The sequence below is a fragment of the Amphiura filiformis genome, chromosome 8 (assembly GCF_039555335.1).
Source record: "Amphiura filiformis chromosome 8, Afil_fr2py, whole genome shotgun sequence".
In the NCBI taxonomy this organism is placed as follows: Eukaryota; Metazoa; Echinodermata; class Ophiuroidea; order Amphilepidida; family Amphiuridae; genus Amphiura; species Amphiura filiformis.
The window spans coordinates 65130806-65202894 of NC_092635.1; the positions used below are offsets into that span (position 1 = coordinate 65130806).

The following is a 72089-nucleotide window of genomic DNA, read 5'->3' on the forward strand; positions in this document are numbered from 1 at the left end:
ACAGTGTACAATCAAAGAACAACTACAAATCAAAAATTGAATGTAACCTTATACTACTCTTAATGTAAGTACTAGTCTTCAGTCTACAATTCACATACCTCGCCATCATGTGGCAACTTTAACATAGCTTAAAATCCCGTTCGGCAACATCACCTAAAGATATGAGCTAAGAACATCATGCAGTCATACACCACTCCCTAACGTCACTACCGGACAATATAGTCACTCACACCACTGGCCAAGTAGAGCAAACTCCGACCCAAGCCCAAACATATGAAATATGACTAGTTAATCCCCCCAGTCTAACTTAAGATCAAAGGCCTAATCCTAATCCTAAACCTTCCTAGCCTAAGACCTAAAGACTGGGTGAGATGCCCCTTAAACTATGACCATATCCCCTCTAACATTCGAGCCGGTTACACCCATCGTGACCAGGCCTTCAAAGTTCCATCGAGTACCCGGTAGCTACAACAAGTAGGTGGCTTAAGTTAGTCAACCTAGCCGTCATCATCTACATGTTGCCGCAATGAACTTATCTAGCACAGCGGTTCTGGGGGGTCTTTGCCGGTACTGACAAACGTTCACCGACTCGATCGTAGTGAGCATATTGAGAGGCGGATGTGGAGGCACAGCAGGATGATGTTTCGCTACTGATGCACTAGCTCGGTTTGTAAAATCACATTGCTGTAGGAATTTAGAACACATCGACTCTAAAAAGGTGTGCAACTTTAAGAACAACATCAAATCAAACATTGAATATAAATAACTAAACTACGCTTAAAGTAAGTACAAGTCTACAGTGTACAATCAAAGAACAACTACAAATCAAACATTGAATGTTACCTTATTCTACTCTTAATGTAAGTACTAGTCTTCAGTCTACAATTCACATACCTCGCCATCATGTGGCAACTTTAACATAGCTTAAAATCCCGTTCGGCAACATCACCTAAAGATATGAGCTAAGAACATCATGCAGTCATACACCACTCCCTAACGTCACTACCGGACAATATAGTCACTCACACCACTGGCCAAGTAGAGCAAACTCCGACCCAAGCCCAAACATATGAAATATGACTAGTTAATCCCCCCAGTCTAACTTAAGATCAAAGGCCTAATCCTAATCCTAAACCCTCCTAGCCTAAGACCTAAAGACTGTGTGAGATGCCCCTTAAACTATGACCATATCCCCTCTAACATTCGAGCCGGTTACACCCATCGTGACCAGGCCTTCAAAGTTCCATCGAGTACCCGGTAGCTACAACAAGTAGGTGGCTTAAGTTAGTCAACCTAGCCGTCATCATCTACATGTTGCCGCAATGAACTTATCTAGCACAGCGGTTCTGGGGGGTCTTTGCCGGTACTGACAAACGTTCACCGACTCGATCGTAGTGAGCATATAGAGAGGCGGATGTGGAGGCACAGCGGGATGATGTTTCGCTACTGATGCACTAGCTCGGTTTGTAAAATCACATTGCTGTAGGAATTTAGAACACATCGACTCTAAAATGGTGTGCAACTTTAAGAACAACATCAAATCAAACATTGAATATAATTAACTAAACTACGCTTAAAGTAAGTACAAGACTTCTACAGTGTACAATCAAAGAACAACTACAAATCAGACACTGAATGTAACCTTATACTACTCTTAATGTAAGTACTAGTCTTCAGTCTACAATTCACATACCTCGCCATCATGTGGCAACTTTAACATAGCTTAAAATCCCGTTCGGCAACATCACCTAAAGATATGAGCTAAGAACATCATGCAGTCATACACCACTCCCTAACGTCACTACCGGACAATATAGTCACTCACACCACTGGCCAAGTAGAGCAAACTCCGACCCAAGCCCAAACATATGAAATATGACTAGTTAATCCCCCCCAGTCTAACTTAAGATCAAAGGCCTAATCCTAATCCTAAACCCTCCTAGCCTAAGACCTAAAGACTGGGTGAGATGCCCCTTAAACGATGACCATATCCCCTCTAACATTCGAGCCGGTTACACCCATCGTGACCAGGCCTTCAAAGTTCCATCGAGTACCCGGTAGCTACAACAAGTAGGTGGCTTAAGTTAGTCAACCTAGCCGTCATCATCTACATGTTGCCGCAATGAACTTATCTAGCACAGCGGTTCTGGGGGGTCTTTGCCGGTACTGACAAACGTTCACCGACTCGATCGTAGTGAGCATATAGAGAGGCGGATGTGGAGGCACAGCAGGATGATGTTTCGCTACTGATGCACTAGCTCGGTTTGTAAAATCACATTGCTGTAGGAATTTAGAACACATCGACTCTAAAAAGGTGTGCAACTTTAAGAACAACATCAAATCAAACATTGAATATAAATAACTAAACTACGCTTAAAGTAAGTACAAGTCTACAGTGTACAATCAAAGAACAACTACAAATCAAACATTGAATGTTACCTTATACTACTCTTAATGTAAGTACTAGTCTTCAGTCTACAATTCACATACCTCGCCATCATGTGGCAACTTTAACATAGCTTAAAATCCCGTTCGGCAACATCACCTAAAGATATGAGCTAAGAACATCATGCAGTCATACACCACTCCCTAACGTCACTACCGGACAATATAGTCACTCACGCCACTGGCCAAGTAGAGCAAACTCCGACCCAAGCCCATACATATGAAATATGACTAGTTAATCCCCAGTCTAACTTAAGAACAAAGGTCTAATCCTAATCCTAAACCCTCCTAGCCTAAGACCTAAAGGCTGGGTGAGATGCTTATAAACTATGACCATATCCCTCTAACATTCGAGCCGGTTACACCCATCGTGACCAGGCCTTCAAAGTTCCATCGAGTACCCGGTAGCTACAACAAGTAGGTGGCTTAAGTTAGTCAACCTAGCCGTCATCATCTACATGTTGCCGCAATGGACTTATCTAGCACAGCGGTTCTGGGGGGGTCTTTGTCGGTACTGACAAACGTTCACCGACTCGATCGTAGTGAGCATATAGAGGCGGATGTGGAGGCACAGCGGGATGATGTTTCGCTACTGATGCACTAGCTCGGTTTGTAAAATCACATTGCTGTAGGAATTTAGAACACATCGACTCTAAAAAGGTGTGCAACTTTAAGAACAACATCAAATCAAACATTGAAAATAATTAACTAAACTACGCTTAAAGTAAGTACAAGTCTACAGTGTACAATCAAAGAACAACTACAAATCAAAAATTGAATGTAACCTTATACTACTCTTAATGTAAGTACTAGTCTTCAGTCTACAATTCACATACCTCGCCATCATGTGGCAACTTTAACATAGCTTAAAATCCCGTTCGGCAACATCACCTAAAGATATGAGCTAAGAACATCATGCAGACATACACCACTCCCTAACGTCACTACCGGACAATATAGTCACTCACACCACTGGCCAAGTAGAGCAAACTCCGACCCAAGCCCAAACATATGAAATATGACTAGTTAATCCCCCAGTCTAACTTAAGAACAAAGGCCTAATCCTAATCCTAAACCCTCCTAGCCTAAGACCTAAAGGCTGGGTGAGATGCCCCTTAAACTATGACCATATCCCCTCTAACATTCGAGCCGGTTACACCCATCGTGACCAGGCCTTCAAAGTTCCATCGAATACCCGGTAGCTTCAACAAGATATTTTTTATATTTTTTTATTTTCCCATAATTCACATGAAATCACACAAGTATATATTTTAAAAAACAAAGGCAATATCAAACAAACGAATTATGGAGGGGATGACCAGAAGGCCAGTAAGGCCAGAGGAAGTCACCCCCTTAACAAAGAAATGTTACCATCAAAAGAAGTAAAAAACAAAACAAAGCATAACAAACAAACGAAAAACACAATGCTCAAGAATTAATCATATTTTGAGATCAAGTCACGTTTATATATCTTACGGAAATGTTTCAATGAATTTGCCGTTTTTATTGAATTTGGCAATGAATTCCATAATATTGGACCAGCAGTACGAATGGCATGGTCAGTAAATGTTTTGTTGTTCTTCATTAAGTTGAATTTATCTGCGTTTCTCGTTTGGTAATTATGAATATTGGAACGTAGTGTAGGTGGCTTAAGTTAGTCAACCTTGCCGTCATCATCTACATGTTGCCGTAATGAACTTATCTAGCACAGCGGTTCTGGGGGGTCTTTGCCGGTACTGACAAACGTTCACCGACTCGATCGTAGTGAGCATATAGAGAGGCGGATGTGGAGGCACAGCGGGATGATGTTTCGCTACTGATGCACTAGCTCGGTTTGTAAAATCACATTGCTGTAGGAATTTAGAACACATCGACTCTAAAATGGTGTGCAACTTTAAGAACAACATCAAATCAAACATTGAATATAATTAACTAAACTACGCTTAAAGTAAGTACAAATCTACAGTGTACAATCAAAGAACAACTACAAATCAAAAATTGAATGTAACCTTATACTACTCTTAATGTAAGTACTAGTCTTCAGTCTACAATTCACATACCTCGCCATCATGTGGCAACTTTAACATAGCTTAAAATCCCGTTCGGCAACATCACCTAAAGATATGAGCTAAGAACATCATGCAGTCATACACCACTCCCTAACGTCACTACCGGACAATATAGTCACTCACACCACTGGCCAAGTAGAGCAAACTCCGACCCAAGCCCGAACATATGAAATATGACTAGTTAATCCCCCCAGTCTAACTTAAGATCAAAGGCCTAATCCTAATCCTAAACCCTCCTAGCCTAAGACCTAAAGACTGGGTGAGATGCCCATAAACTATGACCATATCCCCTCTAACATTCGAGCCGGTTACACCCATCGTGACCAGGCCTTCAAAGTTCCATCGAGTACCCGGTAGCTACAACAAGTAGGTGGCTTAAGTTAGTCAACCTAGCCGTCATCATCTACATGTTGCCGCAATGAACTTATCTAGCACAGCGGTTCTGGGGGGTCTTTGCCGGTACTGACAAACGTTCACCGACTCGATCGTAGTGAGCATATAGAGAGGCGGATGTGGAGGCACGGCGGGATGATGTTTCGCTACTGATGCACTAGCTCGGTTTGTAAAATCACATTGCTGTAGGAATTTAGAACACATCGACTCTAAAAAGGTGTGCAACTTTAAGAACAACATCAAATCAAACATTGAATATAAATAACTAAACTACGCTTAAAGTAAGTACAAGTCTACAGTGTACAATCAAAGAACAACTACAAATCAAACATTGAATGTTACCTTATACTACACTAATGTAAGTACTAGTCTTCAGTCTACAATTCACATACCTCGCCATCATGTGGCAACTTTAACATAGCTTAAAATCCCGTTCGGCAACATCACCTAAAGATATGAGCTAAGAACATCATGCAGTCATACACCACTCCCTAACGTCACTACCGGACAATATAGTCACTCACACCACTGGCCAAGTAGAGCAAACTCCGACCCAAGCCCAAACATATGAAATATGACTAGTTAATCCCCCCAGTCTAACTTAAGATCAAAGGCCTAATCCTAATCCTAAACCCTCCTAGCCTAAGACCTAAAGACTGTGTGAGATGCCCCTTAAACTATGACCATATCCCCTCTAACATTCGAGCCGGTTACACCCATCGTGACCAGGCCTTCAAAGTTCCATCGAGTACCCGGTAGCTACAACAAGTAGGTGGCTTAAGTTAGTCAACCTAGCCGTCATCATCTACATGTTGCCGCAATGAACTTATCTAGCACAGCGGTTCTGGGGGGTCTTTGCCGGTACTGACAAACGTTCACCGACTCGATCGTAGTGAGCATATAGAGAGGCGGATGTGGAGGCACAGCGGGATGATGTTTCGCTACTGATGCACTAGCTCGGTTTGTAAAATCACATTGCTGTAGGAATTTAGAACACATCGACTCTAAAATGGTGTGCAACTTTAAGAACAACATCAAATCAAACATTGAATATAATTAACTAAACTACGCTTAAAATAAGTACAAGTCTACAGTGTACAATCAAAGAACAACTACAAATCAAACATTGAATGTTACCTTATACTACTCTTAATGTAAGTACTAGTCTTCAGTCTACAATTCACATACCTCGCCATCATGTGGCAACTTTAACATAGCTTAAAATCCCGTTCGGCAACATCACCTAAAGATATGAGCTAAGAACATCATGCAGTCATACACCACTCCCTAACGTCACTACCGGACAATATAGTCACTCACGCCACTGGCCAAGTAGAGCAAACTCCGACCCAAGCCCATACATATGAAATATGACTAGTTAATCCCCCCAGTCTAACTTAAGAACAAAGGTCTAATCCTAATCCTAAACCCTCCTAGCCTAAGACCTAAAGGCTGGGTGAGATGCTTATAAACTATGACCATATCCCTCTAACATTCGAGCCGGTTACACCCATCGTGACCAGGCCTTCAAAGTTCCATCGAGTACCCGGTAGCTACAACAAGTAGGTGGCTTAAGTTAGTCAACCTAGCCGTCATCATCTACATGTTGCCGCAATGGACTTATCTAGCACAGCGGTTCTGGGGGGGTCTTTGTCGGTACTGACAAACGTTCACCGACTCGATCGTAGCATGGAAATAGTAGATAAAACTTATCTACTATTTCCATGATCGTAGTGAGCATATAGAGGCGGATGTGGAGGCACAGCGGGATGATGTTTCGCTACTGATGCACTAGCTCGGTTTGTAAAATCACATTGCTGTAGGAATTTAGAACACATCGACTCTAAAAAGGTGTGCAACTTTAAGAACAACATCAAATCAAACATTGAATATAAATAACTAAACTACGCTTAAAGTAAGTACAAGTCTACAGTGTACAATCAAAGACCAACTACAAATCAAACATTGAATGTAACCTTATACTACTCTTAATGTAAGTACTAGTCTTCAGTCTACAATTCACATGCCTTGCCATCATGTGGCAACTTTAACATAGCTTAAAATGCCGTTCGGCAACATCACCTAAAGAAATGAGCTAAGAACATCATGCAGTCATACACCACTCCCTAACGTCACTACCGGACAATATAGTCACTCACACCACTGGCCAAGTAGGGCAAACTCCAAACCAAGCCTAAACATATGAAATATGACTAGTTAATCCCCCAGTCTAACGTACGAACAAAGGCCTAACCCTAATCCTAAACCCTCCTAGCCTAAGACCTAAAGGCTGGGTGACATGCCCCTTAAACTATGACCATATCCCCTCTAATACTCGTGCCGGTTTCACCCATCGTGACCAGGCCTTGAAAGTTCCACACTGTAAAAAATATTTTACTTAACACTGAGTAAAAAAGGTCACAGGTCAACAGTTGAGTAAAAAAAACATGACAACTCAACTGTTGAGTAAAAAATTACTCAACATTGAGTAATTTTTACTCATTTGTTGATGAAATGAAATTATTAGTTTCCTGTCACCCGCCCTCATTACCAATTTGACCAAAACTTTCATTAATTTCATATACAAGTCGATTATCTGACAATTGAGATGGAAATAATCAAAATTGAAACTCTCAAAATGTGTGACATCCCCTGCTGAACCGTAATCAGCAGTTTTTCTTAGTTGTAGGGGTAGAGGATGTGGTAAATAAGTTTAAGGATTACCTCATCATGTTTCTAATGATTACAAAAATTGCAAATTTCTTTTCATTTTTATAAAAACAAATTCAAATCTTTTCTCAATCTGTTGCAAAATGTCTGTAATAATGATCTTAGCATTAATACATGTAATACCTGTTTTGAGCTGGTCTTTTATCAACAATATAGGTAATAGGCCATGCCATATAAAAGAAACTTTTGACAATAATGATATTTTCCAAAATAATGAATAATGAAATCATGACCTCATATTTCACCGATGGGAAACTAATCATTTCATTTCATTAGCCTAAGGGAGTGTTCATTAATACTTTGGTAGGGGGGGCTGGTCTACCTCAAATTTTTCGCTCGAAAACTTTTTTGACCCCCCCTCGATGGACCGCTAAACTTTTTGACCCCCTCTTTTGACAGACACAACTTTTTGACCCCCCCCATTATCGTATAACAAACATACTTAATAGTGTTGTTTCCAGTGGTGTGGTATCTGGGTCACATGTCATTGAGGGAGGCAAATGTTTGAAACATTCCCGGTGGGACAATTTCGCATGAAATAGGCCTACAAGCACAAGGAAATTTTCATTTTATACTTACCGGTAATTTAGATTTGTCCCAAATCAGGGTGTTTATCTGATTTTACAGGGATAAATGAAATAGAGGATTTATTTGGAGGTTCATAGGCACATCAGCATAATTTGGATATCCGTGGCTATTATGATAGTACAAATGCGCGCGAACTGCGCAAAACATTTGGCCATATTGAAGCTTGAATGGTCAAATATTGTTAAAATTTGAACTAATTTATGCAAAAAGCTAAAATGTTCAAATATGAGGTTAATTTGGTCACACAAAAAAGACCGTGGTACCTGGGCCTGTGCCCACTCTGCCCTATGGTAAATCTACCCATGGGCCTATGTGTACAAAATAATTTTGCAATGATAAATAGTAAACTGAAGTGTGCAGTTTACGTACAAAGAAATCCAATCTATTTGCAATATTTTCTTTTTTTTTAGTTGTATTTTGATCAGATTGGTACATCTCTAAATAGATATGTGTACACTATTAAAAAGTGCAATCATTTTTTCAAACAAAATCATTGAAAACCCAAACTTGCCCATGTTAAAAGTGATATAGAGGATCTCAATGCGCGCGAAGCGCGAAAATTGTGGGTTTTGAAGAGGAAAAACTTTTTGGCCCCCCTTTCCTACCACCTAAAACTTTTGGTCCCCCTCTTTTAAGGTCCAAAACTTGTTTGGCCCCCCTCCCTTTTACCAGCCCCCCCCCACCAAAGTATTTCTGAACACTCCCTAATGAGCTAATGTCGCGTCGAGTAATTTGTTACTCAACTGTTGTGACATTTTACTCAGTGTTGAGTAAAAAAAAATTACAGTGCATCGAGTACCCGGTAGCTGCTACCGGACAAAATAGCCACTCGCGCCACAAATATGACTAGTTTATCCCCCCAGTCTAAGGCCTGATCCTAGTCCTAACCCCTCCTCATGTCCTAGCCAAGCCGAAAACCTAGGCTGGATGAGATACCTCTGAAACTGGGTGAGAATGACCCTGTCTCCTCTAACATTCGAGCCGGTTTCCGGGGCCGGTTTCACCCTTAACCCTTCGTGACCAGACCTTGAATGTTTGTTTTTTTGTGTGTGAAACGTGCTGTATTTTCTGAGAAAATTCCCTCATATAAGTTCACGAATTCCTTTCATCTCCCCCTCATCTGATCATGTGACTGAAGTAATAATGCTTGTTTTTGGGAGTCAAAAACTTCCCAGCAGAATGGCCGTTTTTACTTGTTTAAAAAAAATTGTTTGAACTTTTTTATGACATAGCCTACATGTAATAGGCCTAATTTCGTTTTTTATCGAAGCCCTGTCCCTACCTTTCTTGACTTCGAAGTGTTTGGAAATATTGTTCAACCATGATGCAAAAGTAAAACTCAAACTGTAAAGACAGTTGTTTCTTGCGAACGTACTGTACTGCAAAACTAACTGACAAACGAACGAATAATAACGGACAGTGAAGTAAGTAAAAAACATCTGCAACATTTTCACAGATTTAAACAAGTAAATTTTACTCACTTACCGTTGCATTGTCTTGATTGCGCTCATTTGTTGCCTGGAAACTAATCGTCCATTGTCTATACTGCTTGTAAAGAATAGATGATTCCACAAAATGACGATTAAAATTTGCATGCTCTAAATATCTGTCAATTTTAGTGCACATTTTGAAGATTGAACCTTCAACACCAAAAGCCGACATCTTTGTTTACCGCTTTAGTTTTGTTGCCAAGCTGCGTTGTTAGGTAAAATTCGCGTACATGTATCTTTGTCCTTCGCGTTCTGCGTCATACTGTGCGTCTAATTACGTGACGCGCAAAATTGCACGACGCGTTGACGCTGGGCATATTTTCATTTCAAGTTATACTCAGAGCGCGCTAAAGCATGAAAATGTCAAATATAAAAGCAATTATTTCTGGGTTTTAACAGCTGGAGCAGCAAAATGAAGTGAGCTTTCGTCGGTTGATTTCAGGTTAAGGGCTGGGGTATGAACGTTTGGACAGTATTTATTGTGCCATTAGAGCACATCAGACATCGAATTGCATTCTGAATACGAAGAATGTCCTTCTGATATCAAATAATTTTTGCAAACATTTTTGGCCAAATATTTTGTCAACACTTAAATAACATTAAGTTAAAATATTTGCATCCAGCAAACACAGAAATGTTCTTAAAATGTTTTTTACAAAACGTTTTTATAACATTTAAATGTCGGGTTATATAAAGGTCGTGAAAACATTTTTAAAACGTTATTGTAAAATTTGGGCAAACATTTTTTGCTAAATATTTTTTCAACCCCAAAATAACATTCTGTTTAGAATGATTTGTACCAAGCTTTCAAAAAGGTTTTTGGAATGTTATTAAAACGTTTTTATACCCTTTATATAACCCGACATTTAAATGTTTTCTGTAAAACATTTGTGTTTGCTGTGCAGTAAATTACCAAAAAATGTTATTTAATGTTATGAAAATATTTTATACATGTACCCTTTATATAACCCGACATTTAAACGTTTTCTGACAACCTAGCTTTTATAACCTTTTGCAAATGATGCATGTCGAAAACGTTTTGTGTTTGCTGGGAAATTTGCGTGTTTAAGCCTTCCGTATATAGGCCTACTATTTTCCTAAGCCTGTTTACAGCGTTTTATTTAAATTAAAGGCACTTCATGAATACGGTATATGTGCCAAAAATCCCGGCCAAAAATCGCTTGCCCTCCTCCTTCGGCTTGCCAAAAATCCCCCCTTCGCTCGTCAAAAATGGCCCTCCCACCACCAAGGCTCATAATTACTGTACAGCCCATAACAACGTATATTACACGCTATTTAAATAAGAATTGGACACATGCTGTAAATGAACAATTGTCAAATTCTGATTTTTATTAAATCCTTGGTGCTGCTTGGAAAAAGGAACTTGTTCAAAATGGCCGTTCACCATCGGCAACAGAGCAATTCCCGTAGGAAAGTTCAGGTAATATCTTGGTTTATTTCTTATTATTTTGTTTGTTAAAGATAATCAGAGGTTAACCAAAATATATGTTATTCGTTATAGCGGTGTAAGGAGAGTTGACGCTCTTCAAGTGTGTAGATTTTGGCGATGACAGATACCCGATTCTGGAAGTGCAAAATTCGACAGCCTTTTTCATCATTGTAATGTTTATTGTCTTCTTCTTCTTGCGTATACTGCCCAACACCCTCTGTTGAGGGTCAGACGAGCAGGGGTTCGGGTGTGCGCATTGAGGAGATTAGTAAAAGTTGTAATAGTTTCTGACTGCTGTTTTGAATTCTTCTTTCTTTTCGATGGTTGTAATGTGACTAGGTAGGCTGTTCCATGTACTACCCTGAGTAAAGATAGTCAGTTGTGCTGAGCATGAAATTGGCCACTTATCGCTCACTGTTCAAAATGTGACATCTACACCAATTACAGTCCCCGAAACTGTCTACTTTTTAGCCGACCTCAATTCCGAAACATTTAGTGATAGTTAAAAATGCGATCCCCAACCCTTTGGTTACCTTTGGACCAAGGCTTATATTAACCAGGCACCCAGGCTTTTTTTACCCCATGGTTGCCAAGTTTTGGCTCCTGGTGTGTCCAATATTTTACACTACAAACTATAGGACCAGGAGCCATCTTTGGGACCAGAAGCTCATTTTAGCTCCTGGTCCAGGCATACTTAATATAAGGCCTGCTTTGGACTAATTTTTCAAATCTACGCGGAGTCTCCGTGTCTGAAATTCCCGGTACAAACATCGAAAATGTCGCAATTCTCAGTTCCGGTGATGATACTATATCCGCATCGCTGACATGAATATGCATATCTCTGACCCCTGTAAGGTCAAAAACGTGGCGTTGATTTCAACCAATCCGATCCACAGTTTAATAAGCAGCTTGATACTGACGTCATATCTGAGGTGACCAGGAGGCAGGAGCTACCATTTTGGTAAACTGAACTCGACTCGTGCGTTCTTTTGGTTCACATAAATCAAACAAAATTTTCAATAACAGGTAATAGTATGATTTCAATTTTTATTAATGAAGTTACTTGTAGTTTTGAGGAATGACAAAGTTGTTTTGGAAACTTAGATGTTTGTTTCAACTGATGATGTAGGATCGCAAGGTGAGTGAATTCGTGAAGAGATTTGCTTGTTTGAGTGATAGTAGGATACGGGTGTAGGCTAGTCCTCTGTGTTTGACCGGCTCCGACGCCTCAATTCACGACGTCTCAATTGCATTACCTGCTTACCAGACAGCAATACTGCGTATTGCTGTATGGAACCAGATATACCACTGTACCAATGTACGTGGAATAAATGACTGCTTATAACAGTTCTTGTTGGCTGCAATAGGAGTAAAGTTGTTTGCTTGTGGTGCTGTCTGTCTTGTAGACCGTTGGACTGGGCGCAGAATTTTTCGTGCCGGAATGGCGAGTTGACCCGCTAGTGCTTGATGGAATGTTATTAGGCGGGCCACCTTCCTTCTAGTTTCAAGTTCCTCCCAGTTTAAGTCCTTTTTCAGCTCTGTTACACTCATGTGTCTACTGTATTTCCCGGAAACAAACCTGGCTGCCCTGTTTTGGACAGCTTCAATTTGCTTCACTAAGGTTTGCGTGTGTGGGTCCCAAACCGAGGAACTGTATTCCAAGATTGGGCGGACCAATGTTTTGTATGCCATGTTTTTGATCTCTTTGGTACATGCATACAGATTCCTTCTCAGGAATCCCAGCGATTTGTTGGCTTTCGCTGTTATGTTCCCCATGTGTGAGTTCCATGTTAAATCACTTGTAATATTCACACCCAGATAGGTGTGGCTTTTGGTTTCTGTCAGAGTTGTGTTGTTTAATTTGTATGTGTATTCAGATGGTGATCTGGCATGGGTTATTTTTAGCACGTAACACTTTTCCGCATTGAACATCATCTGCCACTTATTTTGCCACTGTGTGAGTTTATCTAGGTCTCTTTGCAGTCTGTTTGCGTCTTCCTCGTTGGTAACATTGGTATACAGAATACAATCATCTGCAAAGAGACGTACGCTACACTCGAGGCCTTCTGGTAAGTCGTTTATGAACATGAGAAAGTCCAATGGCCCTGTTACAGTGCCTTGGGGACACTGGAGTCTACATCCACCCACGATGAGCATTCGCCATCTACAACGACCCGTTGTTTCCTGTTTGTAAGAAATGAGTTGATCCAGTTATGTGTTCTGTTTCTAATACCATATCGCTGCAGCTTGATCAGGAGTCTTTGGTGCGGAACTTTATCGAAGGCTTTGGTAAAGTCCATGATAACGACATCTGTTTGAAGTTTATTGTCCAAGTCATGAGCTATGTCCTGTATTGTGGAAATTAGTTGGGTTTCATGAGGGAGTGAGTTCCTGCATGGAAGCCATGTTGTTGATGACATAAAATATTGTATGTATGAGTCAAGGTGGGACATTATATTTGAGTGTATTATATGCTCAAGTATTTTGCTGCATACAGATGTCAGGTTGACAGATCTATAGTTTGAAGGTGATGTTCTGTCACCTTTTTTGTATATTGGGGTAATGTTTGCACACAGCCAATCACCTGGTATGAGTCCTGTGTCCAGCGATTTCTGAAAGATTACTGTCAGAGCTGGGGCAATTTCATCAGCTGTCATTTTCAAGACATAGGGTGAGATGTTGTCTGGACCTGCTGCCTTGAAAGGGCTAAGTTGTTGGAGAAGTTTAATCACTCCATCTTCATGGACAATAATGTCTGGCATTGATGGTATTGTGCTACGTGGCTCATATGGAAGGTCAGTTAACCTTTCCTGGGTAAATTGAGACTGGTACTGCAAGTTAAGCAATTCTGCCTTCATGGCACTGTCTGTTATCAATTCTCCCTTGTCTTTAAGCGCCGGGATACCAGTGGAGTCCTTCTTCAGTGTCTTTATGAAACTCCAAAATTGCTTGGGCGATTCAAGACATTTGTCTTTAATGGAATTTCTGTGTGCCTTTCTTGTTTCTTTTTTCACTTTTTTCCTTAACTCCTTGTATGAGTCCCATGCTGTTTCTGTGTTAAGTTTTTTGGCTCTATTGAAAGCCCTCTGTTTGCGTCTGTGCAGACGTTTTATATTGTGGTTTAACCACGTGTACTGTTGCGTTTCCTCACCATTTTGGAGGGTATGTTAGCCTCCACCACTTCATGTAATTCTTGCTTAAACTCATCCCAAAGGTCCAGGCGGACTCACAAGACAAATCTTTTGCCGAACGATCGCTAATTGCCTTTGTGCCCGCTTTTAGACCCTCTAGATTTGTTTTGGCATAGAGATACACTTTCCTTGGTTTTTGTTTGGTTGATGTTGGTTTTGCATTAATTTCAATTTTGGGTATACCGTCATGGTCACTTATACCTGGTAGTGTGACTTTTTTTGTCACAAGAGTGGGGTTTGTAGTAAAGAACAGGTCTAAAATGTTCTTCCCCCGTGTGGGTTCTTCAACACACTGGACCAGACCGTAGTCATTAGCAATTTCAATCAAGTCTCTACAAAGGGTAGGTTTTGGACTACCGGGTTTCACAGCTTGACTTTCCCAAACTATATCCCCTAAGTTATAATCACCACCAAGCCAAATGTGGTATGAGGAGGGGTTTTTGATTTTGTCCAAAGATTCCCTAAGCTTGCCGAGATAGTCTCGGTCAGTCTTTGGGGCCTATAAAAAACAACCAATTAATATTGGTTTTGATCCAGCAATTTCCACTTGAATCCATACTATTTCACTTTGGGTATCCAGGTCATGTCTCGCGCATGCAGATAATCTCCCTTTAATGGCTATTAGGACCCCACCGTGAAAAACACCATTGGCGCTTGGCGCCGCCCTATCTTTCCTGAAAACCGAGTATGAGTTGGGAACAATCTCGCTGCCATTAACCGAGCTATCTGTCCATGTCTCTGTATTTATGATAGAGGTCAGGGTCATCAATTTCCAGGCTTGCGTTTAGCTCGGCTGTCTTACCTCTCAAGCCCTGAAAATTGATGACCATGACCTTAAATGGGTGGGTGATGTGTGTACTATTTTTAGTACGTTTTGGAACTTTCTCTTGTTCTTTCTCCTGTGTGTGTTCTGTCTTACCTGAAGTATGGGTTTATGATTAGTTCTATTGTACTTGTTTCCCCTATATTGAGGGGATGATGTTGCAAGTGGGGATGATAGCAGGTTATCTTCAGAATCCACTGAGGCCAAACTACTAAAGCTATTCTGGGTGTTAATTGAGCCTGATGAAAAAAGGCTCGTGGCAAAGTTTGGCATGCCACATTGACAACAGATCCAGGACATTTTACTATTTTGTTCAAGAACTTCGTAAACTGTTGTATTCAGACCCATACAATCCACATGTATCCAACAGTCACATTGGTCACAGCAAATTGCGCGCTCGCCCCATAAACATGCAGCATTACAAATTTGACAGGGAAAACTTGGTTGTCATCACAGAGGAGTAAGATAAAACAGAGCGCGTACCACCAGTCAAAGTCTCCGCCTCATCCGATAATGAGGGCCGATTGTTCCTTGAAATGCGACAGGTGAGACTGCTACGCAATTACCGCGTATTTTCATGGTCTATCATCACGTGTCATCGCGAAAGCACGCAAGCGCTCTATCGCGATACGCCGAAGGCACGCATAGCGCTGGCGTGATTGTTTGACACAGCACGATTGAACAATCGGCCCTCATGAATATGCGAGAACTGGTACCATACAATACACAGGGACTTTGACTGGTGGTACGCGCTCTGTTTTATCTTGCTCCTCTGTGATTGTCATACATTCATGACAAACATGACAAATGTCATGTAACATTTTAACGAGTGCATTCACTGCATGTTTACATTTTTGTACATCATGCATGTCGACATGTACTGCATGTAGGTATGCTAGGTGAATTCAAATTTGCCATCAAACTGCATCATTGTCTCGCCTGAACTTTGTTCAGGATGGGACTTAGTAATCACTATTTCTGTCTGTCCGTCCGTCTGTCCGTGTGGATGTGTGTGGGGGTGTGTGTGTGGATGTATGTGTGTCCGTCCGGAGCTGTATCTGGGGAACCGTAAGACTTACAGCGACGCTACTTGGTGGGAGGAAGGGTATCCAAGTTTGCTCCGTAACCGTATGCTTTCGGTGAAAAATATGCAAATTAACATAGCTAGTTTGCATAATTTATGCAAAAATCAGCGCAAATTGATAGCGGAGTTTGTGGACAGACTATCTCAAGATCCGTCGGGCGCATGGTAACAAAACCTGGTGACAGGAATGATACACACCTGCTGATCACCTGATTAGTTTTTCGAAAAGTATGGCATTTAGTTGTTAATTTGCATAATTTATGCGGAACGATTCTACAAATATGGTTGGAAATCTGAAGAAATCCGCCTTATGGAGCTGTATCTGGGGATCCGTAAGATCCATAAGCCCTATGATGATGAAACGTGGTAGGGGGTAGTATGACCAGAGGATCTCAACCCGATTTGATTTTCAGCGCAAAATATGGTAATTAAGTACCTAATTTGCATAATTTATGCATAAAATGCAAAACCTATTTTCTCGGAGACTAGGGGTCATACGTTCTTCAAACTTGGTGGGTGGGTGCATCTTCACCCCAGACAGAAGAAGTTTGTATTGGTTAGTGCGTCAAGGTCACCCGAGGTCATCCAGGGGTCATCTGAGGTCAAATGACTAAAAACTGTCGTATGGGCACGAAACTTGGTGGGTACGGTCAACATAACGTGGTAGGGGGTAGTATGACCAGAGGATCTCAACCCGATTTGATTTTCAGCGCAAAATATGGTAATTAAGTACCTCAGTTGCATAATTTATGCGTATTTGATGCGTATCAAGCAAAAAACCCTTGTGAACAGCTTATCTGGAGATCCGTATGGGGTACAGTGACGTAACTTGGTGAGGAGTAGTGGGGCCAGAGGTTCTTGACCTGATTAGATTTTGAGCGTAAAATATGGTAATTAAGTACCTAATTTGCATAATATATGCGTAATAAGCAAAATACCTTATGAACAGATTATCTGGAGATCTGTATGGGGTACAGTGACGTTACTTGGTGGGGAGTTGCGTGGCCAGTGGTACTCGACCTGAACATACTTTATCCAATTTCGTGAGGTCAAAGGTCACATACAAGGTCAAAGGTCAACTGAGGTCACCAAATCTTTTAATAACTAATTTTCAACTGTGCATCACATATCCAACTAACAGCTTGATCGATCATGTAATTAAGGAAATATGACGACTTTAAGATAGTCGCTTTCCATGTAAAGTATAGCAAAGTAGCACTTTCAATGAGTGATAACTCGTAAAGGAAGCATCTTTCTGTTTTGATTTATTTCATGAAATAGTTCTTTGGTATTGCCAAATTTGATTTTGCAGCGCAACATACTTTATCCAATTTCGTGAGGTCAAAGGTCACATACAAGGTCAAAGGTCAACTGAGGTCACCAAATCTTTTAATAATTAATTTTCAACTGTGCATCACATATCCAAATAACAGCTTGATCGGTCATGTAATTAACGAAATATGACGACTTTAAGATAGTCGCTTTCCATGTAAACTATAGCAAAGTAGCACTTTCAATGAGTGATAACTCGTAAAGGAAGCATCTTTCTGTTTTGATTTATTACTTTGATGAAATAGTTGTTTGGTTTTGCCAAATTTTTGGAAGGTCATTTTGGGGTCACCAGGGTCATCTGAGGTCAAATTATTAAAACTGTCGTATGGGCATGAAACTTGGTGGGTACAGTCAACATTTAAAGCCAAATTTTTGGAAGGTCATTTTGGGGTCACCAGGGTCATCTGAGGTCAAATTAGTAAAAACTGTCGGATGGGCATTAAACTTAGTGGGTACACAGTCAACATTTAAAGTCACATTTTTCGGAAATTCATTTTGGGGACACCAGGGGTCATCTGAGGTCAAATTAGTAAAAACTGTCGTATGGGCATGAAACTTGGTGGGTACAGTCAATATTTAAAACCAAATATTTGGAAGGTAATTTTGGAGTCACCAGGGGTCAACTGAGGTCAAATTAGTAAAAACTGTCGTATGGGCATGAAACTTGATGGGTACAGTCAACATTTATAGAAGGTCATTTTGGGGTCACCAGGGGTCATCTGAGGTCAAATTAGTGAAAACTGTCGTATGGGCATGAAACTTGGTGGGTACAGTCAACATTTAAAGCCAAATTTTGGAAGGTCATTTTGGGGTCACCAGGGGTCATCTGAGGTCAAATTAGTAAAACTGTCGTATGGGCATGAAACTTGGTGGGTACAGTCAATATTTAAAACCAAATATTTGGAAGGTAATTTCGGAGTCACCAGGGGTCAACTGAGGTCAAATTAGTAAAAACTGTCGTATGGGCATGAAACTTGATGGGTACAGTCAACATTTATAGCCAAATTTTTGGAAGGTCATTTCGAGGCCACCAGTGGTCATCTGAGGATAAATTAGTAAAAACTCGTATGGGCATGAAACTTAGCACGAGGGGTACAGTCAACATTTAGAGCCAAAATTTTAGAAGGTCATTTCAGGGCCACCTGGGGTCATATGAGGTCATATTAGTAAAAACTGTTGCATGGGCATGAAACTTGGGTACAGTACAGTTACCATCAGCCAGATAATCGTGCCCAGCCGATAACCGCCAAATTCATTTACCTCTCTACCAACAGTTATCGCAAAAGCAGGCGGTCACAAAACCAGACGAGACTCGTGGTTCGAGAACCGCCTTGTTTTACATATCAAATTAAAGCCCTTGAGTAAAGAAAGCCAAAACTGAAAACATTTTTGTCATAGCACTTTCCGTAACAAAGTTACATCTTGTCAAAGATTGACTTTCATCAAAAAGATTCTGCTAGCAAAATTCCCCAAAACGGCATTTAGGGGTGTTTCTAGATCTTAGTCTCATGGCGATAGCAGCTTTTTTTAATGGACTGCTATCAAAATCCTCTAAAATTCCATGTATGCGACTTGATTATCACCATAAAAATCATATATTTGGGTCAAGTGAAGTATCATATTTATGTAGGTTTCCTTCACCGACCTATTCTCGAAAAAAATTCAAATTTCTATGTAAATATGCATTGTGTTTGGGCCCCGGTCTCGGCGAATTTCGCTGACTAAGGTTTGCCTGGGATACCTACTGTACACAATGATGTAGGCTATACGTCGAACAACTGAATACATGCACAACGTGTGGACCAATAATATATTTTTGTAAACTTTTTAGGCCTATAACAAAATGTATATTTTCATACAATTGTACAACTATCGTTTCTACCCTATGACCTATAAAAGTTACCTGTTATCAAAGTGTCCGCACAAAACTGGTAATCGCAAGTATCTTTGATGCTGAAAACTAACGATATTCACGCAGGGACAGGCCGAAAACATTACCTCGATCGTAAAATCCAGCCCATGCATGTCATTAATAATTCATTATTTCATTGTGTAAATGTCACTGATTGTGTCCATGCCACGTATTGTTATTGCACCTGCGAAAGCAGAAGTCATGCTGAATTTATACTCGATCGCTGGATCACCACGTGAATTCGCCTCTAAAAAAAAAAGAAAACCTCTACGACCAGGTTGTTAAGCATCGAGCACGCTGACTGGCTTAGCAATTATCAAAGTAGTTTTGTAAACCAATCAGGTTAGACGTACTTTACTGGCGGGTCACATTAATTCATACCGTAAAAGGCCGTCGCGTTCATTGATTGGCTTACGATTGCGATGAATGGTGTTTGCAACCAATCACAAAACGGGTTATAAATTAATAAGGCGCCCGTTGGAAATTTTTGTACAAGTCCATGATGAATGTCATGCCCAGTGCCACGAGGTAGCCGGAGGCTTCGCTTTTCTGCGAAAGCGAGCGAGTGGCATAAAGTCAGTTTCACACCTGTGATTTATGGAGCATATCATAAAATCTCTGAGCACCAGCCCTCGAATTAAGGATCTGAAGGGGCACAGCAACTTTTTTAGGGCAAGTTGATAATTGCCTTGGATTTTCACTGAAAAGGCAAGGCAGCACGGCAATTTCAAAAGGGCATCAAGGCAACTGTTGAAAATTTGAGAGGGGCACCAAGGCAATTTTTCAAAAGCGAATAGATGCATTGCTGTCAGCTGAATTCGACACCAAAGTAAAATTCGACTCTCAACTTTACACTAAAACTAACCTGCTTGCTCAAAAACCTGCTTAAATAATACAAAGCAATCAAAATCAACAGTTTAATTTACTTAAATTTTGCGATCCCTAGTTCTGAGCTGCAAAACTGACTCGAAACAGCGATGAAACAGCTGTAACTTTGGTAATAATATTGATCAAATTCGCCGAGATAAAAACTATTTCGTGCAAAACATATCTAGAGATGGGCTCACATGTACAAGATAAGACGATAGGCCTACCAGAGTGGGAATCGCCATGGTAGGAGTTAGCTCAGTTAGGGGTTTGCAATGGGAAGTCAATGTTTGCTAATCGAGAGATCAATATTGATTTGCCCAGCGCTCGGATTTTGTTCACGACACAGGAAGCTTTTTAGTTACTAACAGCGTTTCTGATTGGTCGATAGTACGTTGAAGGTATTTCTGGTTCTGGTTCTTTACAGTTCAACACCCCAAGTGGGGAAAAGTGAACCGGTTGCGGTGTGTGTGCTTTTTGTTGCTTATTTACTTGAACAGCTGCTGTAGTTGAGCTTTGAATGCGATTGGGTCAGATATGGTTATTGTGTCTTCTGGTAGTGAGTTCCACTCCGTAACGGATCGTGGTATGAAGGAATATTTGTAGCAGTCCTTGGATGGTTGTGGTTGAATAAATGACTTGCTGTGTGATTTGCGAGTAAAGCGCGTTCGGGTGCAGTAGGGTTCGAACTGGGACGGCTAGGTGACCTTCGTGGTGCTTTCTGGAATAGGCTTAGACGAGATATCTTCCGTCTGGTAGCAAGTAGCGCCAGTCCAGGTCTTGTAGCATGTCGGTGACACTGCTGCGCTTGTCATAGTTGTTTTTGACAAAGCGGGCGGCTCTGCGCTGCACAGCTTCAAGATGGTAGATTTGGTCCACGGTGTAAGGGTCCCATATTGCTGCGCAGTATTCCAGCGAAGGTCTAACGAGTGATTTGTAGGCAATGTTCTTGATTTCCTCAGTACATCCCGTAAGTTACATTTGATAAAACCCAGCGATCTGTTAGCTTTTGCAGCTGTGCGATTGATGTGACAATTCCATTTCAAATTGCTAGCAATATCAACACCAAGGTATGTATGTGAGTTTGTTTCTTCAAGGAATGTACCGTTTCATGAGTATTTGTGTTGTTTGGGGTGTTTGGAGTTTGTGATCTTTAAAACAAAACACTTGTCAGTGTTAAACGCCATACACCATGTCTGCTCCCAGCTACAAAGTCGGTCAAGGTCACGTTGAAGTAGGTCTGCGTCTGCGTCGCTGCTGACGGGTCTGTAAATTACACAGTCGTCAGCAAAAAGTCGGACGGTGGAGGTGATCTGGTCTGGTAGGTCATTGATATATAATAAAAAGAGCAACGGACCGAGCACTGTGCCCTGCGGAACGCCTGATTGGACACGCACCCAGTCCGAAGCATCACCTCCAAGAACAACCTTTTGCTTTCTATGCATCAGGAAGTTGGTAATCCATGTGTGAGTCGGTCCCTGTATACCATAATGGGCAAGTTTCAGCAAAAGCCTTTGATGTGCTACCACATCGAATGCCTTGCTGATATCCATTATGATAGCGTCTGTCTGTCGCCCCTTGTCGAGGGATTTGGCGAAGTCATTAATGGTCAAAATCAGTTGAGATTCGCATGATCGATTTCGGCGAAAGCCATGTTGGTGGTCATTCAATATATCATATTTGTCTAGATGGTTCATGACACTCGAATGGATGACATGTTCCATCACCTTGCAACATATAGAGGTAAGCGATACCGGCCTATAGTATATTTCTCTGACCAATCGGGAAAATGAAGTCAGATTTCTAGCAACCAGATTATAAATTATAATGTATAAAAGCCGATGTGATTGGCTGAATACAAGGTCTTAGCCAGCCATGCGTCCACCAGTCTTTAAGACGGGCTAATCTATTTTTAGATGGGTGGATTTAATGGATTTTACAGATGTGATAGCTCTAAAACAGATGATTTTAAGGTTATGAACTTGAGACTAATTCAGAGTGACATGTAAAGGCCAAATCAGGACATATTTGACTCCAGTAACCCTTCCATGGGTATACACAAGTTGTTTTATATTTGAGGGTCAAATTTTGGTATCTGCTTGGACGGGTAGTTTCTGATTTCTGGCTAAGACTCTGGCTGAATATGTAAGCTTACGTAGGGGTAATCCTACTATAATTCACCAGAATCTGTTTGTGTGTTTGTGTATCTGTTTGTCTGTCCGCCTCTTTTCTCGGAGACTGGGGTCGCGTTCCTCAAACTTGGTGGGTGGGTGCAGCTTGGTATGAGGAAGAACGAGTTTATATTTTTTAAGGTCAAAGGTCAAGGTCGGGGTCAAGTCCAATTGAAGTCTAATTTCAAATTGCCCCTATGGAGCTCAAACTTGGTGGGTGTGTTGACCTTGGACTAACAAACAAAAGTTTCCACGGTGACCTTTTCGTCAGACCTACTGTTAAGAGGTCATAGGTCAAAAAAGGTAGAAATTTCAAATTGCCCCTATGGAGCTCAAACTTGGTGGGTGGGTGGATCTTGGACTAACAAACAAAAGTTTTCACGGTGACCTTTTTGTCGAACCTACGGTTAAGAGGTCATAGGTCAAAAAAGGTAGAAATTTCAAATTGTCTCTATGGAGCTCAAACTTGGTGGGTGTGTTGACCTTGGACTAACAAACAAAAGTTTCCACGGTGACCTTTTCGTCAGACCTACGGTTAAGAGGTCATAGGTCAAAAAAGGTAGACATTTCAAATTGCCCCTATGGAGCTCAAACTTGGTGGGTGGGTGGATCTTGGACTAACAAACAAAAGTTTCCACGGTGACCTTTTCGTCAGACCTACGGTTAAGAGGTCATAGGTCAAAAAAGGTAGAAATTTCAAATTGCCTCTACGGAGCTCAAACTTGGTGGGTGAGTGGACGTTGGACTAACAAACAAAAGTTTTCACGGTGACCTTTTTGTCAGACCTAGCCAATGGACACACCCTGATTCTGAGATCTGCGAAAGCCAATAATTATGATAGCCGAAAACCGCGAGATACGGGTAACCGCCTAGTGAATATTAATTGACAACAAACTATGATTGATAGCTGCTCAAAATAGCGATCGTGTTCAAGATTTTCGATTTAATTTTCCACAATTTTTCGGGTTTCGGCCGTCGACCGTCTTGGCAGTCCCGACCGTAGAACTTTTTTTTTTGAAAAAGTTTTTTTGTTGCAATTTTCCCAAAAGGTCTCATGTCACAAGTTGGTACCCCAAAAAAGGGGGAGGTGTTACAATTTTTCGAATATAGGCGAATGAAAAATGTCATATTGAACCAACCCCTTGTCCTATTGAGCTACTTTGGGTCTCATTTTAAAGCTAAAGAACAAGGCGAACACTGTGTAAACTAGTACTGAAAAGTGAGTCAAACTAAATAAATGGCATCAGCTGGAATTGAAAATTGATGGGGTGGAGGAGCACGTGGATCAGGAGCACTATTAGCATAGGAAAATGTAAGATTTCCATATAGTGTTGGTTTGAATAAATTATTGTATCTTCATAACCCTTGTCATATTGAGCTTTTCAATGTCTCATTTTCGAGCCAATTACTCAAAGAAACAAGATTGACTTCAAAATTGATCAATTTGATATTCCATATTAGTTTCTCATTACATTTTGTACCACAGGTTGCCTCTAAATGCACATAAGTCAATGCAATCACGTGCAAAAACTGCAAAGGTCCATATCTCCTTTAATATTCACTGTATCATGATAAATGTATGTATTTTCTGAAAGGAAATTGCACAAGGAAACTAATTTTTGCATTATGAAAATGGTAGGAAGTACAATGTAGTGTTAGGAAAATATTATGAATGATTAAATAAATTGTAATTAAAAAATATCAACTTTTTTTGGCGCACCCTGTATATCCTGAACGCGATTACATAAAAATTTTTTGAAGGGTGAGGCAAAATATAACCGTGCATATCGTGCAAGAATGGATACAATATAGCAGATTTTAAAATATGGTAAAAGTAGATAAAATTTGAAAACAGTTGTACCAGATATTCATTTCTTGTTTATAAATATTTAAATTCATGATATTTGTTCGTATTGACAAGGAAGTAACATTGCACTATTTTTTTCAACATGTTTGTCGAGGCTACTTTTATTAAGTAGTACTGTACATGTGAAGCAAGGACCGAAAACGCTGATTAATATGATAGGTAGTTTTGAAAAGCAGAAAACACTAGGAGAATTATACACTTCATTAAACGTAGGCCTACATGTAGAAGAGCTATAATTTTTTAAGGTGCAAGTGGCGAGCACAGATGCTGGACCATGGCGTGATGTTACAGCTACGGAAATTCAACGTTTGGTACCGTACCTGGAAAAAAAAGACCATCTAAACAGGGAAAGAAAAAAAAACTTTTCCCGACCGACCCACCCACCCAATTTTTAAAATCCATTCGAGGGCAAGCAAACAATTTTTTTTTGTCTTATTCATGTTAAGAATTACCGTAAGTTCAAGAATTAAGTTATGACTAGCCTAGACTAGCCCGAGGTACATATGTACTCACACCTCCGTCACTAGGAACTTCCCTCCGTACACACACATGACACAGGTCTGAGATCCCTAGGCCTATCAGGTCCAGGGTACACAGCATCCAATTTTATTACCAAAATATCACTTCCCAATGTTCCTCACGGACTGAAGATATAAAGACTTTAAAGTTTATAAACAATAATACATGTTTGGTTTGTGTGTGTAAATTTTGAGTACATTTGAACGTGTAAAATGACCAAATTTGTGACTGTATCGATTGATTTGCTGACGATATAGAAATTGCTGTGAAATGCAGAAATGAAGAAAAGAGATGCAGGAAAGTTCATAGTTCATAGTTCGGCTCCGGCCGGGTGTCCCAGTTTTGCAAATAGCACGGCGTTCATGGCCTCTATGGTTACGAAGGAACCACTAGGGCCATGAAGTTTTGGGCTAATTAAGCCTAGACTAGCTCAAGATACCCTAGCTAAAATACAGGTTTACATTTCTATAGCATTACATTATCGTGCTGTATTTTTTCTGAGAACAATACAAATAGGCCTATGAGTACGTAATCTATACATGACAGACTAGTGTTCACTAGTCACTACCCATATTTTGGACGACCTATCTGGAACCGCCATCCCTATTTTTGCAAGATTAATAATCTTTTTGAAACTTCCGTATAAAAATAACCCGACATTTCATGTACATTGTAATTATGAGAGGAAGGCAAAATCTTGCCAGTTCACAATGTACATGAATACAAACACTCGATTATGACAGGTTTTGAATGTCATCATGTCGGAAAAAGGAGTACTTTCACTAGAGTTCATTGATCTTTAATATGTGCACTGTGCAGCATAACATCAGATCGGATCGGCCGATACAAACAAAAAACATTGGGCATCGGATCGGCAGTGGAAACCCTGCATCGGTTAAGGGCAGAGTAATGGGAGAGAAGACGGGCCTTTTCGAGCATCATTATTTTTGAATTGTATGTCCAAAGTATATAAAACTATACATTTTTGGAAAGGAAATGAGTCAAGGAATCCCATGGTGACGCCAGATTTGTTCAAAAATCTCAAAAATGCACTTTTTACCCCAATTTTTTGTGACAACTTTAAAAAAAATCCGTTCGGAGTAAAAAAAAAATAAGTTAGTTTTTCATGGAGAAGAGACATGAATTTAAGGGAAGGTTTTTTTATTTTTTTGAAATTCGTCTTATTTTTCGAAATATTGCAGAAAACATGTGAAAAAAGCAATTTTGTCACTCTATTAAGCTAAAAATTGCACATAATGGTGTATATTTTTGTTCAAAACAAATATTTTGAAAAAATGAGAAAACCTTCCCTAGACTTTGATGTGCTCTAAACAATAGTGCAAAAGGTTTACGTTTTGCTTGCATATTTTTCGAGTTATCTTGTCACAAAAATCGTACAATATTGTTAAAAATGAACTCTGAAAAATCGATGTTTTAGTAAAAAAATGTCAAAATTATGCACAAAACGTCCTTATATTTTAAAACGGCAAGACTTTCACGCTTGTAAAAGCTGTATCTGGTGCATGGTCTAAATATGCATCTTTTTGCACCAATGAATCTATAATGTCTGCTTTTAGTGCGCCTAAATCCAAAATAATTAAAAAATCTAAGTGGCTTTTTCACTGCAAATTGTTGTTTTGTTTACATCACATTAGCTGGCGTTAACAACATACCGAATGCGCCTTGACTGCGTTGGACATACGCGCAGAGTTGCGCCGCATCACACAACGCGAATCGCGCGCGTAATCACAATATTTCGCATTCGCGCATTGCCGACTTATTATTTCCCGCCAATTTACTAAGCTGTCTTGAGCCATGTGACTTTTTAGAGTTGAAAAGAGTGAAATAAATCAAGCAACAATACAAGTAAATATTAGGAAGTTGTATTTTTATCAGTTTCATCAAGTGAAAGAATACATCTTAGTGTTGATAAATATCAAGAAATCTCAAATTCGTGTGTGGACGAATGTGTCTCCCCTTACTCTGGCCTTAAGCTCTAATCGCGACAACAGGCGAAACTTGTGGTTCAAGAACCGCTTTGTTTATTTATCTCTATTAAATTGGATGTTACACTTTCTTTTACAGGTTTCTTTTGTCATAAGAGATGAGGTCGAATGCCAACACAGGTCAGGGGTCAATGCATTGCAATATGATCCAGGATTCAATAGGCTTTACTCAGCTGGGAGAGACTCCATCATTAGGATATGGAACCTAAATCAACAGCGGGTAAGTTCATAATGAATATTATGTTATGTGACTTGAAAGATTTATCATAAAAGGATCACAATTTTTTACATTAATTTAGGCCATGGGAATTAAAAAAATATATCCACAGCAAACACATTATATTTAATATGCTGTAAACAGTTTTTAAGAATATGAACAAACATGTTTGCTAATTAGTAATTATTGATGTCGCCATGCATTCCTATAGGAACCATATGTGCAGTCCATGGAACACCACACAGACTGGGTAAATGATGTAGTACTTTGCTGTGGAGGGAGAACATGTGAGTACTAGACTAGTTCCAAACTGAGGTCAAGTCAGAAAGGTTTGTCAAATTGTCAGGAAATTCTTGTGGACTATACATTTGTATATCCTCCCATGGTAATCACAAAAGCGGATTACCTTGGACGATGCAAGTTTTATAAAAAATTTATGTATCCACTTTACTCATGTGTGACTTCTAACAAAAGGCGCTGGTTCCCGTAGTATTCCTCATTCAAACCAATTCAAATAAATAAATGTTGTTTGATTTAACGTGCGCTTCAGCTAGGCATGGCCTAATTATCAGCACACTTCAACAATTATTCCGCTGCCATTAGGATATATCAGAATCATTTCCGCTTCACCAAGTCCGCAACTGATGCGCAGGTACTCTCAGCGACTTAGATTGTGATTACCCCAGCAGCTCCCCATTTTACACCTGGGTGGAGTGAAGCAATTGGGAATTAAGCTATCTTGCTCAAAGACGCAACACACTGGCCGTGGTGGGGCTCGAACCCGCAACCTTCCGATCATGAAGCTCGCGCCCAAACCATTGGGCCACCGTGATTCAATGCATGACCTCGGAATTACCTGCATGACTTTGGCGGGATATTTTGAAAAAGTCATGGTTGCACATGCTGGTACTTCTTTTGAAAATCCTAAACAAGGTATAGCAGTCGTTGGTAGGATATGCAGCTTATAGAACATGGATAACCTCTATTGTTCACAAGAATTTTTCTGAAAATTTTACACATTTTACTTATTTGACCCCAGGTCAGCACTGATGATCCATGATAATCCGTGATAACCGTGTAAAATTAATGTTGGTACATAATGCTGATCATTTCAACCAAATTCCATGAAAATACATTAATCACCAGTGTTTTGTTTTTAAACTGGAAATGAACTAAAGTCTGCACAAAAAGTAACTCAGCTGTTATAAATCGTCTATAGATTCAGAACTAATAATTGTTTTCACAATATTTCAACATGAAAAAGAAGAATGATTTATTTACGCGCATTTTGATACCCCATTTGTCCAATTTTGTTCAATATTGACAATACAGTAGTGTTTTGAAACAAAAATACATGTACCCCAATTTAAAAGTTGCAGTTATTTGTATTGATTTGAAGTAAGGGCGAAGATTATGGCGGGCTTTACATGTTTACAGTGCTGGCATTATAACCATTGATCGCTGTAAACTGCAACTTTTAAATTCGGGTATTTTTCTGTAAAAGCACTACTGTGTTGCTAATATTGAACGACATTTGACAAATGGGGTATCAAAATGCGTGTACATAAATCATCCTTCTCTCTATGTTAAAATATTGTGAAAACAATTATTAGTTCTGAATCTATAGGCGTATTTATAACAGCTGAGTTTCTTTTTGTGCAGACTTTATTTCATGTTCTTTTTTATATTTGAGTAAATATTCGTATGTATTGGTACATAAATGATTAATAGTTAAACAACTTTCTGATTTTTTCGCTCATCTGGTAGCTCCAAATCAACTGTCAGGGAGTATGTTGTGAGATCACCAGATCGACTGGGAAAATGTCAAAGTGCTTGAACGGGAACAGAGAGTAATACACATAAGGACTTAAAAGACCCAAAAACCGAGATTCAATCTAGAAATAGAAATAGATCGTGTACTCTGCTGGTGCTGGGGGACACCACATTGTATCATCCTATTGTCAATCATGTGACAATTATTTCATCAAAAAAGGACTATCATGATTGTAGACAAGATATCATCAACAGCATCCCCATCTGCTGAAGATGCTAGTCAACCTAGCAAAAATGCTTGAGGTGAGCGAGAAAAATAGTGTAGCGTTGAAGTTAAACTCTTTTATTATTGTTTTTTCTTCTTTTTTGATTTACAAATGTATTAGTAATATCTGCATCAAGTGATACCACCGTGAAGGTATGGAACGCACACAAAGGCTTCTGTATGTCAACATTACGCACACACAAGGTTAGTACTTTTCGCTATTCATAAACAAAATAGGCAAACATGAATTTGTAATTTAGCAATAATTTACATATTGTGTTCTTCTGGTTTTGTAACAAGATCTACAGCAATCTTTGTTATTTATATAAAGAAGTTTGATTCGCTCTAGCTTTTTCTTCAGTTTATCTTGGAAACTGCTCTCTGAATAATTATGAGGCTGCCAATGCAAGGGATTTTGACAAGGGCAGCAAGGCCATTTTGTGAAGTGCTTTGACAACGGGCAAATATCAGGGACAAACCGTTACCTGGGACAAAACTTTAACCATGTAACACACACACCAGTGGTGTGCGAAAAAGGGGGCGTGCCGTGCCCCCCACTTTTGTCAGTCAGTCGGGGGGAAATGCACCCAATCTGGAAATTTTTTAACAGACAGGGGAATCAATACCTGTGGTCTCCTCCACTTTTGAAAACATGTGGACTCCACTATAACACACCACAGCCCATCACTAGTCTTCTAGTACTTTTGGTTATTTTAAAATAGGCTCTGAAAGAATTTAATCCTAACCTTTTAAATTTACACCAACCAAAATCAAAACAAATTCTGAACTCTGTGTCCAAAGGAGAAATGAACTGAATATCAGAAACAAATTACTTTTTATGTGTAGGTCCTTCAATGCTTTGCATATTTATAACAATTTTTATTTCCAGGACTATGTAAAAGCTCTAGCCTATGCAAAGGACAGAGAACATGTAGCATCAGCCGGATTAGATAAACAGATCTTCCTATGGGATGTGAATACATTGACAGCACTAACTGCCACCAATAACACTGTCACAAGTAAGTTGAATGCATGGACTAAAGAGGTATAGGACTATGTAAAAGCTCTAGCCTATGCAAAGGACAGAGAACATGTAGCATCAGCCGGATTAGATAAACAGATCTTCCTATGGGATGTGAATACATTGACAGCACTAACTGCCACCAATAACACTGTCACAAGTAAGTTGAATGCATGGACTAAAGAGGTATAGGACTATGTAAAAGCTCTAGCCTATGCAAAGGACAGAGAACATGTAGCCTCAGCCGGTTTAGATAAACAGATCTTCCTATGGGATGTGAATACATTGACAACACTAACTGCCACCAATAACACTGTCACAAGTAAGTTGAATGCATGGACTAAAAAAATACAGGCAAACTCCAAACAATCTCAACATCACTCAATAATGAGGGCCGATTGTTCCGTGAAATGTGACAGGCAAAACTGCTACGCACGTACCGTGTATTACGGTCTTTCACAGAAACTCAAAGACACGCAACGCTCTATCGCGTATACACAAAGTCAGGCAACGCTGGCGTGATTGCTAGACATGGCACAAAGTTATTAACCAATCAAAGGCTCTGTAAGAAAGGCATTAGTACCTATGGGGTGAAAAGAAATAGTTTTATTCTTCTGTGTTTTATAATGACCCAACATATTCCTTTTCTTGATCGACACTGCTGTTTTAAATTGAAGTTTTGCACAAGTAGTTTTATGTTTCTTTCTGTTAAATACTTTTACAGCATCATCACTAAATGGACAGAAAGATTCGATATACAGTTTAGCAATGAACCAAGCTGGAACAGTAGTAGTTTCAGGATCAACAGAAAAAGTAAGTGATGCTGTTAACCCCATGAGAACTACCTGCCGATTGGCCAAAACAAAGTTTTCATTATCAACTGGACCAATCAGCAACATTGTTAGAATAATTTTACCACAGAAAAAAATTGGGGTGAATTATTGGTGATCAAAGTGAAGATATGAAATTGACCAATCAGAGGCAATGTTAGATCAGCAGGTAGTGCTCAGGGGGTTAACATTCTTGCTCCTTTGTACAAGTCACTTGTTGCATTGTTAGCATTTTACTATATAGTCTCAGCAAGGACCTTTCGCACTAGCAATGACTTGCCAACACGCTTGTCCTGATTGTCACATAAAAAAGAACCAATTAACGCCGAAGTCATGCGATGTTACGCAGCTCGTTCAGCGAATGAGGTGTTGGCATTTCATGATGTGATTCAGTTAAAAAATCAGAATGCCACTAACATACCATATTATGGTGTTCGCGATTTGAGCTGTTGCTTATTTTAAATTTAAAACCTCATGATACTGTATCACGCTGTTTCGAAGAGGTCAATAACACTTACGTTTACTCTGTTCTCTATTTTGGGCAAAAGTCTTGGTCCAGTGCATTTTAACCTTTATCTAAACTGCGAAGATCATTTGGATTCCAGTATAACTAATCATCTTATTTGTGTTTTTTATGTTAAAGGTACTAAGAGTTTGGGATCCAAGGTCATGTGCAAAGATCATGAAGCTCAAAGGTCATACCGACAATGTCAAGACATTATTAGTCAATAAAGATGGTACTCAGGTAAGATCATAGATTACTAATAAACAGATGGTGCACCAACTGGCAAAGTCCAGCATCATCTGTTACGAAGGTCCAATTGTTCCTTGAACTGCAAGAACCAAAGTACTATGCCCATGCCATTCTACTCCTGTCTCTGCATATTTTTCAAAGTGAATTGCTGACATCTGTTGTGCATATATGCATAAACGCATAGGCAAAGGCAATTGCCAAACCTTCAGGCCTCATCACACTTAAAAGAAAGTTGCTAATCACTATATATAGTCCAAGACACCTCATTACACCATTTAGCATCATTCTGGTATGTAGCCCTATAAAGCTGCAGAATCCTGATCATCCTGTCTGTACAATACCACAGCAGCTGAAAGGAGTATCCCATCATGCACTGCAGTATATCTGCATGCCCCATAGCAAATGTATACAAAATATAAACAAGAGCCGCTTAGATATTGAGAGCTATGGATAGTTTCACAATACTTTAGGGGTCATATTTTTGCAAACAAAAGTCTAAGCTCCCCTGATTTAAGCGAGTTATTGAAAGTTGAAGTGAGGAATTTTGTGTATGGTACATTTTCAATGGCACATTCAGTTCTATTATGGTTTCGCAAAGCATAATGGGATGCTCCCTTCAGCTGCTGTGGTATAATACATAACCAATGCAACCAGGGTCATCGTCTCTAGAGATAATAAGCAGGTAGTTCCTTGTGCAGGGGGAATCTAAATGTACCTCACTTACTTCACAAAAGAACAATTTAGCGTATATTTGATTTACAGGATATTCCCTCCACTTCAGTTTTGCCAAATTTGTGCCTATCATTTAATATGTGCAGCTACTCATTGAAAAGTTTGAATTTATATGGAAGAGTAGTTACTGGATGTAGTATTTTTTATTATTTGTGATCGATATTCAAAGTACCTATGTGGTAGTTGACCCAATTTTTACCAATTAGCTAGCTTCCTACAGATTTTTCAGCATGTGAACTCTAGAAATACCTCCGTATGTAAGCAGTAGAGAAGTATTTCAGCTGTTTATGTATACAATATTAATTCTAATGTTCAAATAATTCTGTTTGAATCCGACAGTGCTTATCAGGGAGTTCAGATGGCACAGTCCGCTTATGGTCACTAGGTCAACAACGCTGTCTAGCAACATATCGAATGCACACTGAGGGCGTGTGGGCCATGCGAGCAAACGATGCATTCACAACCTTCTATTCCGGCGGGAGAGATTGTCGTATCTACCAAACAGAAATTAGGAATCCGGAGAATAGCTTGTTAATTTGCGAAGAGAATGCAGCAATTTTAACAATAGAACTGACACCAGATCAGAATTCGTTATGGGTAGCAACAACTAGATCAAATATAAATAAATGGGTAAGTATTCATTATGGGTGCGACAACTAGGTCAAATTTTAATAATATTCATTATGATCAGCAACAACTAGGTTAAATTTTGGGAGGGCGAGTTAGCGCAGCGGTAGTTCCCTCACTTTGCACCACTGAGGTCCCGGGTTCAAGCCCCGGTGCGGCCAAAGGACTCATGTGCACTTGGTTTATCCCGATTCCATGCTCGCTCTCGCAGGTTTTCTCCGGGATCTCCGGTTTCCTCCTGCTTTTAAAAAATCTGTGATTAGTTGTAACTTCCTTCACCCAATGGAATTTGGGGAGCTGCACAGATAAATGGTGGATGTTACAATCTAAGTGCGGATAGGTTTGCGCTATTCTGGCTTCACAATGCCTAGTTGATGCGATCTGATTGTGATGATTCACCATGGCAGCGAAATTACAGCGCTTTGAACACTCCGTGATCTGTGGTTAGGCGCTATACACATACCGAAATTTATTTTTAAATTTGTTTTTTTAAATGGGTAAGAAATTATGCCCTGTATGCTCAATGTCAAATCTCAGCAGCTTTCTAAATGTTTCACTTGCTAACTAACTAAAGTAACATGTCACAACTGGGTCATGAATATGGCATGGCTTGTTCAGTGAATGAAGTCGTAATACCGTAAAACCCTGTCTACATGCATATAGTGTGCTTCTGATGAAAGCTACATTAATCCAGTCGCCATTATGGAGTTTGAGCAAATAAATTACGGATCCAAGCATATACAAACAAGTATTATTTTAAGACCGATCAATTGTATTGGTATATTAACGCTTGCTTCAAATTAATTAAGCTTTTTATAAAAAACACTATATATGCTTGTAGACGGGGTTTTACGGTATTTCATGATATGATCCAATTAGCCAATCATGACTGCATTTCTGGATGTTCACACGATATACCAACAAAAAAATGCATGTTTTTGGCCCTTGCTTCCAAAACTTGGGCAAATATTAATTAAATTTGACTTTTATTGCCAGTTAGTTACAACTAAACGATTAGGATTGAGCTATGTTTTACTTGACAAAACAGGATAATATTTTTTAATTCCAGAAATTAAGTACTGTATTTTTTTGGAATCAGGATGTCTATACTTACAGTAAATTTAAGTGAAAAAGGTTAGACTTGAAATGGACATATACTAAATATAAGCCTGTTAAGAATGAATGATGTAGCAGGAGATTTTTCATTCAGTAGAATCTCTATCTTCTATGGCTATAGTTGCTACCAGAATTAAATTCGCAATGTTGCCCCGACATCTTATCAATCGTGGCAAAATATGAAGTATTGCCCAGGTCAGCAACCAATCACAACATGCATCTGTCCTGATGTCAGGAGTAACCTTCCAAGTTTATCTCTAGCGATGACTTTATGATCAAAAAGAACAGATTATTAATAGAAAAGCAAGAATGAGTGTGATATTTCTTGCCTGTTTCTCACTAAGTCCATTTTGCTTTTTGTTGATTTAAAAAGTCTCTTGAAGGCGTAGAAGAAACAGAGAGCAACAGAATGTCTGGTGACTTCGACAATGGACCACTCAAACCTGTATGTACAGTACCATCATATGTTGTGAAAGGTGAGATCATAACAAAAATATGAAATAATGCTCAGTCTATCATAGAACCCTCCTCCCTCCAAATTCAGCCTTTGCCCCACCATAGAGCTGTTGGTGCCACTACAATGTTCCATTCAATGTTCTGTGGTAATGCTCCAGAGCTATTGTGCCAACTACTACCTGACCAGCTCTAAACTGATCCTCGTCTTCGCCGCTTTGTTAGATCTCACGACTTTGCAATTCAAATGTCAAGATCTGACCTTGTTACGGTTCATTCATACTACGCCGCAAAGCGGTGCCGATGTATCAATTACTTTTTGCCGCAACTTAACGCAACTCGTCGCATTTCCAAGATAAAATGTATTTAACTTTATTGCGATGTCGCAATGTAGTATTTTCGCCAGCAATTGTGGCGTAGTATGAACGGTCCTTCATTCCATCTACAGCCTGCACATGGAATACACTCCTACCTCACAATCAAGGAATTATGAAATGGGCCAGCAAAATGTCAAAAGCTATCTAGACACCAACCTGTCAGTTTTATCGTAATGATAAAAGCTGTTATGCCTTGATATGTCTTGACACCAAAAAAGAAAATGTAATGAGGATGTATGTATTTGTTATAGCTTCATTCACAATTAATTTTTTGCTGTGATGGCTGCTACGTGTGCAGCCTGACTTACTTTGAAAGATAATATTTTATCTCAGGTGAACACAAATGAGGCAATTAAAAAATAAATACAAAATTTAGGGAGGACGGGTTAGTGTAGTGGTCGTCTCTCTCGCTTTGCACCACTGCAGCATGGGTTTAATTCCCCGCTTTGCCACATGTGAGTTTGGTTGCTGATCCATGCTCGTCCTTGCAGGTTTTTCTCCAGGTGCTCCGGTTTTCATCCTGCTTCTACAATCGGACCTCTGCTCATATCCCTGTTCCGTCATATTCAGGTGGCATCCCTTTAATTTAGTAGCCTCTGAGCACTATTGGGCTTTGCCTGGCTTCGATAGAATGTTATAAATACATTGTAAATAGATAAATAAGAATTATTTTTATCATCATCAACAATTTTTCCAGTAAGCAATATCCTGTGGTTGAAATTGTTATATATCCACAGCATACTTGGTTGCAAACTTGATTGCTTTTGTAATGCCAATTTTCTAATGTATACGTTGTTCAATGAAAAACTTACCAAAATACAGACATTTCCATACAATGTCATTTGAGTAAGCTTAAACCTGGCATTTGGTGGCCATCAAGATAGCTAAATTGCACTGACAAAACCTATTCTAACGTAAACTTTTATCAAGTTCATTGCTAAATCATAGCAGAAATGTAATTTTGTAGTATTCGTGTACTGATATACGCTATTTTTTTTTGGTGAATGTTGCCATGTTCAATTTGAACCCGCAAATGAACTGGAAGTGAGTTATACTTTGCGATTTTTGCCCAATTTTTAGAAGAAGTCCAGTCCACACCCCGGGGCATTTATTAAGAACAATACAATATTTTTTTCCGCTCCTTGATTAGATCAGAGTATGTGACAAATTATAAATAAATAAATTTTGTTTAAATTTGCCAGGAGGACCAAGTATCACACAATTTCATATTCTTAATGATAAGAGGCATATTATAACCAAGGACACAGAGAACAAAGTAGCACTCTATGATGTACTCACAGTAAGTAATAAGTATATACCTATTCATTGCATTTAGGTTTCATTACCTGAACAGAATTGATCATGTCTCGCCTCCTTTTTCAACCAAATCGACACTAATAACTCTGATAGTGAGGGATCAACATTTAACCACAAATTACCTCAGGCAAAGCTCACTTCCTGGGAACTAAATACCACACAAGGTCATTTTTATGTAACTCATTGACTCATGTGTGTCATATACTGCCTCTGGCTATAATGACAGCCTGGTGATTTGGTAAATTCATTGACAGATACGAACCTCAGGAGAGAATTCAATTTTTGATCAATTCTCTTTAGGTAGTGAAACGTAATGGTCGCTTTGTGGGATATGCAAATATATTGTAATAAGATATCCTCAGCTTGAATGTGAATATATAGGTGACACGATCTGGTCCATGGAGGTCAAAGGAGGCATTTTTTAAATTGAGTCACTATAATTATTACCTTATATGCAAACAATAGGCTATCTAATACTGAAAACACCTTAGAAGGTCTAGCATACTTAATTTGTAGTTCTGAAGTTTTGTGAGGTCTATTTTCTTATGTATTTTATTGTTTTTTTACTCCATATTTTTGCCTTTATCTCAGTTTCAAATTTGCTGCCTTTGGCCTCTATGGACCAGATTGTGTCACATATTTGAATTATTCAGTACATAATAGGAAGTGTTCAATAGGTACATATTAGCCAGTGTTGTAGCTAGTCAAAATTTATTGCTGGTTGAAATGTAAATTGTAATTTCTTGGGCATTCCACAGCTATTTTGAAAAATGGAATGTATATTTGCACATTTTTTGTTTACCAGGCAGCAAGAAGTTCACATTAATTTGAGTGAAGTTTGGTCAGGTTGAGTACCAGCAACTTCTGACTAATGGCGACCCTCTAGCTGTTATCAGATGTATTGTTCAAAAGTTGATTTGCTGCTAAGGTTGCATTTTCAATTTCTCATGAACAGACAAATGATCTTACTTGTATTTTGGTAGAACACTAACTTTCAATAAACCTGAAGAAATGAATGCTATTTTTGAGCTATCAAATTTTGATAGAAATTACAATATGTGCCCATCCACCACAAACTGGTCGTAAAGTTGGCATTTTCCATTTTGAGATACAATCAAAAACAGTATATGGATTTCTATGTAAAACATAGTAGGAATTTGACCTTTGATGAGGCCAAAAAAAAAAAATTGTTTGCTTGCCCTCGAATGGATTTTAAAAATTGGGTCGGTCGGTCTGGAAAAGGTTTTTTTTTTTTCCGTTTCCCAGAAACAGACATGGCGAATACCGAATCGGCGAATGCAATTAATGGTTCAAGCATTTCCGTAGCAGCAACATCATGCCATGGTCCAGCATCTGTGCTCGCCACTTGCACCTTAAACAATTGTAGCTCTTCTACATGTAGGCCTACGTTTAATGAAGTGTACAATTCTCCTACATGTAGTGTTTTCTGCTTTTCAAAACTATCATATTAATCAGCGTGTTCGGTCCCTTGCTTCACCTGTACAGCTAGCGCTACTCGTGTTAAATGTTGTGTCCGCCATGTTTAAAGTGAAATCATATTTATACCGAGCGATTTGTGCTCTTAATAAAAGTAGCCTCAACAAACATGTTGAAAAAAATAGTGCAATGTTACTTCCTAGTTGATACGAACAAATATCATGAATCTAAATATTTATAAACAAGAAATGAATATCTGGTACAACTGTTTTCAAATTTTATCTACTTTTACCATATTTTAACATCTGCTATATTGTATCCATTCTTGCACGATATGCACGGTTATATTTTGCCTGTAAATAAACTCATCCCTAGATGCGCCGTCCGAAATGTGCAGGTGGATAGCAAATTGTATTAGAGCTTAGACGCTGAGGTGGTATACTGAAATTGCGGAACCCGACAGTCGGTACAGCCGGACACGTAAACATGCAGGATATGGTATTTTACAACGTTTCTTTTAAATCATCGGTTTTTCAGACGAAAAATACATGCCATTTTTGGGGAAATCGCAAAAAAAACTTAAAAAAAAAAAAAAAGTTCTACGGTCGGGACTGCCGAGACGGTCGGTCGGACGAGGGCAAGCAAACAACTTTTTTTTTGTTGCCTGAACCATAACTTCACTTCCAGATGTCAGACGAAGCTGGTTGAGGTGTCATTTTAAAGCTGAAAGCTTAATTCTTTCAAAATCTGCAATAAACAGAAAATGATCTAGAGCCGACTTTACTACCACTTCGTGGTGGATGGTCACATATTATGTAGTAGTAGTTGTTATAAAGATGTTGATGAAACATTCTGCATAACCTCATTACTAACTATTTGGTAAGAATTGGAGTTGATTGAAATATATCAATATAATCACGTCAGATTTATGTGTGATAAAAATGTATAATATATTTTGCATTTTTGTCTTCATTTCATCAGGCTCGTAAAGTTGAAGACCTTGGTGATGTGGACTTTGAAGTAGAAATCAAGAACAGACACAAAATGGTGTATGTTCCGCATTGGTTTTCTGTAGATCTCAAAATTGGGGTAAGTTGTGTGTTTAATATTGTCCTGTGTAGGATGTTGTCAGGAGAGGCATTTGTTCATACCCAGTGCTAGAGTAGAGTAATTGTAAAATCTTTTAAAATGTTTGCTGAGCTTAGCCAAGCTTTAATTCACTGACGATTCAGCTTTGCTATAGTCTTCGATACTAATAAGCAAACAGTATAGAGGAATCCAATTTCACGCATTCCTGCTCCTCATTGGCAGCCATTAACCGCGACGGGTACCCAACTATCCCACCTAAAATGTGGGATGATGCGGCCTTGAAGGGTATTATAAGCTGCATTCTATCACCCGTGTAAAACATAGACAAAAGAATGATGACAGTTTACAACATTTACAACACAAAAGAATCAAACATCGAATTTTAAGCGGGTTTAATCCACCCAATTGGGTACCCACAACACCTGTTTGGTGCATGTGGGTGCCTAAATATGGCCTACCAAATCCTGACCATGACTTGGCTCGTTGGATTCGTCTATACTGGTTTGCGTATATGTATAAGAGCTTCAGTAAAGCAGCAAGATTATAATAGCAGCATGATTATTTTTGGTCAACTGTGGTATCGGAGCGGTGTGTGTAAATTCAGGGAAGCCTGCCAGTTTTATACAGGCATTTTTTGAGTTTGGGCTTTGCTGAAAGTTGCAGGGTACCCCTTTGCTAGAATGCCTTACCAAAGGCAGCAATGCTTGGTTGAGCTCAGTGAACCATTTTGGCTATCCTACAGCCCTAACTGCCGGGCAATCACAAGCACCCTGGCAGATTGGGCCTGGTGTCTATTAGTTAGAACATGGTTAAACTTAATTGTATTTAAAATCATAAAAAACATCAAAATATGTTAATGCAGATGATTATTTAACCAAAACAACATTGAATTGTCCATAACTAATAAAAATTCAAAGAAATTTATTAAAATCAGTGATATTTTTGAAGAAAAAAAATATGATTTAAATTGAGCAACTCTGCCATGTAGTTGAACTTAAATTGCTTTGTTTGCTGTTTTGTATGTTTATCATCAGTTGACATCTGCTATCGTTGCTGATATAAACTGGCCTCAAAAAGAAACTTATCATTTTTCACAAGATCATATCTTTAAATCCTCTCCATAAAATGAACAAAAATTGCACACAGGATTACTTCAATACTCTACTCTAAACACATGTCAGTAACTAAGCAGTTGTCCAACTGACACAACAGCAAAATGCACTGACATGGAACATCTTTTTGGACCAAAATTCACATCCCAACAGATTTCCTTTGTTGGGTTCCAATTATTCGCCTGTGAATGTGGTCCCGGAAGCTGTTCTGTGTCAGTGCATTTTACTGTTGTGTCAGTTGGACAACTGCAAATGTGTTTAGAGTAGAGTATTGAAGTTAACCTGTGTGTAATTTTTGTTCATGTACAAGCGAATAATTGGAACCCAACGAAAGAAATCTGTTGGGATGTGAATTTTGGTCCAGGAAGGTGTTTCATGTCAGTGCATTTTGCTGTTGAGTAGAGTATTGAAGTAATCCTGTGTGCGATTTTTATTCATTTCTTATGGAGAGGATTTTAAGATATGACCTTCTGAAAAATTATAAGTTTCTTTTTGAGGCCAGTTTATGAAAAAGTTCTCATTGGACTTGTTCACTATTTTCCTAGCATCTCACATGTTCCAAGCTATATCTAAAGAGATATAGACCAAGCACCAACAGGTAAAGTCCCATCATCACCCTTTAATAAGAGCCAATCCATGATGAAGTGCGAGAGACAAAACTGCTGTGCACATGCCGCATATTTTTACTGTCTTTCATGTAAGTGCAAAGACACACAACAAACTATTGTATAACGTGTAGACACACAGTGCTGGTATGATCAGCCCTCATGAATATGCAAGCATTCTCAGCATACAAAGCATTCGTTAACTTAGCCTGTTAACGAATGATCTGTATATTTTTTCGTCTATGGTTCTAAGCTTGTCAAAGCAAAAACATGGATCTTTTCCTAGCGCCTGAAATTTTGGATTTATTCTGTATTTGGTCATGTGATAAGATTTAGGGTACCAGGGAAAGATCCAGGTTGCCAAGCCTTGTCAAACCTCATGCTTTCTTGCTACTAAATTGATAACTTGCTTTCTTTGTAGATGTTATGTATACATCTAGAAGAGAATGACTGTTTTGCAGCCTGGGTATCATCGAAAGATGTAGGGTTAGGACCAGCTGATGGGCCGGAAACAAAAGGTAAGCAACCAGGACCTACTCTCAACACAGAAGAACGGCTATATTACAGCAGATGTAGTAAGCCCTCCATCATAACATCCCAGGGTAGGAATACAGGAAAGTCAACAGAGTTGCACTAATGCTCAAAATAGCAAATCATGGTACAAAATGTAGCCATTTTGGAGCGAAAGTTTATACTGCCGGTGAAACGCCTCACACAAAATCTTTCAGCTCAATACCAAAGACCGATTGGGAACAAAGACTGCTGGTGGGTTTATTCATATTTTCTGAACACTATAAAGGATTGGAATCAAACCCCACAAAACCACATTAACGAAGAAGACTCTAAAACCTTCAAACAAGATCCTGAAACGCTACTAAAGTACTGACATCTCTTCATCACATGGCGCACTATTTTCTCCTTGTCTGGTTACATCTGTAGCATTCAGGGTTGTTTGATTTAAATCACGCCGATTTAAATCATTGATTTAAATCGCGATTTAAATTACTTGATTTATTTTTTTTAATCACTGATTTAAATCAACTTTTTCATTTTTTTACCATTTTTGATAAATGTAAGTTAATTTCTTTCTTAAATTGACTGTTTTACTTCATTCCTGATGTTTCTACAACTTTTGGATACAATTAAAATACCTCTATGATGTCACTTCATTTATTGCTAAAAATTCATCTTCAAAGTGCAGAATTCAACATGTTTTTCCCCATAATTTTCACATGTAAAAACATGTTTTGAGTTTTTTTTGTAAATACTTGATAGGATTGCTCATTATATATTCCACTGGTCTCTTTTGAAATTATTATGGGATATAGCAGTTCTTACAATAAAAAGATTTAAAAAAATTGATTTAAATAAAAAAAATCATCAACCCTGGCAGCATTGCGGAGTATCTAAACAGAAACAGCGGAAATAGTAAGCAGTACAAATTTTTACTCTAATTGTAACGTTATATTCATATTATCCGTAAACAAGTTCATCAGGATTGTCAGTAGATATCATATATAAAATTTCATGTAAACAAATCCAATTGATTATTTGGTAAAATGATGTTAAACATACCTAACAATGACGTTTCGTGCTACATCGTAGCACTTTCTCAAATCGACTGACCAATTCTCCCAGTCCTCCTCGTCTGCTTCCTGTCGGAGCGTGGCGTTGGTGGCGCTGTTTTAGGTGGTTTTAGGAGTTGGTCATAGATGCGGCAGGAAGTGATTTCCTTCATCCCGGTTGAGTGTGTTGGGCCCCTTTTCCGTATCCAAATTGCTTCTTTTATGTGTCTTCTATTTCTGTTTTGCTCTCTGTCCTTTATGCTCGCGTCATCCCAATTGATCACATGGTTATCCTCCGCTACATGGTCAGTAATAGCGGATTTGTTGACCTCACCGGTGACCGAGGCCTTCCTCTGAGCTCTGGTATAAGCCTTAGTTGAGGCTTTTTCCGCTTCGGTTTTGTGTTCTTTAAGCCGCGCACCTAGAACTCTAGAGGTTTCACCTATATAGGTTTTTTCACAGTTGCGGCAGGGGATCTCGTAAACGCATTCGGCGGTTTGTAAGGAATCGCGTTTGGTCACCGGTGAGGTCAACAAATCCGCTATTACTGACCATGTAGCGGAGGATAACCATGTGATCAATTGGGATGACGCGAGCATAAAGGACAGAGAGCAAAACAGAAATAGAAGACACATAAAAGAAGCAATTTGGATACGGAAAAGGGGCCCAACACACTCAACCGGGATGAAGGAAATCACTTCCTGCGACATCTATGACCAACTCCTAAAACCACCTAAAATAGCGCCACCAACGCCACGCCCGACAGGAAGCAGACGAGGAGGACTGGGAGAATTGGTCAGTCGATTTGAGAAAGTGCTACGATGTAGCACGAAACGTCATTGTTAGGTATGTTTAACATCATTTTACCAAATAATCAATTGGATTTGTTTACATGAAATTTTATATATGATATATTCATATTAATTTATTTTTGCAGTTAATTTTGGTGGTTTACTCCTTCAAGCACTATTAGAACATTGGCCAAGAACCCATACAATAGAACCAGAGGAAATACCCCATGCCAATAACGGCATGGACACCACCAGTGATGAAGCGAAAATTCCACGCGATACCTCGACTGAACGCAACCGCACCGGCAATGGATACTTTAGCGTGTTAGGACATACGCCGGTGATATTTAGTGAAGTAGGAGGGCGTACCCTCTTTAGGTTTCTGTGCGCTGACGCTGGCGGTGACTCAGAGAGGATGCTGCTCAACGAGACCGTGCACAGTGGGTGGTGGATATTACCGTAGATGTAAGTATAAAGCTTACGTGACATGTGTCACATAAAATGGGGAGGTAGACCCCATAAAAAAAAAAATAATAATTTTGTCCTCGTTCCTACCGAAAATGGTTTTAAAAAAAAACATTTTTAACTTGTTTTTAACTTGACTTTCATTGCAAGTTAGAACTAACTAAAGGATTAGGATTTAGTCTGTTTCATATGGCAAAACAAGGTAATATTTTTTTTAATTCCAAAAAAATTAGTACTGTATTTTTATGCCTCTTACGCCTCCACCGGAGGTATTATGTTTCCTGGTTGTCCGTCCGAGCTTGCGAGTGCAATTTCTCAGAACTGGTAAGGCGTATAGTGATGCAATTTGATGGAGGGTGGCAATTAATTGGCGGTCTCCAAATTTTAGCAGGTTTTTGTCGCAAAATATGTAATTAAGTACCTAATTTGCATAATTTATGCATATCAAGCAAATGTCCGTCCGAGCTTGCGAGTGCAATTTCTCGGAACTGGTAAGGCATTTTGTGATGCAATTTGGTGGAGGGGAGGCAATTGGTGGTCTCCAAATTTTAGCTGGTTTTCGCAACAAAATATGGTAATTAAGTACCTAATTTACATAATTTATGGATATCAAGGAAAATAACCTTGTGCACAGATTATCTGGAGATCTGTACAAGTTACAGTGATGAAACTTGGTGGAGAGTAGCACAGCCAGAGAAGTTCTTGACCTGATTTGCTTTTCAGCGCAAAATATGTGTAATCGCAAGGTCATTGTGAGGTCATTTGGGGTCATCTGGGGTGTAATCGCCATATTGTTTCAGGTTCATGAAATTTGGTGGGCCACTGTAGGAAGACAAAAATGTCAAGGTCATTTTGGGGTCATCCAAGGTCATCTGAGGTCAAATCGCCATAGATTGTCGCAGATTGATGAAATTTTGTGGGGACGACCACTGAAACAAGGCAAAAATGTCTAGGTCATTTTGGGGTCATTGGTGGTCATCTGGGGTCAAATCGCCATAGACTGCTGCAGGTTCATGAAATTTGGTGGGAACGGCCTCCTTAGTGAGGCAGATAATGTGAAGGTCAATTTTGGGTCATGTGAAATTGCTTAGGTTAATATGATGGGCGTAAAGGTGGAGGCATTGCGGCCGACGCTTTGCGTCGAGAACCGCGCAGGTCGAGAACTGCGAAATTCTAGTTCTGGAATAATGAGTATGCTGGCTAACACAAGAGATAAACCCTGTCTTAGATCTGTTGTTGATAGTGTAAAATGTTTCCTTTGATCATGATCAGTAACTCTTTTGTTGCAGAAGGATATGAAACCTGGAATATATATTCCCGTGAGGGCACAGTGGCTCAGTGGTTACGGCCTTGGACTTATAATCTGAGAGCTTGCTCGACGTGAGTGGGTTCTATTCCCCGTCCCACCACCGTGTTGCGCCCTTGGGCAAGGCGCTTTGTCTCGTTTGCATCACCCCACCCAGGTGCAATGGGAAGCTGTTAGGGGTAGTCACAGTCATTGTACTGATGGACCCTGCTCAACTTGTAGGCTGCAAACGTGGTTCCGACATATTCTAATGACGGCAGAATAAATGTAAAGCGCTTTGAGGCTGTTTACGGCATAAAGCGCTATATAAATATCTACATTTATTTTCTACATTTATATAGTCTTTTATGTTATCGAAACATTTGTGTGTTTTTGTTTTCAGAAAAATCAACCTAAGTTCAACAAGATTTCCTTCTTCCTTCAGTCACATTCAACTTCTGGTACCAAAACCCTAAAGAAGTAAGTTTTGCCCACTCGAAGCAAGCAAATTTATTGAATAATACTGTAATGGAATCTTTTTTACTGTATAACAGGAATATTTTAGCAGCATTAACAAAACAATGTAAATGTAATTAACACTACACTGTTTTTGCTCATAAAACTATTTTCGCTCACCTGGAACGTTTTCACTAGATCGACTAGCATCTTCAGCAGATGGTGATACTGTGATGATATCATGTCTACAATTGGGATATCCTTACTGATGATGTCATATGATGTTACGATGTAGTGCCACCAAGATATCATCACAGCATCACCATCTGCTGAAGACACTAGTCGATTTAGTTAAAACGTTCCCAGTGAGCGAAAAATAGTTTTTACAAATTTACAATTTACTATTTTTTGTAGCACATTCAACTAATTTGGTTAAAATGTGATATGATGTTTATGTAAAACACGCCTCATCATGTACTACCATACAAATTACAATAAATTTGGTTGCTATATAATAGTCTCAATATTAACCCTACTTGAACCAGATCTCACTCAATCTCACGAGGGGTCCGAGGTTCGAATTCCGGGGGTACCAAGTGACTTCTTTCTTCATCTTCTCTCCTTCTTCTTTTCTTCTTTCCCTTCTGATAGCAAAGAAACCTTGTGTTCAGTTAGGGTTAAGGTAACTGGAGTGATTTATGTAGAGCATCCATCAGTTAAGTCGTCAAGCTGTTTTGAAGGATAAGAAAGCTAAGGAAAATATTGCGATACAGCGATTATTGCAAAATGATTTGCCGGAGATGCACAGTGTGAAAAAAGCTGACAATGCTGATGCCTCGCAATGAACACATACATTATGCTCTTTTCTTCCTCCTTATTAGGGATCGTCTTTCAGCAAGTGACATGTTACAAGTTAGGAAAGTGGTAGAGCATGTATATGAGAAAGTGATGGGTGCAGACAGTACACCGGCAGCAACTCCTAATGGCAAGAATGGTGGTAGTGACGCAGAAGGGGAGGATTTCAGCTCAATATCAGAAGAAAAAGTAGAATTACTCTGTCAAGATCAGGTAGGTTTGAAATTCTTGGTATTCGTAATTCGTTGCGCCACCTATCGACTAAGCGAAATCGGCCGAATCACAATGCATCGTGGGTATTTGTCGACATCCAAACCCGGAAGTGTCTGTGTTGTTGGCTCAAATCTATTTTAAATGTATATTATTTTACAGTCAATATGACTAGGCTGATAAAGATTGCAAGTATTTTGCTTGAAATAATTGGGGGAAGCCGGTGAAACCAAGATGTACTACTGCCATCACATGTATTACAGCGATCGCACTGGGACCAAAAGAAGATGTCGACGGAAGTGGCCCTTTCAGGCCTATATCGCTTAGTCGAGTGATGGTGCAATTTATTTAGAATACCGAGAATTGACCGTATAGGTAATAAATGCCACAATTCATTGCGGGTAGACCTGAGATGTCGTCATTTTATGTCAGACAACTTGAAATGCGCAGAAACATTGTTCGCTAAATGATATGTGTATCTGTGTGCCGTCAAATGACAACATCTCATTTCTGCCCGCCAAAGGCTTATGGGATTTACTGAAAACATCAATGGTATGGTACTATAAGTTATTCCATTTGAAATGCTAGTGATGCAAAGGGTGAGGAATTCTGCTCAATATCAGAAAAAAAGTAGAACTATGTCTCTAATGATTTGTTTTTGAGCTATTCTATTTAAAATCCACACCCCCTGTGGAATATCATGTGATGTGGGGAGGGGGGGTCAGTTAAATGTCAGAAGAAAAAGTAGAATTATACTGTCAAGATCAGGTAGGTTTGAAATCATGGTAAAATGTTCTTTGGAGCAAAGAGGAACCAAAAAAAGAATGATTTGACATATGCATTAAAAGGGCATTTTGTGATCCACAGCCTCATCCCCCCACTTTTTTCAAAAAAGTTGAGATTTTTATACCACTGGAAACCTCTGGCTACGTAATGTTTATTAACCAAAATTTCTCGCAGATTAATTCGTTTAGAAAAATATCATCAAATTTGAATTTCATTCGGGTAACAATTCCGAAATTCTGAGTTGCCAGTCTGATGAAGCCACTAGTGTAGTGTTAAAACGTCACTAAAACGTGAGTAAATTACCTTTGTTTTTAGTTGGAATTGGTCAAAGTGTACAATTTCACAGTTTAAATCAACATTCCTAATGAACTTGTTCAAAAAGTTTGGGTTTTTGTTTTCATTTGTTGGGTGTAATTTTGTAACTGTCTAGAATAAATGAATTCCACATTGTTCAAGTTTTCATTTTTTCCATCCATTGCAGGTTTTAGATCCCAATATGGACCTGAGAACAGTGAAACATTTCATCTGGAAGAGTGGAGGGGATCTGACCTTACAATATAGAAGCAAGCAACATTAGCATTGCAATAGTCATTGGAAGATCAAAGTTCTCCGTTTTATAGAAATGGAACAAGTTCACACGCAACCCAGGAGAATGGCAAAGTGACACAGGTTGAAAAATCAAGCTTAATTTTTGACCAGAACATGGCCATTTTTAATGAAATTTCCATGAAATGCTGACACATAGCTGTTAAACCTAAATTGTCCTCAAATTGTGCATTTCTTGCCTTAGAAGTAATCATTTTTAAGCTTTATTGCCTTTTCCCTCCAATGTGTGCTGGGGAAGAGGCATGGTGGCATTTCGAGCGTTTATTCTTGGTGACAGTGTTTCTAAAAATTGTTTTAAAAAAGTCCCTAGAATTGGCAAATTTTAGGTTCTTTTTGTAAGTCAACATTTCGTCACTGGTAGGGAAATACCTCATATGTACTTTTGGCCTTTGAACATGGATAAAGCCTTGTACTACATTTTAGGTGTAGACTATATTGAAGAGGTTGCTTCATCCATGTTCAAGGGCCAAAAGTACGGGATATACCTGATTTTTACTTGTGGCCCTTGGAAATGGATAAAGCTTTGTAGGTGCAGACTTTATATTGAATTGTTTGCTTCATCCATGTTCAAGGGCAATATGAGGTATTTCCCGCCCAGTGACAATTTGTAAAACAGTGAACTTTAGTCTTCGGATTTCCTGATTAGTTACAAAAACATTCCCCTTTGCAAGGGATGTGTTTCCTTTGTAATGTTTTCCAATTCGGACACAATATGGTTGTGATTATTTTTTTAATTATATGTGAATTTAAGATATATTTATTGTAAATGAGAAGTAGCTTTGGTTTATATCGCAAAGATTTGCACCACTTTTAGTCTGACAAACTGCTAGTCTGACATGCCGCTAGTCTGATATGCCGCAAGTCCAAATTATCTGTAGTCCGAATCTGGAAAATACCTTAATTCCGACATTGCATTAATTCGAATCGGAAACAAACTGCAACAATCTGAATAAATTCAACTAGTCCAGTGCCAGTGTTATTGAAAAATACTCTCATAGTCTGAATCTTTATTTGGACCAGTGGAGTGTGATATGGACTAGAGCAGATATTTTTCAGATTCGTTCTTGAGCACTCATTTTGTAGTGTTTTTCAGATTATCTAAAGGACGCACTATTTGATTTTCGGGGGATGGGAGTTTGGGTCAGGCGGAATTTTTGGGGGGGAATTTTTTTTTTTACTCATCAGTGGGGTAAATGTTTGTGTGGGTGTCACTAGTGGGCAATCATCTTTGAGGTCACATTTGGGCAAAAATGCTCAGTTCAATTGGTTTTGGGGAAGGAAGGTAACAAAAAAAATCTTGAGTAAAGATTTTTTTTAAATTAATTTTCAAGAGCTAGATAAATATCTAGGTCTTAAAAAAAAAAAAAATTTGAATAGCAATTGAATAGTGACCGTGGAAAAGTTCTATACGTATACCCTTCAAAGTCAGTTCTGTCTGTGCTGGAATTTGCTCATATGTGGGATGCATCTTTTATAGTCACATGTGTCAGAAAGCAAAATATTTTCAGAATTCAGTGGTTGCAATATGTATTTATTTCAATATTTATGTACGACTATACAAAGCAATGTACATAATATATATTATTAGCAACACAAAATCATTAAGACTTTTCTTACCAAGACAGTTCATGTAATAGAAGGTACTAATGGGGTGGAATTCAGTTTTGCTAGCAATTTAGATTGTTTTATAAATAATTTTTTGACCCTGAAAATATCCTTGCTACGATCGTGGTATCGAGCGTGAAGGTTTCATCCAATTTTATAACTTACTGTACTTGTAGTCATGTTACTATTTTGATTTCATGTTGTGGTACAATTATGATGCAACAACTTGTTTATTTTGACAAAACAACATTATATAGGATCTAATAATTTGTTGTCACTATGCAAAACTTGTAGATATGGTGGTATGTGAAAGGTTTGGGCTATTTTGTGTGACCATTCTGTTCTTGTATGCTCATTTTAATAGACCTTTTCATACTGAGTAATACCGATAAAACCAGAAGCATGAAATAATTTCCCCTATCGCGCGCACATAAAAGTTACTCTTCAGCATCATGTACAGTGCGAGGTTCCAATGTGTAACAGGCATCATAAACTATGATGAACTTTTGATGGTCAATATGAGAGAAGTACTTTTGCCAAGGATACTCAATGTGCAATTAAGCGTGTGGTGGTATGTCTTGTGTAAGAGACTGACCTGTGGAAGAGGTGATGCATAAACAAAACGTTATGTAAAAAAACCTTTTAACTGAACAATTGATCATTTCTTTCCATTAGTATCTTATTATGAAAAACCAAGTAGCTGAGGTGTTAACTCAATATGCTAGGAAAATATTTAAACTGATGACCCCATGTTAACATTGGCTAAATAAGCTGTATTTTGGTGCAAAAGGGCACCGTAATTCATGACATTTCTTGTCTGCCAGTTTGGGTACAATTTGACCCCCTAGCTTACTGAATAAATAGCGCGGTTTTCCAAACTTTTCCGATCTTGATATGAAATGGTCTATGCTAGATAAAATAAGTTTAAATTGTTTAGCTACAATCTAATCTCAGTAAAATGTATAATGACATTATTGTGACCCTTGCAAAGGGCTTTCATGGGCATTATATAGCGACATGTTGCTTCATGTGACAAATTACTAGAGTTACATTTGTGCACCTAGGGACCGATCACAAACACTTGTTGGGGGGCTGCAAACGGCGGGCCTTAACACTTTTGACTCCTTGCAGGGGCCATGAAAACATGACCACAAATTTTCCTGGGAAAATTGAGTTTATGCTTTTCTATGGGGTTGACCCATAATTTTCATGTCAAAAAGGGGCGCCCTGAAATTTTTGAGATCTGTAAAGGGGGGGCCGAAAAATTTTCACAATAAATTTTTTTTGCATCAGGCACCTCCTAACAAGTGTTTGGTAATGGTCCCGTAGTGATAAAAGCATGAGAGTTTCCACACTTGTTACTTGCAATGGAAGTCAACGATCAATGGAGCCCTATGGCTAGCCAGTGGCATTTGGTATTTTAACCCACTTTCAGTTCAGTAGGTTAAGACAGTACATGTAGATAGGCAAAACTATTCTTTTCATGATTCCTGTCAGCTAAACGAACAAGTTGCCACCAAAATTGGAGCAAGTTGAAATTTTTACCCCTGCGCAACCAAAATGTACCAATTTTTACCCCAAAATGAGGGTTGTTTTGGAGCAGTTTCACATTTTTAACCCTGTGTGACCTTTTGTGATCTCTAGAGGTCACTGGGAGTCAAATCTGAAATGCCTCCACATCTTAAAATAAACTTTGTACCATGAACTTCATGTGTGGACACTCTCATGCTTTTATCACAACGTGCACAATGATTCAGATTAGTAGCTGTACTATATTGAAGTTTGTAGGGTCATCATAAATTTGTTTTTTGCAAATTTTTTTAATCACTGAATATCCCTTTCAAAATGGGGTATTCCAGTTGAAATTTATACACCCCTTATGGAAGACATAACCTTAATCTTTCGCACAGGGAGTGGGAATTTCAAACGGGGTCACCTGAATGGGTGACTCTAGTTCTGCTCAAACTAACTATACTTTTGTTTTCCTTAAAGTTGGCGAAAAAAATAATGCCATGCATGCAGCTGGGTGCAGCACCTGCACTAGTTGGTGTGACTGGCACACACTTATGTGAATTTTTGCCAATTAGAAGCTAAACTAAGTATAAACACCGCAGAAACCCAGTAGTTGTCATTTTCAATCTCTGTTAAACGTAAAAAAAAGCAATGTGTGCAAAAATGTTCTAATCAATGTTTTCCATGCCTCGCTATAGTGCTTTTAATACTCTATTGCGTTCATTACAGTACAGTAGTACACATCATTTGATGCAGTTAAATTGTGAGCATTCACTCAATGGACAAAAGAATGTATAAATGTGTTAAAAAACTCTTGGGTGCAGCGTTCGAAATTTTGGTTGTCCGGTTGCCCGGGACAACCAAAAATACTGATTCGGTTGTCCGCCGGACAACCATAAATCTAGCCAAAAGTCACATTTGTAGGCCTACGGACAACCAAAAACTTAGACAGACAACCAGAAATTGTAATCTGGTTGTCCGTGGGACAACCATTTATTTTTCCTAAATTCGAACACTGCTTGGGTGGATGCATTTGTGGAACAGCCGAACAGTCATCAACTGCATTCCGGTAGAAGCACCATAAACATTATTGTCACAGGTTTCCCACGGTCCTTGAAAGTCCTTGAAAACTTGAATTTTACCTGAAGTATAATTGTGTTGTGGTAAGTCCTTGAAAATCATGCTTTTGGACCTTGAAAGTCCTTGAATTTTAAAGGCTTCAAGGTGTAGGAACCCTGTTATAGATTTGCAATCATGTAAACAAAATTGAGAAGTTGGCACAGGTGTGTAGAAATTTGTTATTTTATACAAAAAAAAAAAAAAAATGCAATTGGACAGGTGTACTCGCCGAGGCCGGTCGACTGCATATCTGTCAGTACACGCTTTTTAATACGGAATAAATGCTAACCTCATTGTGACATCATCCAAGCAGCAAAGTTCATTTCACATTGAAAAAGCGTGTATTGACGGATATGCAGTTGACCGTTCTGCACCATATAGTCCATACCAGGCAGCAGTGTAAACCACTAGTCCAACCTCCCTTATCCGGAGCTCTTGAATATACAGATCTCTCCATTATCGGGCCATGTTATCTTACGAAAACACATTTTTTAATGTATTGACACCTTTAATTTCATGCTCCGAAGCATTTACAGAGCAATATGTATGCTGCATACAACACTCAAATACTCAGTGGCAGTGGGGGGAATGGGAGGGGAAAATGCCCCAGTCAGAACTCTTGCCCCCTGTTTCCCCAGTAAAAACCCAAAATTACGAAAATTTCACCTTTTTTTTTTTATTTTTTGCAAAATTGGTTGATTTTGCCCCCGAAATTCACTTTTCCCCCATGCCCCCGAAAAAATTCCTGGCGTCACCACTGCAAATACTGGGTGACTGACTCCACATGAGAGCAGGATTCACATTACAATGTTTTAATGCAACCTAATGTTGCAGAGTGTGTAATGCACTCATGGTGTAAGTATTTCTGTAATGCATTTTAACTGAACACTACTGGTCATCTAACAGCATTTCTGATTGGTTGATAACTTGAAATGCTCATTTCAATTGCCAATTATGGTCAAACTTGCATTTGCAGATGATCTTATTAATACCCTCCTTGATTGGTTCAAAATTGGACAAAATATTCATTTTGACCAATCGGCAGGTAGTTCTCATGGGGTTAATGCAGATCCTACCTCTTGAGTGGTTCCCCATCCTGAGTAATCTTTTGTTATCCCTATTTTAAAATTCAATGCAGACTTACACATAATTCATTTCTAAAGTTTTTACTTCCATTGCTTGGTCCCATCATGGCGGCATAAAAGAGGGTGGACTGAAATTTGGAACTTGAGATTCCATATCATTCTAAATGGCATTTTCTTTTTCAGGAGAGGTTTCCAGACAAAATCTGTGCATTATTAAATATGTGCCATATTATTTGTATTTTTTTTCCTTTTGTATTTTTTTTTCTCTTTGCAAAAGGGGAAGGTCAAGAAGACAGTACACACATTTTACTTTCTTAAATTTATTTGTAATTAGCTCTTCCATTTAAAATCCACACTACCCCTGTGGAAGATTTGTGAAATATCTTCCACAGAGGGAGTATGTTTTTCAAATGTAATTGGTCAGAGTTAATCATTTTGAAAGTCATACTCCCCCTGTATTATGGTTTTACCTAAATCTTCCACAGCTGGAGTGAGTATTTCAAATGGAAGTTACCCAATTGTCTATTCTATTTGAAACTTATACTCCTTATCTTCCACAGGGGTAGTGTGGATTTTAAATGGAATAGCCCATTATACATATGTACATTGAGGATAAGATTTATGTAAAAATAGAAAATAAAAATTGCCATGATCAATTTCATCTTACAAGTGAATGCAAATGAACTCTAGACCTGCATTATTCTGTGAATTGTAGAACACCTTGTGATATTGATGTGATAGGTTAATATAAATCTTTAGATGATGGTGGTTTTGGTCATGCAGTTTCGATATAATGCTTTACCACATTATTTCGGTATGAAACTTGCACAGAGGATTTAGATAACCCTTTGTAGCAGAAACAGACACTAGCTCTATTTTCAAGGTGGTATTGGAGGCATTATGAAAGTGCTCTAAACATGTTTTAAACAGATTAATTGAGTAGAGCAAAGCACAGTTATCATCAATATGCCTTTTGTTTGAAGCAAATCGGACATACGGTTTTCAAAATATATCAATTTATATTTTCTTTGTATCTTATTGTTTTTATCAATAATCAATCAAGTTAATGAGCTAAAATGACTTGAGAAGCTCATTAACATATAATTTTGCCAATATTGTGCTAAAAATCAATGCATAAATGTTCAGGTTACTTTTGCCTTGAAACTTGGGCAATAGTGTTTCCAATATGTTCTAATGTATTAAATAGTGAAGCTGCCCCCTAATTTGCATATTTGCATAATTAATTAACATTTATGCAAATTAGCCTGGCATTAAATATGCAAATTAGAGGGCGGCTGCACTATATAATACATTAGAACATATTGGAAACACTTTGCCTAAGTTTCAGGGCAAAAGTATGTAAAATAAAAATACCCTGAACATTTATGCATTGATTTTTAGCAAAATATTGGAAAAATTAAATATTAACGAGCCTTTCAGCTCATTAACTATATGGATTGTTGACAAAAACAATAGGATACAAAGAAAATATAAATTGATGTATTATGGAAACCGTATGTCCGATTTGCTCCAAATAAAAGGCATATTGATCAGTTAATGTTTAAAACATGCTCAAAGCATTTCCTAACTTCTAGAAAATGCCTCCAATACCACCTTTTAGAACTAGCACCCTCAATGAGCACCTGAAGATATAGGGTCCACAACCTAAATACTTTTTAAATACTTTTTTTTGACGAAATGCAAACATAAAAAAGATGTAGCCTTATTTGTTTTACACATATGGACCAAATTATAGCGTCACACGTCATTGCGTTCAGTCACAATGGTTGGTTATGTAAAAAAAGAGACCGTTTTAATAAGTGTTAAGTTGCATCTGAGTCCATAGGAGTCGTCTCTCAAACAGGCCTATTCATACTATGGACTCAGGTAGAACTTTTAAAACGGCCTCTTCTCTTAAACAATTAACCATTGTGACTGAACACAATGATGTGTGACGCTAGTAAGTTGTCCACAGGGGTAAAACAAATAGGGCCATACACACGTTTTTATATTTTTACGTTTTGCAAAATATTTTTTGACTGGTGGACCGTGAGAAATGAGACAACACAAACTGTTCAAATTGAGTGCAATTTTATTATTCTCGCACCTACCGTACCTCTGATTTCCAATGTACATTGTACACACACAGTGTACTGAATACATTATTGGCAATTAGTAATCTTATCTACATTTTATCTACATGAGTATAAAACCTTTGTTCATACATAATTTTAAACAATTTAAGGCACATGGTATTTGGTAAAAAGCTGTAAAAAATGATGTAGCACACAATGTATACATTGGGCTATTCCATTTAAAATCCACACTACCCCTGTGAAAGATTTTTGAAATATGTTCCACAGGGGGAGTATGAATTTCAAAGACAATAAACACATTAGCAGCTCCATTTGAACTTCATACACCCTTTGAGAAAGATTCAACCTGAATCTTCCCCTGAGGGAGGGTATGTTTCAAATGGAGCTGCTAATATGTTAATTCCGTTTGAAATTCATACTCCACCTGTGGGAGATATTTCCAAAAGCTTCCACAGGGGTAGTGTGGATTTCAACTGGAATAGCCTATTGGCTGTAGAAGTGTGGTTCGCTGTCCAATTCCAGGTTTCTTTCCATGTTCCACATGACATTTTTAACATAAAATCATGCCGTCATGACATGCTTGTATCATCAGGTATGAGAATGGCTAAAACTGCCTGAAAAAGTGTGTGAATTCAGCCTTAGGCCCAAAACAGGCTGAAAAAATAAAAATAAAAATGTGTAAATTCAGACAACAAAACTGCCTGAATTCAGGCAAAAACCTTAAAATTCTCATGCCTGTATCGTTTTAAAAATACAGACCAAAAAAAATCCCTGTTTTACGGGCGGATGGACTTTTCAAGTAGGGTCGGTCAGTTGGGATTTTTTTTTCTCTTGATTGAGGCTATGAGGTTAAAATGACCCTAAAATATCACCAAAGCTTGGAATTTTTTTTGCAAACATGTTTTGAATTTTTTACAAAAATTTTCAGTGAATATCAATACATTTTGGTCCCAAAATCTGGGTCGGTCGGGCACATAAAACAGGGTTTTTTTCCATGGCCTAAGGCTCAATGAATCAACGATCCCAACGAAAGTATAAAAAAAATGCTTAAAAGTGAAGGATAAAACTGGGGGTATTTTCGATATGAAAAATTTGGCAAAAAAAACCAAGGAAAATAGCAGTATTGTTCGATCGTTCAAGTCTATAGCATTGTTTGCCTTCTCGTAACACAATTGCATCATATGTCTTCACATTTATGCAAAAGACTAAAAATATGCAGTATGTGTGTTCAGTTTTGTCTCTCACACTTCATGGAACGATTGCCCCCCCCCAATTAATGGGTGATGATGCTGGGACTTTGCCTGCTGTTTGTGATTGGTCTGTATCTCACAAGTTTAAGCAGGCAGATTTTTAAACATTCCCACATCTCAGTTTTCTTGTTTAACCCCATGAGAACTACCTGCCGATTGGCCAAAAAGAAGATTTCATTATCAATTGGCCCAATCAGCAACACTGTTAGAATAATTTCACCATGCAAAAAATAGGGGTGAATTATTTGCAAAGCTCCATTCCGATTGGTGATTAAAGTGAAGATATCATGTAACTGACCAATCGGAGGCAATGTTAGATCGGCAGGTAGTGCCCGGGGGGTTAAGGATTACAGGTAATGTATTAGTAGCCACAATTCCTACATACAATATTGAAAGGATTATCAGAGATTTCTGTACAAAATAATTTTCTCCAGTACTGCACCCACCAAACAATCAACATTTCTTATAGGCCACTTTGATCAACAACAGATCCCTTGTTCCAAAAGTGCAAATATCTGAATGTATTCTCTGGTTTGTCTAATCACTCCTAAGGCCATCTTAATTTAATAGTTTGTCTCAAAGCCCTAGCCCCAATTTGAAAACCTAATGCAGAATGCGTTTGTTTAAGGTTATTTTATTTTTTGCTTTTTTTTTTTTAATCTGTGAGATGAGCTTTTTGACAAGAATATATCACCTTTTCATCTCTCAAGGAATTTTCACTGTGGTCAACATGAAGAATTTTATTGAGATTTACGATTTAGGCTATTTTGACGTCTGACGATGTCAGAAGTGATGTTTTTGTGTGTGGATTTGAATTTTTTTTTACTTAATCCAGTGGGAATAATGTGCAAAAAGCTGGCGATTTTACTAATGCGCGCAGGGGCTTTGAGACGAAGTATTAAATTAAGATGGCTTAATCCATTGAATGTATATATATCTACATTATTCATTATTTCATTGGCTATATCTAAATCTCTCTCTATTTACATATAAAAAATATACATTTCATATTTACCTTCAGAAATTGAAGGGCACTTTATAAAGGTTGCATAGTAGCTATATGATACACACACATGTAAGTAAAAAATATGTACCGTTTGGTGTTTATAGTCTTTGATAAAGGCATGTTCGATTTTGTCCGTGTGTAAAGCATACACCATAGATTGCATAGAGAAGCACACTTTTAAACATGGTGAGTGACATGATCTGATCTACTCTGGCCAATACACTATGGACCACTATGGCCTCATCCCAATGGCATAGTTCAATAACCTTAATTAAACAATCATAGTGCAAAATTTGACCTCAAGTTGCAGAGTATGAGTTTTAGTATCCAAATTTTTAAAAGGTCATTCAATGAATGTACAAATGTATTGGGGTTAAAGAACTGCGCCATGAAAGATGAGCATGTTGTGGATCCTAGTGATAATAACCATACAAATTGGACCAAAAAAAAGAAGCAACCCAGCGAGTTTCTAACCATGGCCTACCTATCCTAGAATATCTGAAATTGACCCGCCTATCCATTTCTGAGAATCAGCATCCGGACGGACTGAGGGCAATTTAGCTCAGCATAATAACGCAAATTAGACCCCCATAAAAAGTAGCACGCGTTTCTGACCATGGCCTACAGTTTTTGTCAGAGAAGAACGGCAGTTGTTTACATTTTGAGAGCGTACAGAGCGTAAACACGGAAGTGGGGTTCTGATTGGCTGATTCAATCGTCTGACAAACAACAGACCGATAATCTGATTGGCCGATTATGCATCAAAATGTTGGTCGTGGCAGCTCGGCGCACGTGAAGGGAACACAAAGCTCTGCGTAGGTCGCTCATTAACAGGGCGCTCACGTCAATCTGAGCAAAGGACTGCTGTTCTTCTCTGAAACCCAGTGTAGTACCTATCCTAGAAATCTGAATAGTGATGTCACTCTGCCTGTCCATTCAAGAGATACAGTATTCTGTGGTACAGTCATTGCAAAAAACTCAACTCCATTTGGCATCGTAGATCAGACTGCATATCACTTATTTTGCAAGTACATGTACTTGCAAGTCATTCAGTCTTAATACAAAAAACCAAACTGTTGTCTGCACATGTATGGGTATGTGCAGAGAAAGAGTAGGGTTGGGTTCATAGACGAAAAAAATATACCGATCATTCTTTAACATGCAAGAAGTACTCCCGCTTTAAATGTGGAGAATTTTTGTATATCATTTTGTGTCACAAACTGGGGTACCTTTGTGTTACATAGTAAAAAATGAAATGTTTCAAACATTTTACCTAATAATCCTTTGGCTGAACTTTGCTGAACATGGGGATTTAAGGAATAATTTGAGGTGATCATATGTAGCAATCTCCATCGCTATAATTACATAATTTCAGATTGTTTAAAAACAGTGATCACTACAATTACATGAATATACCCGCCTATACCCGGTCCCTTCACTCAACTATTCAAATTTAAGGCTGTCATTGTTACATTTGTTTGTTGTTGACATGTCGCCAAAATATAAACATTGATGTTGACAAAAAACTTTATTTATGAAAAATACATCATAAAAATCATGCAGAAGTCTGATCCTCACTTGATTTCCAATATATTGTGGCGTGTTTGAAGATGTCAAAACAAATTTTGTGGACAGTGCAAATTTTGCAGTGTATGTTAACGCTTGAAACATACCTCTTTTTCTACAATCTTTTAGAATGGTCATGTTTACATGCTTAGTTTTGAGTGAGTATAGGGACTAGACTGTTAACACTTTCATACGATATGCCGCCAGAGGTTGCTCTTGTCAGTCCAACTTTTCATCATTATAGAAAAATTATTTAATTAGTGTACATCGTGGAACATACTCTTTGCATGGCTGTGCGTGGTAAGCTGGTGTACGCAGATAACCTCGCTAATATGGGCGTGTTGAGTAGCGTTGTACGCTCGTGGATTAGCATGATTAGTCGCGGAGTAACAAGCGTTGTTGAATGTTCCATGATGTAAACGAATTAAATAATTTTTCTATAATAATGATATTGAAAACAATTCCACAAATTGTGTGATCAATAGATAGAAAATGGATTATTGTAAACTGCTGTTTTAGTGTGCAATCATGTGTAACATAATTATATTGGCACATAATGACACGATCTGGTCCATGGAGGCCAAAGGAGGCATTTTTGAAAATTGAGTTACTATAATTTTTACCTTATACAAACATTGGGCTATCATCTACTGAAAACACCAAAGGTCTAGCATACTTGGTTCTTAAGTTATGAAGTTGTTTGATGTCTATTTTCTTACATGTACGTATTTTATTGTTTTTTTATTTCATATTTTGCCTTTATCTTAATTTCAAATTTGTGGTCTATGGCCTCCATGGACCAGATCGTGTCACATTATGTTCTTGTGTTGTTTTCATATTACATGGGCTTACAACTTTTTCCCATGATGCACTGCATATTTCAGCCTCTCCCTAGCAACCACCGGAGGCACATCGTATTGTTAATCTACTGAATACCACAATCATACATTGTGCAACTTTTCAGTACTTAGTTACATAATTAATAAACATATACCAAATTACATGGTATATTGAGTTGATATACTGTTTGAATACATCTTTGAAAACAAATAAAAATCCCATTGCACACCTCTTCAAAAACCTGCCAAATATCAAAATAAAATAGCACGATGCATGGGTACCATAACAACCATCTTTATCACCAAGTGAGGCTTATGCAGATAAAAACGATGTATACGTATACTCACTCACTATTTAATCAAAAGTTCTCCTGTAGGCCATGTTCCTTCTAAGATCTTATATGGCACTCAATTTGGCCCACAAGAATTTGAGAAAAGTAAAGATAATAATACGAATAATTTGGATTTAAACTTAAGCGTTGAGTTTCATTAATTGAGCAAGGAGGTAGAGTGCAAATTTTGCTGCTTAGGACATTGACCACAGTAACAATTTCGATTGAATAAACGCCCTCATACAGTGACTGAGTGACGAACATGCTCGAGTGAATCCAACTTACTGTCATTGGCTGGGATTTCTGATGTCTTTTGATTGGTTTGATCAATATTTTCGCTGGCCACATTTTGTCTTCCGAAATCAAGATCGCGTACATGTAACTGCTGTTTTCATTCAAATGACAGTGTTACTGTAGTCATATATCAGTCATCGCAGATAATGCAAGAACAAAAAAATGCTTGTGTGTATCGATTAACACATGTCTCACATACTTATCCTGGTATGATTAACATTTTCATAACATGTTGGCAAAGAGAATTTATGAAAAGAAGTGAATCCAATCGAGAGGGTTATAACTGCTATTCCAGTAGAAATCCATAAACCCTCTAATGGAAGACACCCGGCCCCCAACTCAACACAAAGGTTGGCAACCATGAGAGTTACCAAATCTTTTAAAGACCCCCTTTCCAATGATTTTTCATCAAATTTACCCCCCTTTTTCATACAAATATTTTGTGGTTTTCAATGACTAGAATTTCAAACACCCCTTTTCAGTGACACTAAATATTGACATAAAATTACTGGATTTTCCCAAGTACCCCTTTTCTCCAAATTTCGCGGACAATGCAAATTAAATACCACCTATTTTGCTGATTTCACTATTAAATTTCGCGGACTGTCCAAATTAAATACCCCCTATTTTCCCAATTTCACAGTCCTCGCTACTGGTAAAAAAATTACCCCTTTTCCACGCTATTTGGTAACTCTCATGGTTGTGTTGAGTTGGGGGGCCGGAGGAAGACATGACCTTAATCTCCCAAGCGGGGGTGCAGATTTCAAACGGAGTCACCCAATTGAGGTAACCCCATTTGAAATTTATTTTACACCCCTTGTGGGGAAGATTAAGGTCATGTCTTCCATATGGTGTACGGATTTCAACTAGAATAGCCCAAATCGAATTGGAATAAACAAGCACCGAGTGTTCTATTAATTGGCAAGTTAATAATAGCTTGTTCATGTAAAAAGAAAATAACAAAGAAGAATCACACATTTCTAAAGACCAGAATCAAACATATACTGCCCCAGCTGACCACCATGATGGGCCATAACAAACTGACCCATCGGATGGTGACCCATCGCTTGATGTCCTCCCTGAATAGGCGGTGCCCGCCTCCTGGCAGCTATTGAGTGAGGTCCTGTCTTGACCAGTCCAAACTGATGAATCTCTTCCGGTGTGACTGACCCACACAAATGAGAAGGCAATTCAACATCATCATCAGTCGATTCATAGTAATATTCGGAGGTACTTCCTAGCGTACTAGCAGGAGTAATAGTACCATCTGAGCAGTCATGGTGGCAGAAGTCCTCCTGAGTGTGTGAGAAATCATCATCATGACCTTGTCCATGAACAGGTGGTGCAACTTGGGCTTGTTTCTCATGCACCTGCTTCAAAGCATGTCCGTTGAATAGAACATTTTCCTGTCCATTGTAGTTGAAGTAACCCTGAGTGCAACTACACGGACAGTTCTTTTGCAGACAGTTCTGCTGCGGATAATCCTGGAGGTAATCCACAGGATAATCCTGCTTAATCCCATTTGGAATATCTTGCACAATTCCATTGGGATTAACCATATGATGATAACCTTGTGTGCAGTTATCACGGTTATCAAATCTTGTAGCAGTCTCTTGTTGCTGCAATTCAAGACTTTCCTGAATTAAATCGTTTTGTTTATTCGACAACCCTGGTTCTTCCATCTGTCCCGGCATGAACTGGAATTCCTCGGGGCTATTCTCCCTGCTTTTACGGAATCCCTGGATGAAGTCCACAATCTGTTTATGTTCCTCCTCTTCTTCCTCCTCGTATCTAGCCATGGCCATCTGATGCTCCTCCTCTTCCTGCTCCTCATACCTGGCCATGGCTTCCTCATCCTCTTCCTCAATGAATGCCATGGCAACAGGCTGTCTGTTATTGGTTGTGTGATTGGCATGATCAAATTTGACTGAGTTTCTGCTTCTGTGTTTAGATCTGTGTTTGCTCTTGCGAGAATTGCGGGGAGGAGGCTCTATGACTACATCTGCTTCCATGGTGTTGCTACTGTCAGAAGATTCTGCAGATAACACAGGCACATGTACAAGGTACAATATTAATGCAGGAATCACAAGCTACATCGTAAGTTTGTTTACAGTGGTTACATGTTGGTGTGAAAAATTTAAGTGGTCAAAGCGCTCACAATAGAAATGACTGATTACAAAATGCAGGTATATCAATTGAAATTTAGAGAGTCTATTCCCTTCTTGGAAATTTTTTTTACCAAATTCTTTGAAAATATTGTACATTATGGATTTAAATCATAACTTCTTAGATTTGCATCATTTCCAATCTCCTCACATATCTTAATTGTGTCTAACATTCTCTTTTAACCAAGCAAATAGGCTGCCTCATTCTTTGTTATTCACTAGCTTCCAGCTTGTTACATGAGGCGGCAGGAAGCAGGTTTTGTAACAAAGCTTTAGTAACGTTCACAGGTTCATGGATTTAGTTCTACTGCTTTTTGACCAGTGTATCTATTATTAGTTTGTACACACTAAATTTAATATTTTTTTGAAATGAGGTATACACATAAGACAAATGTTTACCTGGTGATTTGGCAATAGAACAAGCTCCTCTCCTACTGAGTAACTTTGTAGGTACTTCATTACCCCTGAATACAGATGAATCCGATGACCCAAAGCTGCCCTTGGACGGCAGGTCAAATTTCATACCTGTCAAAATAAGGTGCATCGATAGTAGTAAACACTCTAAAAAATCTTCTTTAAAGCACTAGCCCCCATCCACATGAATGAATGACGTCCATTATAAAATCATTATTCGCATTTCACAAATGTAAATGCCCTATTTAGTAAGGTTGTAACCCATTTTACACCACTACTAAATTTCAATTCCGAGTGCCCCATTCATTTTACACCACTCCTAAATTTTGATTCTGAGTGCCCAACCCATTTGACACCACTACTAAATTTCAATTCCGAAAGTGCCAAACCCATTTTAAACAACTACTTAATTTTAATTCAGAGTGCCCAACTCATTTTACACCACTCCTAAAATTTGATTCCGAGTACCCCATTCATTTTACACCACTCCTAAATTTTGATTCCGAGTACCCCATTCATTTTACACCACTATAATTTTGATTCCAGTACCCAACCCATTTCACACAACTACTACAGAGATGCCAACATTAACATCCAGAAAATAGGGAGGATTCAAACAAAAATAGGGAAGTTTTCAAAATCTTCATTGGCACAAGTATAACTTGTCAGAAATAGGGAGGATGCCAAATTTGGGTGTCAAAATGGACAAAACGGTTTACAAAAATAGGGAACCTCCCTCTAAAATAGAGAGGGTTGGCATCTCTGCTACTAAATTTCAATACCAAGTGCCCAACCCATTTTAATCCACTTGCGTTATGATTCTGTTTGCCCAACTCATTTTAATCCACTTCAAAAATGTTAATCCAAACACTAAATGGCCATGATGACAGGAATTCAATCTTACCAATAGCATCATCATGTGAGGCTTCTTCAAAGCTTACAGACAGCCTCTCATGTTCCTCCATTCTAGCAGCCGTGCCTTTCTTCTTAGCAAATGCCTTGGCTATCATTCGACTCTTTTTCAACTTCAAGGGCTCATTGATGGGCTGCCTTGTAATTCTGAAAGTGAATACATCGCCATGTCTTGTTACAAGCATGCACTATATAATATGCAATGTTGGTGTTCCCCTATTAGTACACATTATAATCCAAGACTATTGGCACATACGTTCTGCCTTAGGGATGAAATCAAAACTCATCCACTGGTTGACCGGCGGTTACCGGCTGTTGAACCATATATTGTTTAAAGAACAATAGAAACCAGCTCAAAATGGACAGAACTGCCTGGAACCGGTGGTTGACTGCCGGTTGAGTTTTGATTTCATCCCTTAACAAATATTTCTTTCATATGGTTTCTCCCTTACAGGTCAATTATAGTCGGAAGGGTCTTAGTCCAAAAACCCAATAACTTAGAATAAACTCTATTACCCTTACCCTAAACATGACCATGAACTTTATGTTATCCCCAACTTAAGCCCTAATCCTAACCTTAACCATAAATCTGACTATATTTCTAACATAACCTATCCCTAACCCAAATGCTAAAGCTAACCCTAATCCTGACCATATCTCTAATCCTAATCTAAACCCTAACTTGAACCTTTTTTGGACTATGGGGCCAAAGCATGGCCCATTTTCTCTCGCTTAAAATGCCTTAAATCCCAACATGAACCTTTTTTTGGACTATTAATGACCCTTCTGACCATTTTTCTCAATTTTACAAAACATTTTGATACTGAACAGCCCTCAAAATAACCCCCGGCATCCATGGCATTTTGCTGTGGGTGCCCATCCCCACTGCCGTAATGCCCTCAAAATATGTCCTTTACCCAAGGCAGTCACTTGCCGTGCCCTCTAATGAAGTTGCCGTCGGTGCCCCAGCTCCATTATAAAATCATCTATCATCAGACTGTTTGTGTGTGTTTTCTTCACTTTTGAGAAATAGCCTTGGTGCCCTTCTCAAATTTTCAACAGTTGCCATGATGCCCTCTTGAAATATTACAAACTGTCGTGCTGCCTTGCCTTTTCAGTGAAAATCCAAGGCAATTACCAACTTGCCCTAAAAAAGTTGCCGTGCCCCTTCAGATCCTTAATTCGAGGGCTGATACTGATCGACACCAATTGACATAATCTGTGCTTCACTTTGATTTAATTTGTTTGGTTGAAGTGCCTTCATTATACAGTCACCGCACTGTGGATGTTATGAATATCCTTCAATATTTATATCAGTATGAAGTTAACGTCTGCTCAGGCCCGTACGCACCATCTCCCCCAAATTTGTCAAAGTATACAAGAAGTCCCAAAATATAACAAATTGCCTGAGTAGCGAGCAAAAATTTCAGTTTTTACGCTTTTTTGGTCAAAAAATGTCCAAATTTTGGGAAGAAAGTTCACTTTTCACGAAATTGCCCCCCCCCCCCCGGAAAAACATCCACTTTTTCAAAATCTTCCAACTTACTTTTTCCAAAAGCGCTTCCAGATTGCAATGGTGGAAGCCGTCCACACCCACATACTCATGGCTATCCCGGCACCAAACATAGAAAACAGGTGTATTAATACCACGCTGAGGCTTGGTCTTGATTGAATGGAACAACTTGGTAATGGGCCATTGCTATTGGTGCCACTCAATATGGTTACATTAGCTTCACATCTGTATGAGGAGTAAAGATAACAAATATATCAAAATTATTGGGCTAGAAAGATCAGTACCGTAACCACTTGGGTATAAGCCCACCCCCCTAGATCACAGATTTCACTTCAAAAATGGGGGTGGGTTACGGTAATGAACAATTGACCAACTGGTGCTTTTGAAATACACATTCAAAAGCTGTATAAAGTTAAAGTATGCAGTATTTGAAATCATGCATGAAGTCATTACTCCTATATACATAATCTTAATGAAAATAATTCAGGTCTTATGACCTGACCAAAATATGAAGTTTTTGCAACAGCACTGTTATCATTTTTGATTTGAGTTGCACAGATATAGTTTTGTCATGATAAAGAATTATGTATTAAATAAAATTTTGATTACTAGGGGTAGGCTTTTCAGTACCACTTGATATAGAAAAGCCTTTGTACTTGTTATAGAAAAGCCTTTGTACATTTCATTCCCTCAATCACAGGTTAATTCCAGGCTGATTTCAGCACTGATCAAAAAGTAGGTGATCTGTTATATACTTGGACCATGAGCACATTTGGTGAAAATTAATATGGCTTGTATGAACAGAGCACTATACTTTGTTCACTTGTGTACATCCATATCAAAATGATGCACTTGTCAGCTGCTACGTGTGTCTCTTTTTACATAAAAGACAAGAATAAATACCAGACTCATCTCAAGCGGTGCATGGTCACTTCAAATCATCTCCAAATCACAAGATGCAGGAATGCAGAACACATTCCCAAACCATGTGACTTGGGGTGATTTGAAGTGACATCCACTTGAGATGAGAATGGTATTTATTCCTAGCTATTATGTGAAATGAGACACATGTAGCAACCCACAAGTGCATCATTTTGATACGGATGTACCAATTAGGCCTATCAGGTGTAATAAAACAACTCTGGATTAGCTCTGTTGTGCTGGTAGAAAGACATCAATAATAATTATTTTAATTATGTTCCTTGTTTTGGGCAATAAACATACAGGACTCAATATAAGATAAGACAAGACAAGACAAGACTAGATAAGATACTGTAATGACTTACACCAAATAATCCTGGAATCCCTTTTCCCATTGTGCCTGATGTGTGAACTCATAGAGATGGCAGGCAAATGTAATAAAGACAAATGCAAAGGCCAGACTGGCAAATATACCTGCAAAATTATTACAAAATAAATCGTTATGTGTCTTGATAATTACCATTATTATGTATGTAAAGATCTTTACCTTTATCAATGCAATATAGCATACCAACATGGATGGAATTGGGAGGGGATCGATGCCCAGAGGTGGTGTGGGGGCCCGACTCAAAATACAGGGACAAAATCCAAAAAGAAAAAGTCAAAAACATTTTTATCTCCTTAAAATTTTATCACTGTGCCAACGTGTTGTGTCCTTGGGCAAGGCACTTTATCCTCATTGCCTTCGTAGGTACGTGTGGTGGGGTGGGGATGGATATTTGTATAGTTGTTTGTTTCAATGTTGCAATATTGGCGCTGATTAAGCTGCTGCCTGCAAAATTCCATTATTTCTGTTTCGGTGTGATTAATGTAAATTCTAGAAATTTGATTATCATGGGTCACCATTAGAGTTTGAAATAAAACCTTAAAGGGGCATTTCGTGATCCACAGCCTCATCCCCCACTTTTAAAAAAAAAAGTTGAGATTTTTGTATCACTGGAAACCTCTGGCTACATAACGTTTAGCAAAGATATCGTGAATCTGGTGCACCAGAACGAAATTACAACGCATTGTCTATGGAGCAGTGTAATACACATAATCATGCATAACTCGCGAACGCAAAATCGGAATTAACTGAAATTTTGGGAATAGGTTTTTTTCGTAGATATCTGACATAAATAGAGGATGCTAGGATCACGAAATACTCCTTTTACTAACTGAATGATTTGTGTGTTTTTTCCAATTCAACTGAATGTCCATTGGTTTAAATAACTTACCAATTCTGGCAATTGTTCCTTTAATACGACTAGCAGCTTTGTCATTTAGTAAGCCAGGATTATCTCTTTCTAAGTTGCAAAGTGTTATAAGACCTGAAATGTGAAAATAACAAAAAATTTCAATTTTAAAGCATAATTTGCATTGGAGCTTAGTCATACTTTTGGGTGCAAAAATTCCCAAACTTGTATGCCCCCCCCCAATTTGCCGAAGTGTACAAAAAGTCCCAAAATTTCAGACTTTGTTAGTGTAGCGAGCAAAAATGTCAAAAAATGTTCAAATTTTGGAAAAAAGTCCACTTTTTCAAAATCAGCCACCCCCGAAAAAAATCCTGCATACGGGCCTGGTTCCATATATATATATTATCAGCAAAAAGGGCCAAAATGAATCATTACAATTAGTAAAATATCTCATTCTCGATCATGAGAGGATGTACCTTCTGGGTCAGCGTACTTTTCATGGAATAACATAATCGTGCGAACTACATGCCCAAACCTTGACCTTGCCTAGCGACAACCGTATTCAAAAACCGTGATTGGTAAATTCTCAAAAGCTGTGTTTGCGCCGTAAGCATGTGGTCTTTGAGTAGTACGCTTGACGCAAACATTTGTGTGTACCCAAATTGGCTCTCAAGGCTGAGAATTGGGTATTTTGCCTGTAACTTAAGCCCAAAGAGTTCATTGACTCTACAACAGCTAGCTAATTAGCAGGCTACATGTAACTCGGGTCATTTTCTGTACCTAAAAGTAGAACCTAAAAGGTTTTAAAAAGTTGTCCTGTGTGTAGAACCTAAAAGAGTTCTACAAAGAACTAAAAAGGTTCAGTTAAGGCCAGGAACCATGAAAAAGGTTCTGTAAACTAAGGGCAGGAAGAACCATTTTGAGGGTTCTTGCAATTTCTAGACCCATTTCGTCTTCAGCTGTCCTGTATGTATAGAACCCCTAGAACTATCAGAGTGTTGACTGAGCATAAAAATCAAGTAAAATAGCAAGATATATCCATGCTATATTGTCCCAATTGGAAGAGAAGCAGAATCCAAAATGGGCTGATTTTTCAGAGTTTCATTCTCCGTCACAATTTCACCTGACAATATTTTTCTGAGAGACAGGTCTATCCCCCCTGTCTGCCACCCCCTGGATAGGACTTACCATTTACAAGGAAGAAGCCACCAACAGCTAGCATAGCACCAAGTGGAACAAGAACAAACCCGGCTCTGTAGTAATGATTCTGATATCCCACAAAACATATCCCTGCTACGGAATCACCATCCACCTGAAACAAAACATATTAACATCTTTGTAAAAAACAAATCGACAATTTGTTTGATGGGACCCAGGCTCAAACAAAATGCTCAAGCCAGGCTAAAAAGCCTATATAAGCATGCTGGCCTGTATGGAAAGAGAAGTGAGAAACAGATTTGAAGACAAAGAACAAGGAAAAGAAAGCCACTCCCAACAATCAGGTTAAAAATTTTAATGTCAGCCTTATGGATGGTTAAACTTAAGAATTGCTAGTGTACATTACATTTCCATAATACTCCAGTTGTTGACAGAGCTGCACAAACATAAATGAACAATATTATTATTATGCCAAAGAATTTATTTTACTCCAAACTGCTCTGAATGTAGGGGAGAGCGGGGAGTGTTCGCCCTAGGGACAGGTTCGCCCACCCGGGGAATTAAGTGATGGCAAACTTAGGTGACATAGGTCATTATTTAACTTACCTCGTTAGTTGCTAGTATTATCACAACCATTACCAATGGTATAGTCCAAGCAGCTATGTGCATATATGCCGTTATACCCTGTAATACATCCCTAGGTGTACCCAGGGCTCTAAAGGCCAGATGCCATGCTAATGCTAGATTGACAAACCATATACACCCAGCTATGATGAAGTAGTACACAATGACAAAGACGATCACACACGATAAATTCTCTCCCTCACTGTTATAATGTAAAAAGAATTAAGAGAGGTATGTTAGGCGAAGAAAAAAAAAAGAATTAGAAAAGAAATTGCTGTGTTGCCCTTAAAGGAGTATTTCGTGATCCTAGCATCCTCTTTTTATGACATTTTTCAGTAGATATCCACGAAAAAAGCTTATTCCCAAAAATTTCAGTTGATTCCGATTTTGCGTTTGCGAGTTACGCGTGATTATGTGCATTACACTGCTCCATAGACAATGTGTGGTAATTTCGTTCTGGTGCACCAGAACGAAATTCAAATGTCACTATATCTTTGCTAAACGAATTAATCTGCAAGATATTTTTTGTACATAAGCATTATGTAACCAGAGGTTTCCAGTGATATAAAAATCTCAACTTTTTTTGAGAAAAGTGGGGAAATGATGCTGTGGATCACGAAATGCCCTTTTAAATGGGAGAAATCAAGATGGTCAGCCAGTTGATATATATTATTTTTAACCTTCAGTTTTTAAAAATCACCCAAAATATTAAATAATAATAATCCATCAGAAATATGGTAGATATCCATATAAATGTAATATTCTTGCTGATTGGCAGTTTATGGTAGCAATGTAATGGTTAAAGGGGATTGAGATTTGACTACAAAATCATAATACTAATCACATAGAGTGTCCGTCCGTCCGTCAGCGCTTATCGGCGTCTGGCGTGTTTTCGCTAACGCGCGTGCTTTCATGTGCGATATCGCGTCTTGAAGCTATCGCAGAGTCGCTTGGAGTATACCGACGGGCGCAGTGCAAGCATCGGAAAGCATTACAGTGTGGTTAATCGTGCAGGCATCTCATCGGATTCCAAAACGGCACACGTGCAGAGGCCTATTAGTAGTTTAAAAGGTCAGGGCAAGTAGGCCTATATCGCTAATTCTACAAAATCAGGTGCCAATCCACTGTAAAAATTGAAAAAATAAAAGTTGTTCAAAAAGACCTGCTTTTTGTGTTTTTTAAGAGTAAATGTATCACTACTTTCAAAAGATTGCCAATTGCCATATATGGGTAACAGGTGTTGGGTAATTAGAGATAGTCACAAGAACCACCCAACCCGAGAACCGCGAAATCTAGTATATTATAGTAACAATCAGGGCTCGAAAAAATGTTAATTTCCCGGGAAGCAAGCTAAATTTCCCACAATTTATAGCATGTTTTTATATACAACAAAGACACAATTTCCCTCCAAATACCAGAATTTCCCTCCAAACACCAACATTTCCTGGGAATGAGCTTCCCAAATTCCTCACTTTTTCGAGCCATGGTAACAATTAACATATGATAAATGATGTACAGTAAAAATGATAAATATTTAGCCAGGTCTTTATTTAGTGGTCTTTAGTGGGTTAAGGTAGAAAAAAACATACTCAATCTCGTACTTCTTGGAAGTCATCATTATTCTCATCCATAGGATTTATATACTAAAATTTACAATGGGTTTATGAATTCCAATGGCTTAATGAGTTTAATAAGATGTGATGAAAATGTTGGTGAATGCCCTCAGGGCCTGTGTCACAAAGTCCTACAATGCGGATCTGACATCTGATTTACCACATGTAATCCCCTATTAAATCAGGTGTGATAATTGGCAGGATATCAATGGGGCCAAATCTTCCAAATCCATTTCTAATTTTCTTCCTGTCTTTTTACCGTTTTGTACTTTTTTTTTACACTATTCCATTTCAAAGTTTCTTATCACCCGCAAATTCGTGCTACTGATGTAAACACATCTTCATGAATCTGTATAATATGCAAAATGATGCTTTTGCACAACATCAATTTTCAAAATTCAATACAAACATTGTCAATTTGATCGAGATATCAAACAATTGCAAAAATATATATACAGGGTGTCCCAAAAGTCTCGATACCTTTTTAAACCTTTGTATCTTTAAGAAGAAATGGTATACAAACAATTTGAAAACATATTTGGAAAGAAGACACTTGGGCAATTTTTTTGGTACCAAACGTGCCCCCTTTTGTGCCTCCGACTTAAAAATAATATTAGATGAATGTATAGGCACATAACGCGTAGTACCACACAGCAGTCATTCCTTTTCTGAACATTCACAGATCTTCTTGGGCTTGCTGCAGATACAGCAACTTTATTAATGTTTTGTGTATCGCCTTGTCTTCCTACGTCCATAGCGCACTGAATCACGTACTGATCCTGTCTTAAAGAATTTGCTGACAATGTTTTTATGCAGCATTTTGATGGTGCTCGAGCATGTCCAGTGAGTTGATAATGTTCGTTGAACTTCTTTTGAGTAAGTTTGACCGGGCCGATTTCGTTTCGGCATAAAACCATAGAATGTGAATTTGTTGTTGAATATTGTAAGTCATGTTGATACAACGCCATTTATCACTTATTCATGCATACAAAATGTCAGCACTCTGCAAAAACAAACCGCTGAATGCGCTTGAATGGAATGGGAGGGGGGGTCACAGAGCAAAACAATCGCTTCAACAGGACGGTGCGACTCCACACACAGCCAAAGTGACTCTCCAATGGCTTGAAAATCGTTTCCATGAGAAGATCA

The 72089-nt window shown here is 38.6% G+C and overlaps 2 protein-coding genes across 2 annotated transcripts in view; one reads left to right on the top strand and one right to left on the bottom strand.

Moving 5' to 3' along the window:
• Nucleotides 1-11100: 11100 nt before the first annotated feature.
• Nucleotides 11101-50372, top strand: LOC140159361 (WD repeat-containing protein 48-like). The gene is given in 17 exon segments (XM_072182808.1): nt 11101-11156; nt 27017-27157; nt 27366-27441; nt 29314-29396; nt 30082-30211; nt 30938-31026; nt 31687-31788; nt 32869-33159; nt 34646-34748; nt 36305-36402; nt 38838-38945; nt 41084-41180; nt 43165-43452; nt 43455-43483; nt 45172-45248; nt 46106-46292; nt 47557-50372. Coding segments are annotated over 17 exon segments (2043 nt in total). The 5' UTR covers nt 11101-11108; the 3' UTR covers nt 47653-50372.
• Nucleotides 50373-59483: 9111 nt separating this feature from the next.
• The window catches only part of LOC140159362 (protein smoothened-like), a 29052-nt gene continuing 16446 nt past the window's right edge, over nt 59484-72089 (bottom strand). The window contains exons 6-13 of the mRNA XM_072182809.1: nt 69310-69529; nt 68734-68857; nt 67588-67680; nt 66676-66784; nt 65423-65614; nt 63869-64023; nt 62950-63075; nt 59484-62420 (exon numbers count right to left, since the gene is read on the bottom strand). Of these exons, the coding sequence (XP_072038910.1) occupies nt 61366-62420; nt 62950-63075; nt 63869-64023; nt 65423-65614; nt 66676-66784; nt 67588-67680; nt 68734-68857; nt 69310-69529 (2074 nt within the window). The 3' untranslated portion in view covers nt 59484-61365. The remainder of the gene's footprint in view (nt 62421-62949; nt 63076-63868; nt 64024-65422; nt 65615-66675; nt 66785-67587; nt 67681-68733; nt 68858-69309; nt 69530-72089) is intronic.